General features: G+C 35.6%; 10 protein-coding genes, 1 long non-coding RNA gene and 1 pseudogene across 16 annotated transcripts in view; 5 read left to right on the top strand and 7 right to left on the bottom strand.

Moving 5' to 3' along the window:
• Positions 1-4,697, top strand: part of LOC114729361 (microtubule-associated protein futsch) — a 7,250-nt gene extending 2,553 nt beyond the window's left edge. The window contains 4 exon segments of the mRNA XM_028916357.1: positions 1-332; positions 1,137-2,388; positions 2,421-3,005; positions 3,878-4,697. The exon segment at positions 1-332 is cut by the window's left edge and continues 33 nt beyond it. Of these exon segments, the coding sequence (XP_028772190.1) occupies positions 1-332; positions 1,137-2,388; positions 2,421-3,005; positions 3,878-4,308 (2,600 nt within the window). The 3' untranslated portion in view covers positions 4,309-4,697.
• A 1,454-nt stretch (positions 4,698-6,151) lies between these two features.
• LOC114729331 (uncharacterized membrane protein YuiD) lies at positions 6,152-8,958 on the top strand. Its single transcript, XM_028916322.1, has 6 exons — positions 6,152-6,191; positions 6,328-6,508; positions 6,979-7,135; positions 7,287-7,337; positions 7,447-7,539; positions 8,480-8,958. The coding sequence occupies exons 2-6, from the start codon at positions 6,381-6,383 to the stop codon at positions 8,546-8,548; spliced, it is 498 nt and encodes a 165-aa protein (XP_028772155.1). The 5' UTR covers positions 6,152-6,191; positions 6,328-6,380; the 3' UTR covers positions 8,549-8,958.
• A 197-nt stretch (positions 8,959-9,155) lies between these two features.
• LOC114729368 (putative polyketide hydroxylase) lies at positions 9,156-15,028 on the bottom strand. 3 transcript variants are annotated; one of them, XM_028916364.1, is made up of 12 exons: positions 14,768-15,027; positions 13,665-13,934; positions 12,938-13,020; positions 12,725-12,860; positions 12,061-12,548; positions 11,913-11,960; positions 11,525-11,699; positions 10,823-10,935; positions 10,632-10,728; positions 10,310-10,526; positions 10,006-10,153; positions 9,156-9,672 (listed from the first exon to the last, which is right to left on the bottom strand). In XM_028916364.1, the coding sequence occupies exons 2-12, from the start codon at positions 13,864-13,866 to the stop codon at positions 9,274-9,276; spliced, it is 2,106 nt and encodes a 701-aa protein (XP_028772197.1). In that variant the 5' UTR covers positions 13,867-13,934; positions 14,768-15,027; the 3' UTR covers positions 9,156-9,273. The 3 variants fall into 3 exon arrangements, with proteins under 3 accessions (XP_028772197.1, XP_028772198.1, XP_028772196.1); XM_028916365.1 differs by having other exon boundaries at positions 9,252-9,672; positions 12,938-13,005; positions 14,768-15,028; XM_028916363.1 differs by having other exon boundaries at positions 9,252-9,672; positions 14,879-15,027.
• Positions 15,029-20,447: 5,419 nt separating this feature from the next.
• LOC114729360 (uncharacterized mitochondrial protein AtMg00810-like) lies at positions 20,448-21,446 on the bottom strand. Its single transcript, XM_028916356.1, has one exon. It carries the CDS (start codon positions 21,444-21,446, stop codon positions 20,448-20,450), a length of 999 nt encoding a protein of 332 aa, XP_028772189.1.
• Positions 21,447-27,749: 6,303 nt separating this feature from the next.
• On the top strand, positions 27,750-31,242 carry LOC114729375 (uncharacterized protein At3g61260). The gene is made up of 3 exons (XM_028916378.1): positions 27,750-28,918; positions 29,289-29,370; positions 30,905-31,242. Exons 1-3 carry the CDS (start codon positions 28,215-28,217, stop codon positions 31,118-31,120), a joined length of 1,002 nt encoding a protein of 333 aa, XP_028772211.1. The 5' UTR covers positions 27,750-28,214; the 3' UTR covers positions 31,121-31,242.
• Positions 31,243-32,424: 1,182 nt separating this feature from the next.
• LOC114729359 (cyclin-dependent kinase G-2-like) lies at positions 32,425-39,853 on the top strand (annotated as a pseudogene).
• Positions 39,854-40,370: 517 nt separating this feature from the next.
• On the bottom strand, positions 40,371-43,497 carry LOC114729374 (uncharacterized). Of its 3 annotated transcripts, XR_003738735.1 has the most exons (5): positions 42,767-43,497; positions 41,800-42,231; positions 41,332-41,638; positions 40,688-40,974; positions 40,371-40,631 (listed from the first exon to the last, which is right to left on the bottom strand). XR_003738735.1 is itself a non-coding variant. In XM_028916376.1 (4 exons), the coding sequence occupies exons 1-4, from the start codon at positions 43,130-43,132 to the stop codon at positions 40,775-40,777; spliced, it is 1,305 nt and encodes a 434-aa protein (XP_028772209.1). In that variant the 5' UTR covers positions 43,133-43,497; the 3' UTR covers positions 40,371-40,774. The 3 variants fall into 3 exon arrangements, 2 of the variants coding, with proteins under 2 accessions (XP_028772209.1, XP_028772210.1); XM_028916376.1 differs by having other exon boundaries at positions 40,371-40,974; XM_028916377.1 differs by having other exon boundaries at positions 40,371-40,974; positions 42,085-42,231.
• Positions 43,498-46,487: 2,990 nt separating this feature from the next.
• Positions 46,488-53,853, bottom strand: LOC114729338 (probable pre-mRNA-splicing factor ATP-dependent RNA helicase DEAH4). Its single transcript, XM_028916331.1, is given in 18 exon segments — positions 46,488-47,301; positions 47,447-47,622; positions 47,862-47,972; positions 47,974-48,017; positions 48,594-48,663; positions 49,121-49,265; positions 49,482-49,605; positions 49,912-50,004; positions 50,498-50,712; positions 50,993-51,079; positions 51,593-51,684; positions 52,194-52,310; positions 52,416-52,468; positions 52,820-53,037; positions 53,182-53,286; positions 53,390-53,482; positions 53,564-53,647; positions 53,649-53,853. Coding segments are annotated over 18 exon segments (2,091 nt in total). The 5' UTR covers positions 53,762-53,853; the 3' UTR covers positions 46,488-47,150.
• A 3,798-nt stretch (positions 53,854-57,651) lies between these two features.
• On the bottom strand, positions 57,652-58,470 carry LOC114729339 (OTU domain-containing protein At3g57810-like). The gene is made up of 3 exons (XM_028916332.1): positions 58,432-58,470; positions 58,166-58,264; positions 57,652-57,976 (listed from the first exon to the last, which is right to left on the bottom strand). The coding sequence occupies exons 2-3, from the start codon at positions 58,225-58,227 to the stop codon at positions 57,805-57,807; spliced, it is 234 nt and encodes a 77-aa protein (XP_028772165.1). The 5' UTR covers positions 58,228-58,264; positions 58,432-58,470; the 3' UTR covers positions 57,652-57,804.
• Positions 58,471-58,696: 226 nt separating this feature from the next.
• On the bottom strand, positions 58,697-59,206 carry LOC114729340 (uncharacterized). The gene is made up of 3 exons (XR_003738733.1): positions 59,138-59,206; positions 58,963-59,013; positions 58,697-58,814 (listed from the first exon to the last, which is right to left on the bottom strand). It is a non-coding gene; the product is annotated as an uncharacterized LOC114729340 (long non-coding RNA).
• Positions 59,207-60,322: 1,116 nt separating this feature from the next.
• Positions 60,323-61,592, top strand: LOC114729358 (uncharacterized). The gene is given in 3 exon segments (XM_028916355.1): positions 60,323-60,664; positions 60,839-61,090; positions 61,092-61,592. Coding segments are annotated over 3 exon segments (780 nt in total). The 5' UTR covers positions 60,323-60,637.
• Positions 61,593-63,385: 1,793 nt separating this feature from the next.
• Positions 63,386-68,495, bottom strand: LOC114729337 (U-box domain-containing protein 45-like). Of its 2 annotated transcripts, XM_028916330.1 has the most exons (7): positions 68,272-68,495; positions 67,584-67,621; positions 67,168-67,287; positions 66,630-66,815; positions 66,421-66,528; positions 65,002-66,161; positions 63,386-64,404 (listed from the first exon to the last, which is right to left on the bottom strand). In XM_028916330.1, exons 3-7 carry the CDS (start codon positions 67,216-67,218, stop codon positions 63,612-63,614), a joined length of 2,298 nt encoding a protein of 765 aa, XP_028772163.1. In that variant the 5' UTR covers positions 67,219-67,287; positions 67,584-67,621; positions 68,272-68,495; the 3' UTR covers positions 63,386-63,611. The 2 variants fall into 2 exon arrangements, with proteins under 2 accessions (XP_028772163.1, XP_028772162.1); XM_028916329.1 differs by lacking the exon at positions 67,584-67,621 and having other exon boundaries at positions 67,168-67,261.
• Between the last annotated feature and the right edge of the window lie 993 nt (positions 68,496-69,488).

Here is a 69,488-nt window from a genome sequence, read left to right as displayed (position 1 = left end):
GTTCATCACCTGCATCCAGGAATGGAAAGGATCCTACCACTAGATACAGTAGGCAGTCAATGTCTCCAACTGCTTCTAGAAGCAGTAGCTCATTTCATAGTCATGACAGAGACCGATTTAGCTCACGCAGCAAAGGTTCTATTGCATCATCTGGTGATGATGATACTGACTCTATACAGTCCATCCAAGTGGGTAGTTTAGACCGGCTAAGTTCAAGAAGGAGTAGCTCAGTTATAAATAACAGAACTCCTGCCATTTCCAAGAAGACTGCCAAAACGGTGTCTCCAAATTCTGCTCCAAAAAGATCATTTGACCCTGCCCTTCGCCAAATGGTATTCTAATATTTGATTTAATTAAAATAATATACTTTCAGCTCTTTATGGAATACTGCCAAATTTGTTTGACAATCGATTTTGAAAGTGTTCAATTCTTAATTTGTCATACCATTACAAGATCAATTAGTTTGGACAGTCATCCTTGTTCCTAGGTCTCTTACCCACTTATACATGCATTCACACATGTGAGCACACACGCACACTGCAGTTTCTCTTCATGAATCCTTTGCCACAAAAATGCTGTCTATTTCTACTGAAGCAATTAATGATAAAGTGTACTCATTCAATTTGTGATTCTCTCTGCACGCCAATAAAGGAACTTCGCAAAAGTTTGTTTTATTTATAAAATAATTTCAGACACAATCCCGAATTTATCTAAGATTTTCCATTTCAATGATGATATTGGATGCCTGCTTGTACATTGTATATGATAAGTCAACTATTCTTAGTAATTGATTTCAAATTAATTAACGATGAAGGTTGGATTTATTGTTGCACTGAAGTGAGATGCCTAAAGTGAATTTATTTCAAATTAATAAAGTGAGATGCCTGATCAAGCATGAGTTATTAGCGTGTTCTCTTGGTTGGCATATTTGATACTTATAGTGCCAGAGGTGCTTATAAAATGTTTGGTAAGAGATTAATTAGAAAATATTTGGTGTTAATCTATTGGATTCAGATCTAGACATTTGCAATATCTCCCGGTCTCCCTTTATCATGATTTATTTTATTAAATGTATGTTAATTTTTTATAGTAATCAAAGTTCTAACTCATCGCAGACGCCATTCAATGTTGTGCAGGATCGAAAAAGTCCTCAGAACATGTTCAGGCCACTTTTGTCAAGTGTGCCAAGTACTACCTTTTATGTTGGAAAAGCAAATTCTGCTCGCAATAATTCTCTGGTATCCAGGAATTCCTCAATCACAACAAGCAGCAACGCCAGCTCTGATCAAGGTACAAGTATTGCACTTGATACTGAAGGGAGTGATCACAACCAGGATGATGTGGCTAGTGAAGCTGAGAAAATACCATATCCTGATATACATGAAGAAGTCTTTGCCTTTGATAAGGATGATGTGATGAATGCTGATACTGGGCATGAGATCGCCAATGAATCAGTTGATGCACATCTTAATGAAAGTAAAGGCTCTAAGATTGATTGCGGTCCCACTATAGCTGAAGAGTCCTTATACCATGGTATTGCTGCTGCCACCATTGAAAGTTCAGAAACTACCAATGCCAAAACTGATATTATGGAAACTGATGGTTTTGAAAATACAGCAATCTGTTCTCAATGTGGTTGTCGATATGAGGCCTCTGATCAAACAGAGAAGGATGTTAGACTTTGTCCAGAATGCAGTGGGAAGTATACAATGCTGAGAGTCATCCCCCAGGAGACAGTTTTGGCTGTCGCCGAAGACTCTTCAATGTTTTCTACTAATGGGTCCACTGAAGAAAAACCAGGAGCTGAAACTGACCAATTAATGGTTTCATGTGAATTGCCTCAAGATACCAATGTGGATGGTGAGAGAGGTGCTGAACGAAGCCAAACGTCATACAGTGAGGTAATCCAGGATCAGTCACAACAAATTCCTCCTCCAAGCTCAGCAGCAGAGGGAAGTGGCGAGATGCCCGCCAACCAGTTAGACATGGACCAATCAGGAGCTGATGGCAGAAATCCTTATAGTAATGTTGGGGACCAGCAGTTGTATCACCACAATGATCGCCGAAATTCAAAAATGGACCTCTTGGGAGGAGCTGGCATATCTGTATTGCTGAAGAGGTCAAGCAGCAGCAAAGGACCGGTAGTTCAAGGCAGGACTTTTACTGCCACGACCATATCTTATGATGATATATCTCTTGCAAGAGGGAGTGTAAACAGCTTCAGAAGTTCTACTGGGCATGGAAGTTATTCTGCCTCATCATCAGTTGATTTCAGCCCAGCCAAAAAAATGGACTCCGGCATGCAGCGACAGTTAAGTAGCAGGAAGTTGGATGTAGATGGTGGGCATGATATAAGGATCAAGCATGAAAGAAGTGGGTCATCTTTTTCTGGACCTCAAGCCATTCTCATCGTGGAGTAGGTCTTGCAACACAAGAGACAGAATATGACACTACAGAGGAGATGCCTGTAATTTCAGAGGTGAAAGTTGCAGAATATTTAGTGACTGATGTAATTGATGCTTCTCCTACGGGTTCAACTGTCGAGGAAAATAATGTCGGGTATCATGATGGTGCTGCTGGTGCTTGTAATTCAGAATTATTGGGCCAGGCTGTTGGTGTTCAGCCTGATAGTAGTTCATTAGCATCATTTAGAAATCATGGGGATTGCTCTGATGAAAATGTTGAGGATCATTCAAATGATGGTAGGATTCTCTCAATTGTAGAAGCAGCCGTTATGGTTCCAGTTCTATCCATTGATGAGGAATCTGATGTGCAATGTGCTAATCTTGATGGATCAGATGCGTTGCCTGCTACCAACATTTTGACATCTACAGAATCTGAAGCCGAAAGGGAAATTTCTTGTCAGAATAATCCTGGTGTTGGAGAGGATGATCCATCCCAGATATCAAAATGTACCGTGGATGATTGTCAGGAATCTTCTATTCCAAATCCTTCCGATGCTCCTTTTCCTGAATCCAATGCATCTGAGTGCTCCCATGGTATAGGTATGACATTTTCTTTATTAAAATCCCATATGGAAGATGATTTTGATTAATTGAGATGAAAATTTTATATGCATGTATCTCCCTCTTCTCTCCGACTTGGCCTCACCTTCGCAATCACTAGTGACCACACTCCATACAATTTTTGTACTCTTGATATAGAACAATTTGATGTATTTAAATGACGTGGTGACAATTCTAGTCCATTTTCATTACCTTGTATAGTGAGATTCTAAACTCCTGTGGATCAGGATTGTCGGAGGAAGACTCTAAAACTATTGAAAAGACTGTCTCTTGACTTACTCTCTGCGATTCTTAATTTGGTTAAATAAGTGGTAATAAAAGGCTCGCCATGACTACTATATAATTTTTTGTATCCTTGAAATAATCCTTATTGCTTCTGAAAGTTAGTGAGGATGTGTCTCGCCTTCAGTATTAATTTGCAGGCTGTTTATTCTTTAGTTAGGTCCAACTTTTGAAATGCTGATAATACCCTCTCTTGAATTCATAATGCTGTTTTCTTTTTTTACAAGTTTTCATATTCATGGTTGAAAATTTCTGAGTCTGTAATGCTTTGTAAAAGTCTTGCTCGTTTGTTGCTTTCCATTGGTCTGATCCTCTATGGAATTGCGAGAGAATTCACTGTTTGCTCGTCATTTCTAGTTCATGTCCTCTATGGCATCTTACCGTGCATAAAATACATTACGTCATGCATGCAGACATGTATGATTTTTTGTTTCTACATTGAATTTTTCTAGTTAAGGAGAAATAGTGTCACTTCACCGTTTTCTTATGAAAGCTGATACTGCTCTTTTAACTGCACTGTACTTCACTATTTGTAAATTCTCTGATAGATTTCCACTGCTTCATGACAGAGGAATCAACAGTTACCGTGGAGTGTCCTGGTGGAGGCAACCCTAGAAGCCTGACCCTGGAAGAGGCAACTGATGCAATACTATTTTGCAGTTCCATTGTCCATGACCTTGCATATCAGGCTGCAACTATAGCAATGGAAAAGGAAAGCTCAGAACCATTGGAAGGTTCTAAACCAATGGTGACTATACCAGATGCACCCAAAGCCGGTGGTAGAAAGGGTTTGCGAAACCGAGCTGTCGGCAAGCACACATTGAAATCCCAGAAAGCAAGGGAGAGGAAAGTGGAAACTGATGTCAAATCCCCCTGTGGCGAGACTGAGAAAGATGAAGTTGTCGATGAGTCTTTCAAACACAATGCGGGGCTTCCTAACAAGGTGGACAGCATGAAGCCTCCGAAGATTGAATCGAAGTGTAATTGCACCATAATGTGAGAGTTCATTGTTTCGTGCTTAAAATTCCCAGCCAGCATTTCAGCTCTTTCCTTTGGCTGCTTTGTATAGATCTTAGCCTCGTGCTTGTTTGAAGGCCGTTTGTGATAATAGCCATGCTCATGTTGGTCCAATGTATTTTGTAAGAAATGTCACATTGTGTTTGACATAATTGTAAAGTTACATATTTTTCCCCCTTCCTTTTTTGTTCGTAGGCCATAGTTAGGGTTTAGGGGCACTTGGAGAATTCTGCTCCCTCTAATTGCTGCATTCTTGTTATTTGATTTCCATGTCACTGAAGGTGATCCATCAGTGGAAGTGTGAAGTAGAACTCACCCATTGATATTCGTTAAGATCGTGAAAGGCATAATGACTTCATTACAAATAGTTTATCTATTGTGTCTATTATTTGTGCCCTATGTTAATCTCTATTACCTCAACCCCCATGCATTTGTTTCCAAGGCTCTGTTGTTTTGTAATACTGTGAGAAAATTTTCTCTCTCACAGAACGAAAGGGTCAAGAAATCCGCAGCAACAAGTAGGAAAGAAAATGTAAATATGAGCCTTTTTGCCCGCAAGGTATTACGCATGCTGTGATTGATATGGCAATAGGCGCAATACCAAGCATGAGGTTCAATTAATTAACATTTAAATGCTGGTCAAAAAAATTAATTAACATTTAAATATATGCCTTTTTTCCTAAAAGAAAACGTAAATATACGCTTTGGTCTTTCGTAATTATTTAATCTTTGATTTGTTTTTCTCATAAATTAATATAAAATATATGATATAGAAAAATATCTTTAGTTAACTTCTCATAATTTGTAACTCAACTGTATGTTATAAATCAAGTCATTTTACTTAAAATGATAAACCTGATGTTCATATGTAGTGAGTTATTAGCTTTCGACTTTCGAGTGAGATTAACGGGAAGAATTTAAAGATTAAAAATAGGATTATAATTTTATAAATATATATTTCTAATCTGTTTATGTGATATATTAAATAATTTTAGCCCTTAATTCTTAAGGATTTGCGGTCGCGTCTAATTTAACAATGTTCGTGTTGATGAGTAATTTATAAGCGTCGGTGAAGCTAGCTGTTGACAACTCATCTTAATTTTTAATTTATTATTAACTTCTGCTTAGTTCACTTATTTGGAGAAATTAAAAAAATTAGTTACGGTAGTTATTTGTAATAAACATATGTTGTCTTTCCTAGACTATTTTTACTAATCATGTGTACTAGATAAAACTACTATTTAATAAAATATTTAATATGTGCAATTATTATAAGGACTACTTTGAAACAATAAATAAATATGAAAAAAATAAATTGAGGATATGATCAAATTAAAAGTTAAACTAGTTCTTATACTACCTCTGGTCCTTGATATAATAGCTAGTTGACTAATTTGAATAGATTAAGAAAACTAGTTAAGTTAGTTATTTGTAATAAATAGATATTATTTTTTCTAAAATATTCTTACTAATCAAGTATATTGATTAGAAATATTATTATTACAAAGACTATTTTAAAAATAAATAAATAAATATGATAGATAAAATAAATTGGATCTTATATTTAAAATTAAAATAAAAATCAAATATAGCTGACAGTAATATTAAGAGCCGGTGGTAGTACCTGTTAAAGAAAGATTCTTGCCCCAAAACAAAGTTAGTACTTTAAATAGCCTCACCGACATTTCCACTTTAGTTTTGGATTGAGCTAAAATAGTATGAAATGGAGGAGCCAAAAATCTAAAAAAGAAGAAAAATATAAAATTAGCGTAGTCTAGACGCCTCATTTGAACAAGGGAAGCATCTTCAGCTCAGGAAGCTATGACTGTTAGTTGCCTGTGAGACGTTGGCGAAAATGACGAGACGGTATCAACAAACCTCTAATAAACTCATTAGAGCTTCGTGCTCTCCTCTCTCTCTCTATAATTCTCATCTTGTCAACTTCGCTGCCTGAAACGCCGCTTCATATAAATCTCTAAGCGTTCCCAAGTTTTCGCCGCAGAAAATCAAATCTGAAATTGGCCAAATTGGAGAAGATTAAAGCGCAGGAGAGCCATGGATGATGATGCAGCATTCACTCTTGCTTCATCTCCGTCCTCATCGTCAATCTTTGTGAATTACCCTCTCATATCGGCCTTCGTCGCTTTCGTCGTCGCTCAGTCAATTAAGTTCTTCTCCGTTTGGTTGGTTTTCCTGTTTGATTGCCTTTATTACGAAGGAAACCGTGTTCTTATGCTGTATTTAGATCAAAACAAGCTCAGTAAACTCCAAAATAAAGTGTATATAGCTTGATTATCTTGTTACTAATGAGACGAGTAACAGCTGTTACATATGGATTAGAAATATAATTGATGCAATTCTTCAGGTTCCTAAAATTTCTTTGTGAAGAGAAAGTTGGTTACGGGAATATTAAACTTCTGAATTTTAAAAACTAATGACGTGTACCTGTACTCAATGATTTTTAATCTGTTCTTAGTGACTTCTCTTTTGACTGTTGATTGACCTTATTGTTTTGAGTTGTAACTTGGTAATTGTCTCTAATGAATTATAAATTCTCGGTTCTAACTTAGACACGTGAAGAACCAGTTTCTTTGATCTTAATCGTCACCTTGTGGTTCATCCCTAAGAGTTTTAATGTTTGATAGATTTACAGGTTTAAGGAGAGAAGATGTGATTTCAGGCAACTTATCGATTCTGGTGGAATGCCATCTTCTCATGCGGCGACTGTAACTGCTCTTGCTGCAGCTGTTGGATTGCGGGAAGGCGTGGGAGGATCTCTATTTGCCATTGCGTTAGTCTTGGCCTGTATTGTACGAATTTCCCTTAAATTTTTCACATTAATCTATGTTGAGGGATCACAAAGAAGACTTCAGTTTTTTATTCACTTCAGTGACAAGAAACTGAAGCTCTAAGCATGTTCCATATATTGGGATGTATTGAAGATTTTGAGATTGATGGCAGGTGATGTATGATGCCTCTGGCGTGAGATTACAAGCAGGACACCAAGCCGAGGTTTGATTTTCATTTCTCTTCCTCTCAGTCTTACAGAGCAGGGGTTCATATTTTTGCTTTTCTGTTTTTTTTGGTTTATACTTATTCTGAATGACTCGATGGTCCTCAGGTTTTGAACCAAATTATATATGAACTTCCTGCCGAGCATCCTTTGGCGGAAAGAATACCACTTCGCGAACTTCTTGGTCATACTCCCTTTCAGGTTCCCCATTCTGCATTCAACTGGTTCATATAATCATTTGATAGGTCTAGTCATCTTATTGCAGAACATATAGAGATAATTTGATATTACTCTGTCAACTAACCAAGACTGTTTTTTCAATGTTTGATATTTGTCTACAAGTATAGTCATCGATGACCATATTATCCCCTCAACTAATAATTGCTATATTGGTCATAAAATAGTGACTGCAAAATGCTACTGCTGAGGTTTTAGCTCGTTTAAATGCATTATTTCAGAGCGTTCATAGTGTAGTGCGTATATTATCAAACCGGAATTCTTAAGTGCCAAAATGACAAGATGTGTAACATAGTCAACTTTTCCCCCCAGTGTTGATTCTAGGCGGAACTAACGTTATGTAAGGTTGAAAGTATTTTTATTCCAAAATGACTTTCAAAGATGAAAGGTGTATCAATCCCCCTTTGGTAAAAAGGCGGGGAAGGTACTTTCCTCTCTAAAAGAATTGATGCGTACAATATGTATTGTACATTTTTTGTTACTTTATATTAATTGTTCTTTTCTATTAATTTTCAACACAAACTATGAACAAAGCCTATCACCCTTCGCTGCTTGTCCACGGCCAGACGTGCATATAACAAGTTGCGTTCGCAGCCTCTCGGCTCTGCGCTTCTGGTGATGTCCATATAGAGACACAAATTTCTTCTTCATTCCTACTTATCACATTCTCATTCTTTCAGTGTTTCTATACGTCAACCAAAGTTAAATCATGATCCATAAACCTCAATTAACTCAATGAATCATTCTAACCCTCAAGTCACGTCACAAAAGGTAGTTTAACACAGTATTAATTCCCTAGTGATCGAGGCTTAAAGAAGTCAGGATGTTACAAGATCTATCTTTTGACTGTTATTTTATCACAGCGGTTTTCTTTTTTGACATTCCAGTTCATTCTATACTACAGGTCCTTGTGGGTGGGATACTTGGAGGCGTCATAGCAGCTATTGGATATCTAATAATCATAACTTGGTAGTCAAACTTGAGAATGCCGGCGTCCATAATCGTGCAGTTTTTGTTCATCTCACATCCAGCAGTGCAGTGCCTCATGTCTTGCTTTTCTTCAGGGTCAAGTCTATATTTTCTTGCACTCGACCTAGTCTTGCAGTTACAGGAGTTTATTACAGTCTTCAGTGAAAGGGAAGCTTCTGCCTTTCGGAATGATTTAGTTAACAAGATGCTGGCCCGAGCACGTTATGTTTCCATCATATTACAATTTATAATCTTTTCCTATTAAATACATGAAATCAAGTCACTTTTCCTTTCAGCTGCCCCACTTATATGTAACAATTTAAATATATAGGCTGCCTCCATATTTAACCTTATAATGTTCCGATTAGTGAGATTGAATAAAATACACAGACACAAACATTCACTAGCATTTTACTCATCTCATATCCCGGTGATTTAGGTGGGCAGCTTTCATCTCCTCCCCACTTCCCTACAACCAAACAAGGGGTTTTTTTTTTTTTTGGGGGGGGGGGTGTTGTGTGGAAAAGGAGGTATTCATGGTAAATGTGACGCATCAAGAACAGAAATGATACTAGGAATTTAGGATAAGCAAATCAGAAAGTTGGAAAATAACACCAAAAGAAAAAAAATCCACTCGTATTAATCAATGTTCAATGTGCTTATTACGTCAGATACACCGTGCATCGATAGAATCGGTCAAAGAAAATCACCTATGAATTCATTATTTTTTTAAATAATCCCCAATACTAGAGAAAAGACTTTCTGCATTTCCACTTTGGGGTCCCCAGCAAGTCCTGAGCTTGTACGCCAGGCAATGTGTTCGTCAGGTCTAACTAAAATAGCTCCACTTTCCTTCATTTGACACATCTCCCACCAATTTGAAGTTGATGGCCTATCAACTTCGACAGCATCTACATAATTCTCCCAAGGTGATAATGCCGCCTTACTCCCTTCATTGAGTCCCTCAACAGAACCACTAGGCCAGATAACACAGACTTTGACCAAAATTTGGCGTTCTTCCGCCGCCTTAAATGCCGCACGAGCGAGATGGTAAGATTCTTTCACAGGAGCTATGATGAGAAGGAACTCAACTTCGTCTCCTGACACAAGATCTAGTGTTGAAACAATCTACAAAATAAACCTTACATTAAGACAAGTGGAATAAGGAAGTCAATCTGCCGCAACTGCGAGGCGATGAAAAGTTGAAAACCCAGTAAGGTAGTTAAGCCCAACAAATTATAGCCTGAAGTATCAAAATAGTTGTTCCAATTTGCAATTGCCAAACCAGTACAAAAGGGTAACACGATCCACTTAAAGGAAGACAGGAAGCTCATTAATGATTCAACATACGTATAAATCATAAAGTACTGCCTCCAGTTCTAAATATAAGATCTAGTTTATAGATTACAAACAGATCTTATATTTAGGATTAGAGGAAGTATATTAAATATTGATACAAACCTCATTCATTTTATTCACCCTCACATACATGTGGGGCAGTCTTGATCCTGGGTGTGCTGAAGGAATGTAATCCCTCCGGCGACCTGTAGACAATTGTGGAGTCGACTCTAAATTATCACTCTCTTGCACAATTGCTCCTTGTAGGTATCTATATCCAGATATGAAAGTTAGACGGGAGTCCTGAAGTGCTTACATATGTTAAGCACAGGTCCAATTTAATAAACTTAAGCACAAAAAAATTTAAAACTGAAGCAGGTGCATCTATGCAATTAAAAAAGAGGAAAAGCAATTAATGATAATATGCCTGAAACCAAGATCTTCAGCGGGGAACTGGAGTTGAAGACTTTTTCCTTCTTCAAAGATATGCCTTAACTTAGACAGCCTTGAGGATCCGACTGGGTTAATTTCATTTAGGATAGTTTTTGATAGCTGTGCTCGACCAATTGCAAAAATTCCTTCCAAAGCTCCCTTCCGTAATCCATGTGGTAAAAAACCCAGCCCAGTATTAATTAATCTATGTACTGCAAATAGAAGAAAATAAATAAAAATAATAGTGAGGAAGGAGCTAACAATGGCTTGTACAAATTAATTGATGGTGAAGAAAGCATTATACTACTTTTGGGTACCTGAGTTTGCAACAGTGGGGTCAAGACCAAGTGCTGAAGGAACTGCCATGGCAGCCTTGTAATTTTTAAGGCTCAAATCCGTATTGAATATAGCAATCTGACAATAACAAACAGTGATAATGGCCTAGGGTCCGTCTAAATTCAAAAAAATATACGTGAATGGTAAAGGGAAAAGAATATAAAAGAACTACCGGTCTACGTTCCATTTCATATGTATTTAGTAATGAAGATGGTGCAATACCCTTCATCACAGCAGCTATTTTCCAGGCAAGATTATGGGCATCCTGAATGCCAGTATTCATTCCTGCAATTCATGGAGAAATTTTTTGCATCAGACTGCTTTCTATTAGGTCAATAAAACAACATTGACTTAAAAGCAGATTACTTTATTCATGTTGTGTCTATAAAGATAACTCCTTTATCATGACATTTATATCTGATGGATAGAACATGATACACATAATGTATGTATTTCAATCCACTTGAGCATTCTTGAGAAAACCTGTGTGTGTACCGTTTGTTCAAACACTTAAAAAAATTTTGAAAACTTCTGTGCAGTTTTTAAAAAGATTTTATAATCCAAGCTTATTATTTAATTCTGGTTAGCAAGCACTTTAATCAAAGTACACCATCAAAGCCCTCTTCCTCATGTATGGTCGTCGTGTGGATATGTCTGATCAAGCTAGGCCACCATTCCATTAACAACTATCTTGTTCCCATAATACATTTCCCATTTACTTGAACGACATCAAAGACTTCCAGCCTTGTTCATAATCTGTGTTAAGTGACTCCCCCACCCCAAAAAAAAAAAAAAAATTGCATACATGCAAAGTAAGAGCGGACATATTCACACTAGACTTTTACTGTTTGCTTAAGGATATAGAACTACAGACCAAATCCACCAGCAGGAGGAAATCGATGGGCAGCATCACCGGCAAGAAATATTTGGTTTCCAGAAGATATAAACTTCTCAGCAACTTCAGCATGCATAATCCAAGGCCTTATGTCAATTACATTTATGTCATCAAGTTGCTGGCCAACCAGTTTGCTGATTAACTTCTCACATGCCTATTACAATTGAGTCCATTTAGAATATGCCCCGCTACACTTAGTAACAACACAAGTCATGAAAAAACATGTGTAAAATGAATATCAGTCACATTCACATCAGATATAAAATTTAAATTTAGCACGCTTTAATTAATGCATCACTTTGTGACGAACTTCAAGCATAAGTAAACTACATCCGTTCAATTAACCATCTGAAATGAATGGATATACCTTTGAGCTGAAGTCCTCAATTGTTTGCTGAGGTGGATAAAATGGCATCTACAATAAGCACAAGAAAACTCTTGCGTTAGGTTATGTGGAATTAGATGCTCATGAAACGATGCAGTCATATTCCAACATTGGCTGCAGCATGTTATACCTGCAATACAAATTCCCCCTGCCTGAGGTCATGAGCAACCAGAACTCCAATGGCTTCAGTATTGAAGATAAAAAAGAGCATGCCAGGATTCTCCTTAAGCAAATACTGCCCAAGGTCTTTGCTCAAAAAATGGACACTGACAAGCTTCTGCAAGTCTGTCTCACCTCTCATTTGTATTCCTGCAAGCTTTCTCACAGTGCTTCCAGAACCATCTGCCCCGACAAGGATGTTACAATGGATTTTCTTTTCTACACGCTTCCCCATACCCATTGAAGAAGCTGTCACTGTAACAATCTCATTGCTTGGATCAATAGACACACACTCATGACCCATCAGTATTCTTCTTTCATGAGGTCGTTCACTTTCTTCTGAGCTTTCAGGTGCACATAGCTGGAAGTCTAGAGTCTGAAGCTGCCTAAGTAGTAACGAATGCAGCTTGTACTGTGAAAAGTGTGCAACGGAGACAGGGCTGATGACATGCTCAAGATCTGATGATAAGGAAAAGATATATGAATCTTCCAAAGCTTAATAATGACCAGAAAGAACAAAGTCTTGAAATACTGGCTGATAGCAATGTATATATAAAAAATGTCAAAATTCCTCATAAGAGTTAAGCTTCCTATTGCCATCAGACTTAAGCAAGCTCCCAAACCACGAATAGCACCTTGAGGTTGGATGTGGTCCACCGATCCAAGACTGGAGCCAGAGAGTGAAGTGCAGTATACAAACTTCCTCCATAAATCCACAGGTGGCTGAGAGCTCTGGATTTCTTCAGCAAGGCCATCAATTTTGCGGAATATCTGAAGCCACACTTTGGTCAAAACTAATGCTTTTGTATGGGGGAAACTTACGAGAGAATCTGCAACAAAAATTTAACCTCCATGGATCGATTGTTGATGAAGTGTGCTTGTGGATGTTTTGAAAATGTAATGTTTCTCTCCAAAACTGCACATTTAATCCCTATAATGTAACATAATCAGTTATACATCATAATTGGTCATTCAGCTGAATCAATGCAGGATTAATATAAAATTAGAAAAATGACAAGAAACAAGTCATTAAGGTCATTGTGACTAAGAGACAGTCAAAAAATGTACCACTTAATAATTATTAATAATTAAAATGAAACTAAGACAATCATATCATAGACAATTTTTCGCACCATAAATATTAATAATGGGGAAGAAAACATCTTCTATTGGTGACAAAACACCATTTAATCTTTATCTTTCTTTTTCTTTTTCTTCCCCCGTTACAAAGGGGCAGGCAAAACAGCTTGAAAGCAAGGAGGATTGAACCCATGACCTCCCACAAGTGGGGGGAAGCTTGATGCCACTAGGCCAAAGGGCCATTGGCATCATTTAATCTTATCACAGCTGACAAGACATCATAATCTGGGTACATTTTAATGATGGCAACTATATATTTTGTGATAAAACCTTGAACTCAGTGCCAAAAACAGTTGATGCAAAAATTTGACATTGCTCTTATAAAAAAGTACTACACTACAGGAGTATCAGCATAGATTTTGACAGCAAATACGAACTGGCAATCAAACCAAACCTTGAGCAACTATAAACAGCAATGCTTTAATTCAGTGTTACCTAATTTAGTCAGAAGAATAGAGAGAATAAGACCGACAGGTCCAGCACCTACGACCAAAACTGGAAGCACTGCATCTTTATCATTGAAGGGCTCAGACTTGGAGAAGCCTCTATTTTGGATGTGTTGAAGAGTACCTCCTCTGTTTCTAGTTTTAGCCTTGAATGGGTAATTGCACCTCCTTAGAAGCCTTAATAACCCCATTACCAACAAACCGCAATCCAGGCTCAATTATTCCCCATGAAAGAGATAATTTAAGTTTGAAATATAATCTGAAAAGGAGAGTCAAGAAATAATTTTAAAAAATGGGGAGAAAAGCAAAAGTAAAGTGCTTGTATTCATCATTTCTGATAAATTAGAGTTTAGTACATTTACTAATGTACCGGTTTAAATATCAAGCAACCATAAGCCAAGAAATGGCAACGGACGCATTACACAAACATTTTGAATTGGTTTCTTTGCACCCTAGAAAAGCAGCAACAAGGTGCTGCTTTTTCATCCTAGTTGTTGATTCACGCCACGTTGCATAGGAAGCCACGTGTCTAAAAAGCTGAATCAGGATTCTGGAGAATCCAGTCTGCTACTTGCCCTGGTTGTACAAGGCAACCAAAAACTGTAAAAGGCCGCAGCCCTGGCTTCATTAAGAAGCCTAACACATATTGCTGTGTGGACTCACCTACGGGACGAACCCCTGATGAATGAAGAACCAAAACACTGGCTCCAATGGTGAGCCAAATGATGGTGTTTATAGAGAAACCGATGAACTTTGGCATGAGAAGAAGGAACGGGAAGGCGGCAATGATGCAATTGCATGATAAGAGCAAAACTGCAAACGGACTACGTGGCTTCTTGTGCATCACGAGATAGAACCAAATTACTTGGATGAAACAGAAGCCCAGGAATGCAGAGAAACCAGAAACACAACGAAGCCACTTCGTGCATTAAGAAGCAAGATGGAAGACGGGAAACGAATGGGTGCTAGTATATTCAGCTTAGAATGAATTATCAGGCATCATATCGTATGGATAAAAAGGACCCAAAGCTGTTTCACAGCCACGAATTATGCTAACTCATAAAAATGGCGCGAAGGAAGTAGAGCAATTACCTAGCAATGCACGAATTTGTGATTGCAAATTCAAACCATAAATTTCGTCCCGAACGAACGATACCTACAATACAATAACGTCATTTAATCTAAAACCACGAATCCAATTACCTTGGAAGTTGCAATGGGGCGGACGCTCAAACTGGATCACATCCACAATGAAAAGATACTTGCACACAAAAGGAAGTAAATACTAAATAAGCTTATGAGAGTCCAAGTAGCTGTGTTTGGGTTCTTGAGAGAGTAACGAACCAGTACACAGAAAGAAGCCGCGGTTTTCCGCCATTTTTCTCCAAAACCGCGAAGTTAATGAAATCTCATTGCTCATCGACTTATTTGGAACCCGGCTCGACTTCAGCCGGGTTGGCTTGGGGTCGGCTATAACCGCTTGGAATATTCCGCCACACCGTTACTTTGTTTGGGGCTCGAACGCTCGAACCAGTTTTGCGCATTTCTCCGGATCACGAAAATTATAATTATTCAGCAAAATTAATTATTAAAATACAAAATTTAGATTATTGAATTGTCTCCATCTACCTTCCCCGCGCTAGCAAAGCTAATATGCAGATTCTAACCAAACAACAACAAAAAAAAAAAAAAGAGAAGCTAATATGCAGATTGGTAGAGGAAATGAAGAACAAGGAAGATAATATCAGACTCGGTATTTATTCCCAACCGTCGGCCAATCAGCATATGATGGGGCCGGGTTATCATGGACGGGTTGGGCCAGTTTTTGTGAGCACACGCCATAGGGAACCCAACTACTCGCTGCCGTGGCAAAGAGGTTAGTACAGCTAAAATAGCGGTGGATTATTATTAATACGGGGAAAAACTAGAGAATAGTGAATGATAGTTATTCTGGCCAAATAAAAAAGAAGTGAATGATACTATGATAGTTATGGAAAAATATGATAAAAATTATATTTATAGTGTTGTCATAATATTTAGTTGTTCTAAATAATTACAATTTTCATAATCATATCCAATAAATATCATTCTTTTTCGGTGCTTTGCTTTTGTTTTTCCTTCTTCCAAATTAACCTCGCTTTCTAAGATAGTTTTATTTATTCACTTTTAACTATGGCTTCTTTTTTTTTTATTGGGTGTCAGAACTATGGCTTCTTAATTTGTTAAGCAATTTACTCATTCATTTCTTAACGTAGGAATTGCTTAGTTAATTTAGATAGATTAAGAAAATTCAATAAATAAATTAGTTAATTATAACAAATGTAATCTTAACATGATCTCTCTAAGATGTCTATCTATAACATTATATTATATATCAGTTTATAAATTAAATAAATTAATTTTAAAAAAAATGATATATGTGCATATAAAAAAACAAAATGAATTGAAATTTTATGGAATGTATTGATAATAAGCTTTTAACAATCTATAATTAAGAAAGTTTATCATGGATGGCCTTAAGAAGTTGATGCCATAATAAGATAGAATCAATTTTAGTGCTCATCACAATGATGAGCACTATAGTATTTATCATTGTAATAAATTGTGTACCTTTCAAATATAATTTTAACCAAGAAAAAAAACATCAAACCAGCCGGTTTAACCAAAAATCTAATGAATTGGGCAATAGTTCAGTTTAGTCTTGGTGTTGACCAGACATCGAACCGAACAAATTGGTGTAAATCGATAAAAACCAGTGATAAAACGATTTGGATGATTATATTACTATTGGTCTTTTTTTTTCTTGTTCAGCTCTTATTATCTCAGTTACTATAGATTTGAATAAATTTTAATGATGATTTTGGCATTAATGATCATTAATTTTAATTATTGATTAATCATAAAAATCAAAATTCTTAATGTTGCCATTATAATCAAAGTATTGTTATATTTCCTTGTATCTTGTTATTAGTGATTATTAATATTATTGTATTTTATCAATTAAATTATATTGTTTTAACATGATTAGTTTGATCTCAAGTTGATCCCGATTAAACCAACTAACTTTTGTGGTTTAATGTCTCGTCTGGTTTTTTATTTCTTGATTTTAATGTCTAGATGCAATACTTCCAACTAATGATTTTAATAATTTTTTAAAAAATAAAATTGAATATGAGTCACCCAAATTAGATCTAGGCAATGTGCAGTGGTGATTAGTTGTTGATACTCATCAATCCACTTAGCACCAAAGCTCATTTTGCCATAGGAGAGCTTCTCTTAAGGCGTTGGTCATATATAAGATGTTTAGAATTTTTGGACTATAAGATAAAATGTATAATGTGCATACATAAACACACACAGGGGATTGCGATTTTAAAGTCATAATCCTTGAATTATCTGCTACAAAACCCTACGCAAGAAGACCTCTGATCTTTAGAAGATGATGGATCCCTTCCCATCCACCTCGTTGGTATTCGATACATACCATGTAATAACTTCTTCAACACAAGACATGATTAATTATCTTTTTAATGCACAGGGCCTTGGCATAAACTATCGTGCAAGGGAACAAGATCGGTACGGTACATATCAATAACATAAATATCTCTACATCCAAGAGGCTGAGGGTCAACCAAATTCAAAGGTGATGTCAAGAGAATGAGTCTGGGGAACAAGCCCATCAATATACCTGGTCGTTTTCCTGAAATTGGGATCAAAAAAAAAAATTCCAATTAAAGGAAGGCACTAATTACAAACAATATTAAACCTTAATCCTTTACTTATAAGGCAACTTTCGTGCTATTAAACTAATTTAGCAAATATATGCTGGTCAAAAAAAAAATTTAGCAAATATATACTACGATACATCCAATACGGTATTTTTCCAAAAAGGTGTCATTCATTAAAATAGTGTTAAATATAATGTGTACATTCTATACCTGTTGTAGCTACAAGTAGTGTCTTTCTATATCGATTAATGGTCATAATTGGCATAAAAAGACACCAACGCTAATATGTTTTTTTAATTGAAGTGATAGATACAAAGGGAAGTAATAAACCCGCAACATTTTACTTATAAGAAAGCTTTCATATTATCAAATTCCAAATTTATTGCCGTCAAAACTAGTTCATTGGCTGTAAATTTAGTAAATACTATTTCCGGTTCTCAATATAAGAGTTAGTTGACTAATTTGAGTACATTAAGAAAGTTTATTAAATTAATTATTTATAATAAATGTGTTATTTTTTCTAAAATACTTATACTAATTATGTGTATTAACTAAAACTATTATTTGATGAAACCTTTAACATGTATGAGTGTAATTTTTATAAGGACTACTTTAAAAAAATATATAAATATGACAGACAAAATAAATTAGAGTCTCATATTTATGATCAAATTAAATATAAAATTAATTTTTATGTGTACTATAATATATTCAACATGGTATTTTTTTTTTTAACAAAAAAGAAAAACAGAGAATTTAAAATCCAACGAACGGCATGAACATTCAATATCTGTTGTCTGATGACAAATAGGTGGTGAGCGAGTGGGCGCCCATCTCAAGTAAATGTATTATAATTCTGATTTCTGACATGCCGCCATGTGATTCAAACAACAACACTGCTGACTCATGGACTCGAATGTTCAGTTATTGTGAAATACCATGACCCGAAGTTAATGGTTTGCATCTTCTTGTTTTATTTTTTTAAGTGAAACTAAAAATATTCTCAAATCACATTAAATTTGAGGCTAATCCCTTTCAGATATGAAGTAGTTGAGGAAGATTCCCTCAATAAATATATTTTTTGAAATTTAAATTTGTATTCTCTTTTTTACAGAGATAAGACTGATACCATTTCAACTAACAGTTAAACTGTGAACTAGTTTGTTTAGTAGTTTCGTAAAATTATTTGCCGCTCAAGAGGAAATCTCGTCTTTAACAACTTTTTCTTATGTTTTCCTCCAAACCTTCAACGGCTAAGTTTACATGTTATCGATATCAAAGCATGGACTTAAAGCTGAGTTAACCTTTAATATCGATGTATGCTCCCATTCCAAGTATAAAAGCCAATTAAAGAGATGATTTTTTATATTAAATACAAAATTTCATATTTATCATTCCTTCAAATTAATGTATTTAACTTGTAAATTGATATATAACATGATATTATATTATGATGCTTTAAGGAGATTATATGTCATTTTTGTTAAAATTAAATAATTTATTTAGTTTTTTAATCTATTCTAATTAATTAAGTTGCTCCTATATTAAAATACTAGAAAAATATATTATTAAGTTTATGATAAATTATTTATTAATTTGTCAAATAACTCGATAATAACAGACGCTTTAATTTTACTAATAAGGAATATGTGTGGGTTGTGATAAAAGAAAATAAGCTGGATCAACTAGTACTGAATAATTATATGAATGCAACGCAATCAATGCCTGCTAAATATTTCATAAAAAATGCCAGATAAGTAGTAAATACTATTTTAAATATCTTATGGCTTTAGATGGAAAAAAATTACAACCCTTAATATAAAACCCACTCAATTAATTTGAAGAGATTAAAAAAATTACTAAATTAATGTAAATTGTTTATATTTATTATTTTTTTAAAATTAATTTAATTCACTTATAAATTGATACTACTCCCTGTTTTTAATATAAGATCTAGTTAACTAATTGGGAAAGATTAAAGAAGTTACTAAACTAATTAATTATAACATATGTTACATAATTTTTAAAAAATATTTATGTGAATTATTACATTTTATATCAATTACTTAATTGTAATATATATTACATGATCATGTTTCCGTAGATTATTAAATTTTATATCAATTATTTAATTATAATATATGTTATTAAATATTTTAGAGTAGTTATTAAATTTCATTTCAATTATTTAATTATAATATATGTTATTAAATATTTTAGAGATCATATAATATATATTATAATTAAATAATTTAGTAATTATATTAAATTAATTAATTAGGTTTCGTATTTATCACCGGAGCTAATATACATCTAACATCTCACGGCATCGGGATATTTATAGAAGCGAATTAGGACTCGGGAAGAAGCAAGAAGCAAGAAGCAAGAAGCAAGAAGCAAGAAGCGATAGTCTTTGAGGGGGGGGGGGGCTGGGTGAGTCAGCATCAGTCCAAACAAGGAATTTATGAAAGAGGCCGTATTTGGTCAGAAGCTAAGCTGGAGTGGCCCGTCTTGGTCACGTGAATCCCGTCAGAGCTCTGAAGGACCTAACGTCCGTTGTCAATCCATGCTCCTCCCCATCTCTCACCGTCCACGTGTCCTCCATCTAAGCAAAATGATTTTTTTTTTAATTATTTGACTTGAAGTGTATAAAAGCCCCATCGGTCCGGCACTTGATACTGCTTTCGTTCATTAATATGAGAAGAATTTTGATGTTTAATTTAATTTTAAATATAAAGTTTTAAAGTATTTTATTTGTCATATTTATCCATTTTCTAATGTAATCTTTATAATGGTTACACACATTAAAAGTTTTATCACATTATATTCTAGTTAATATATATGATTAGTAAGGATATTTTAGGGGAAAGACAGAAAGAAAACAGTGAGGAAAATGTTTGAATATTCTAGGGTACCGAAAAGGTGACCCTACCATTGTCTCTTATAGATAAACCCAATGTGGGTAAAAGGAATGATACGATCAGGACCCTACACGTGTACACAGGATATTATACAGAATCATAAAAAGGGTGTATATTGTCTATTTATTTATTTCCTCTAACATTCCCCCTCAAACGAGAGGGTGTCCTGAACAGCCCGAGTTTGTCTCTATGATGAAGAAATTGCGTGTGCGTGAGGGCCTTAGTGAGACAGTCAGCAACTTGAAGAGGAGATGAAATGTGTTGAATATTAAGAAAACGTGATTGAATCATATCTCGTATGAAATGAAGATCAATGTCAATGTGCTTGCTGCGAGAATGCTGAATTGGATTTGCTGCAAGTGCTTTGGCACTGAGGTTGTCGCACCAGATCATAGCTGGTTCTTTTAGGAACAATCCGAGCTCAGACAGTAGTGAATGTATCCATTTTAGTTCAACAGCTCCGTCGGCCAAGGCTCGGTATTCGGACTCTGTGCTTGATCGGGACACTACACGTTGCTTTCGAGAGGCCCAAGAGATCAGAGTGTCTCCCAAGTAGACACATAAACCAGCCATAGACTTTCTATCATCCACATCTGTAGCCCAATCTGCATCGGTGAATGCAGTTAATTGAAGTGAAGAAAAAGGTTTGATATGCAGCCCATAATGATATGTTCCTTTGAGATATCTAAGAATCCGTTTCACCCCCTGAAAATGTATGTCAGTTGGATTAGACAAAAACTGACTGAGCTTGTTAACCGAGTAGGCTATGTCTGGTCTGGTTGTAGTAAGATATTGGAGGGATCCGATGGCTCTTCGATAAAGTGAGGGATCCTTCATTAAGTCACCGTCAGTCTTGGAGAAGATCCGTCCAGTGACCATGGGGGTTGGAACAGGAGCACAGTCAAGCATATTGAGTTTCTTCAAAATATCTAAGGTGTATTTTCCTTGATTCAAATACAAGCCGGAGGAGTCTCGAAAAATTTCAATGCCAAGAAAAAAATAGAGCGGTCCAAGGTCCTTTAATGAGAACAGAGAGTTCAACCTTACAACAAATTGTTTTAAGTAAACAGGATTATTCCCGGTAATGAGAATATCATCAACATATATGAGAATAAATACCATGATCCCCTGTTGTCGAAGATAAAACAGTGACACATCACTGCGAGCATTCTAAAAACCCCAACTGAGCAAGGTGAGTCTCAACCGATCGTACCACGCACGAGGAGCTTGTTTGAGCCCATAAATCGCTTTCATAAGCTTGCATATGTGAGTCGGTCGTTCTGGATCTTGAAATCCCTCAGGCTGTCGCATATAAACATCCTCTTGAAGGTATCCATTCAGAAACGCATTGTTTACATCAAGCTGTCGAATCTCCCAGTTAAATGTTACAGCGATTGTAAGAACAACGCGTACTGTGGTCGGCTTGATGACCGGACTGAAAGTCTCACCGTAATCGATCCCTGGAGATTGTTGAAAACCTTTAGCAACGAGGCGAGCTTTTGGTTTAAGAATGGACCCATCGGCGTTGAATTTAGTCTTGAAGACCCATTTGCAATCCACAAGTTTCTGACTCCCATTGTAAGGAACAAGGACCCAAGTTTGATTGCGCCGCAAAGCTTCGAACTCGTCGACCATGGCTCGTTTCCAGTAGGGAGAATTCAAGGCTTCGTGAGTGGTGCGTGGTTCGGCAAGAGAGGAAAGAGATGCTGGGTCTTCATGTGCGAGGAGACCAATGAAAGGATATTTTGGTTTGTGAATCCCATCCTTAGCTCTCGTAACCATAGGATGAGTGTTCAGTGGAGGCAAGGTTTCAAGGGAGGCAGAGACTTGGTCCGTCGGTTGCAAAATAGGACTTGAACTTGGACCAGGAGAAGATGACTCACTATTGGACGAAAATGGAGTGGAGTCAGCATGAGAAAGTTGTGGACTTGGTGACCTCGGCGGGCTGTCAAGTGGGCTTAAGTCCACTATTGGGCTTGAGTCCAGGCACATCTCGTCTCTGGTGCGGGGAACTAATGGTGGCTAAGTATTGGGCTCAAGAGACTCGTGAACTTGGGCTTTGGATGAGGTAATGATGAATGGGAGTAGGCCGTCATTATCTGTGGATGCAGCTCTTTTATTAAGAAAACCTGTAACACATGGAAATAAGAATGGGTCAAAGACTACATGTCTAGATATAAAGATACGACCTGTAGCACTAAGGCACTTGTATCCCTTGTGTTGAGACACAGGCCCAAGATAAACACAGCGTTGGCTGTGAAATTGAAATTTATTAGCATTGTAGGGTCTGAGGCACGGGTAACAAGCACAGCCAAAAGGCTGAAGAGCTTTATAATCTGGTTCAGTCTTGGTGAGATGAAAAAGAGGCGTAGAGTCACCAAGAGTTGGAGTGGGTAGTCGGTTAATTAAATATACAGCAACTTGGAAGGCATCAACCCAGTAGGTGAGAGGAAGATGAGCTTGGGCCAATAGAGTCAGGCCCATTTCAACAATGTGTCTGTGCTTACGTTCTGCCCTTCCATTTTGTGGAGAAGTATAGGGGCAAGTAAACCTCATTTCTATACCAGTGGCTTGAGCTACTGGAATGAATGGTTTATATTCTGTACCATTATCACATTGAAGAGCCTTAATTTTAGCATTAAACTTGTTTTCAACCTGCACTTTAAACATTTTAAAGGCATTGATAGCTTCACCCTTATGTTTCAGAGGAAAGAACCACGTATATCTGCTGTAATCATCAATAAAATGGATATAGAAACGATGACCATGTTCAGATTGCACCGGTGAAAGACCCCAAAGATCAGTGTGAACCAGTTCAAGAGGAAAGGATGCATGAGACATAGACTTTGAAAATGGTAGCTGTTTAGATTTACCGAACTGACAGGCTTCACAAATAAACTCAGTTCTACACTGAGCTTTAACATTACATATATCTAGAATAAGTTTCAGGATTCTAAAACTAGGATGTCCTAACTTGTAATGCCACTTGAGAATTTCATCACGACCAAGAGATGGTGAAGTAGCTGCCATGAAGACCTTCGCTGGAGCCAGATTACGCACGGGATACATTCCCTGATTTGTCGTCCCTCGGACCAGTACCTCCCCTGTTTTCTTGGCCTTCACAGTACATGAATCATCAGAGAAATTAACATCAACACCATTGTCTTTAGCCAGTTTATGAACACTGATCAATTGTTTAGTAGCAGATGGGACGATTAAAATATCATTCAAGTGTAAGGAAGTATTAGGAGCAGATAAAGTAGCAGATCCAATACCAGCAACAGGGGCCTTCTCACCAGTACAAGTGTAGAGATCAATCTTACCTACTGGAAGATAAGAGTCCAGCTGATTCGGGTTCGGGGTAACATGATAGGTAGCACCGCTATCCATGTACCAAGAAGGATCCACCACAGTTTGTGGAGATGCATAGTGTGCTTGAGGAGGTGCTCCATTATAGTTCCCAAGATTTCTACCAAAATCAGATGAAGGGAAAACTCGGTCAGATCGATTATAGCATTGATTAAAATAGTGACCATACCGATCACAGTTATGATAATAGGGCCGGTTGTCATAGTTGCTGCCATAGTTCCCCCTGCTGTAATATCCCCCTCGGCGACCTCTGGAGCGTCGACCACGGCCACGAGACCCACGCCAGGGAGAGCCTCGACTCGAATCAGTGTGGCGATTTTCATGAGGGCCGTGTGTAACAACATTGGCCATAGGTTGAATTGATAGAGCAGAGAAGTGATTTAGCTGTTCAAGACGAGATTCGAAGGCAAGGAGAGCAGATTGAACAGCTACCCAGGTCAGATCTGGTTGGTCTATGAGTTTTACCACTACGGCATTGTACTCACCGTCGAGACCATTGAGGGTGTGAAGGATCAGATCTTCAGGCGCAACAGGGGCGCCGACGAGCTGGAGTTGATCGGCGAGATTCTTCAGTTTTGCCAAATATTCAGTCATTTTCAGTCCGTTTTTCCGAGTGTTGTGTAGTTCCGTCTTGAATACCATCACTCGAGACTTGAGGGACGCACAGGTGAGTTCACGGGCTCCATTCCACAGCTCACAAGCGGTTTTACAGTGAAGGAGTTGAGCACCGACGTCCACCGTCATTGTGTTGCGGAGCCATCCAACGAGCATGCGGTCTGTGGTGTGCCATTCTTCATATGCTGGATTTGAGACAGATTTACCTTCTTCAGTAATGAGTCGCACTGGAGTCGTATCTTCTCCAATAATATGATGTTCAAGTTGGTTTCCTTCAATCAGAGGAAGGACCACGGACTCCCAGATGAGGTAATTTTCTCTATCCAACTTGATAGAGGAGGTTTGACTGGACGAATGAAATAAGGAATATGTCTTAGCTAAGAAGACGACGCATTGGAAGGCGAGGTGGCTGAGGATGTCGACATGACGGCTAGGGCTCTGGTACCAAGAAAGAAAACAGTGAGGAAAATGTTTGAATATTCTAGGGTACCGAAAAGGTGACCCTACCATTGTCTCTTATAGATAAACCCAATGTGGGTAAAAGGAATGATACAATCAGGACCCTACACGTGTACACAGGATATTATACAGAATCATAAAAAGGGTGTATATTGTCTATTTATTTATTTCCTCTAACAAAGACAAAACTTAATTATTACAAACAACTAATTTAAATGATTTTCTTAATTTAGTTAAATCAGTCAATTAACTCTTATATCAAAAAATAAAGGTAGTATAAGAGTTCATTGACTAATTTAAGTAAATTAAGAAAATTTGTTAAATTAGTTATTTGTAATAATCAGTTGTTGTCTCAAAAATACTCTTACTAATTATGTACATTAACTAGAATCACCATTTGATGAAATTTTTAACATATGCAAATACTACAAAGATAATTTTGAAAAAATAGATAAATATGAGAGATAAAATAAATGAAGTTTTATATTTAGAATCAAATTGAATGTCAAACTATCTCTCATATTAAAGAGATGAGGTAGTAACGTTTGTTATTAAAAAAACAATATACCAAAAATAATATTTTTATATTTTTAAATAAGGTTTTGAATTTGAGTAGTGCAATGAAAACAATATTTCCCAACACATCTTCCTAAATAGTATTCCTCCGATTCTAAACATAAAACTTATTTTGTAATGTAAATTATACTATAAAATATATTTTACATTTAGGACCGGAAGAGTAATTCGCTAGACTTTTATCGTTTAGAGTGAAAATAATCACGTGGAAATGAATTTTTCTTATGATAAAGCGTAAATGGAAATATTTTATTATGCTTATTTTGAGAGGAAATAAGTGCAACTTGAAGGCAAAACAGGAGTACGATGTATTTCTCCAAAACAGCACTCACTTTTATTTGAAAATTAAACTAAAACAAAGAAGCCACTCTTAAAATAAATTTAAGTTTGGAAGATTTATTTATAATAATTGATTTATTTACATTTCCAGTAAACAAACAAAAATATCTATTATCGAATAAATGCAATTAAAATATAAAAGAAATTTTGTTATATTCGAAAATTGGAAAATATGTCAATCCAAAAAGAATTTTGAAATAAAGATTGCAATCAATTGCAATAAATGCGTTATCGATTTTTTTTCTGCAGCAAATGCGTTATAACACGTGTGAATTAAAATTAATATTTTTCTTTTGCCACCAGAAGTATGAATTAAAATCTATACTACATTTACATCAACTTACTTTTGTTTCATTTTTTTAAAATTTTTTATACTTCCCAAATTAATACGTACTATATATAACCTGTTGAATCTTAAAAAAATTAAAATCTAATAAACCGTCTCTCAAAATTAAATTGGACTCAAGTTGAATATTTATTTTATGAAAAAATAAATACGATATTATCTTCGCCCACAATAAATTGGTTATACATTCTTCTGGAAACTACACTTTACAACATAGGAAATAATGTTGGCAAAAAAAAAACAACAAAAAAAAATGAAAGTCCAGTATTTAATTTAAAAATGACTGAAATTCAGTTAAAATAAAAAATCTAATTAAAATCACAAAACTAAAAAAACTATTAACTTAACTATAATTAGGGGGTGTTTGGAATTAGAATAAGTACTTTTTAAAAATACTTTTCCATAAATCGAGATAAACTCCTTCACGTATTTATTATGTCAAATTCTCTAATCACACATAAATATATATGTTTTTTTTTTGAAATACTAGCATTTAATTATAATTTCACGAAAAAAAAAGCACACATGGTCATATATATCGACACAGTAAATTTAAGGAGTTTGACCTAACTTTTTCTCTAATTATTTTTCTCACGACCTATGAGGATCAAATATCATTTCACTGATCAAGAAGCATTGGTTTTGGCTGTTTAAGTACAAATTAAAGTCTCGAGTTTAAATATGTATAAATGCTGAAAAAGTACTTAAAAAAGCTATTCTTAACGGAAAAAAATCATAAAAAAAACTTTGAAAATTGAAAAATTGTACATAGGGGACTTGTTCGTAAAAATTATTGTCAAAATCTATATTATCGCTGTTAAAACTTATATTAATATTGTTATGAGTTCCTATTTATAATTTTTTTTTACTTGACGGTCTTTTTTTCCTTCAATTTTTCCATTCTTAATTGACCTAACAATACCATAATATAGTTCGGGAAAAATGACATAAAAAGAAGTTGAAAATTGTAATATTCTGATTCAGACACCTAAGAATTAAAAATTCCAGAAGAGGAAGTGGTGCCTGATCTGGTATTTTGCAAATATAATAAAATGACTAAAACGCTTTTATATCAATTTTTTTTCAAAAAAAGTTATCAAGTTTTTCATGGTCAGATATTTCTTATTATTTACTGTTTAATATTTGTTATTGTCAATTTATAACTTATTAATAAATTTTTTGATACAAAGATATTTTTGTTATTTAACCACGTTTGTAAACTGCACAATCCAATATCATTTTGTTTTGAAATTTTGAAATGGTAAATATCTAAATTAGAATACTCTAATTTTTAATTTTTTTTTTCCTTTTTTATGTAATTTTCCCGCACATCATTGTCCCTACCATCTATATGTCAGATTTCTCAGATAAGATCTATAAATAAAGTATATGGTAAAATTTCACTGAAGCCACCCTTCGTATGCCTCGATGAAAGTAAGTAACCGTTAAAATGGACAAAAGATAAATTGAACCTTGGAAGGAGCAGCAGAATACAGGCTTTGTGCCCCCAAGAAACACTCAGAAAACTCCGTCCAAAGATTCCATCACAGTCCAAATATAAGATGAATTTGTGAATTGCACCCTTTCTGTCACATGCATTCCTCATTTCTGAACTCACACAATTCCCTAGGTAAATTATTATACTTTTCTTATCATCATCATGTTATTATTATCATCTCCCCCCCCCCCCCCTTCTTTTCTCTTTTTAATTTTCCTCTTAAACTCTCTCTTTCTGTCATATCTGGGTGATTCCTTAATGCAACATGCAACTATTTTGTTAGTATTTTAATGTTCCATGGATCTCTAATTCACTCCTCTCTCTCTCTCTGCACTTCTCAGAATTCTATGGTTTGATGCAGAAACCTCTTCTTATTCTTCCTTCCAACACACTTCATTCCTCAGATACAACTTCACTCTCTTCACAAATGGCTCTGTTGCGAATCTGTTTCTAGCTTCCTTTTGTTTTCTTCTTTCTTCTTGTTATAAACTCCTCCCCCCCTCAAAAAAAAAAAAGTACTTGAAGATTCCAACTTTTTGAAACCAGTCATCTATTCCTGAGTCCACAAGAAAGTCTCAGGAACTTGAACTTTTGGCAAATATAGGATCTGATTTTTTTTTTTTTAAAAAAAACATTGTGTGTAGACTTGAAGTTTTGTGATATTATTCTCTGTGAATCATACTTGAGAATGAGATCTGTGGAAGAAAAAGGGTGCTATGGCCATCAAACGCAGGAGACTTCAAATCCAAGTGCCGTTTATTTCGAATTTCACAAGGGGACCAACCGTACCACTCTGGGAAAACCCACACCGTCTAAGTGGGACGACGCTCAAAAGTGGCTCGTAGGGTTGTCGTCTTTGTCAAGAGGAGGCGAGAAAAGCCAGTCTAAGAACAAACCCAGGAACTCAAACGCAGATGACTTGAGATTAATAGCTCCTGTTCCACAGAAAGAGCAAGATTTTGATGAGAAAGAAGAGGAAGACGAAGAAGAACGCAGCACAACTTGCCAGCACGAAGCAGAGGAAACAAAGAAGGTAGAATGCGACGAGTCGTTTTGGCGAATCAACAGGCCGGCGAGCCAAAACGCATCATGTGTTCGATCGATATGTGTGAGAGATATGGGGACGGAGATGACGCCTATAGCTAGCCAAGAGCCTTCGAGAACGGCGACGCCGATCAGAGCCACAACTCCGGCGAGTCGAAGCCCCGTTCATTCAGGGACTTCTACGCCATTGAGGAGTTCAAATGGGGGTAATAGTGGAAATACGAGAAGTTATGTGGCAGAACAATCAAGCCCCTCCAAGAAGACGGAGAATCCAGCTAAGAAATTAAGCCCTCTCGAAAGCAGAGCATTGGCATGGGATGAAGCAGAAAGAGCCAAATACATGGCAAGGTAACGTGATCTATGAATCCCATATATGTTTAAGAACTTTTAAGTAATTATAATTTCCTCCTTAATAAATAAGGACTGTTATTCATATTATTGCTTTCTATAATTGTATACTTTTGTCATTCAGACGTGATTAGATATGGTATATGAATTTGTCGCTGCAATATCAGTATCATCACCTTTGTTTTTTTTTTTTTTAAAAAAAAACAGAATCAGTTCCAATATTTGTAGGAATCTTTAATTAATTAATTATATTATTATAACAAATATGGTTAGATATTAAATTAATTCTGGTGATGATTCTATAGGAATGGACTTAGATTATATTGGATTATTCTGCACTGATTCTAAGAATGGGAAGCTTGCATTGTAGGTTCAAGCGTGAGGAGGTAAAGATTCAGGCCTGGGAAAACCATCAGATAAGAAAAGCTGAGATGGAAATAAAGAAAATGGAGGTAATAATGGAATTATTTTCAATTTCTTCTAGTTTTTCTTCTAAAATATCGTATCTGATGAGTTAATATCTTGAATACTCTTGTGTGTGTGTAAACTTATTAAAAAGATTTCTGGGCAGTGATTGGTCATATCGTTGAAACTACTGCAGGCGATGAAAAGTAATAGAATAGATATAATGGGAAGTTTTAAAGATTGAATGATTGGGTTAGGATTAAAGTTAGAGGCTGTTTGGTGACCAAATAAACTTAAGGAGGGTTAAGATTAGATTTAAGGGACTAAGAATGATGTTCAGATAGTTATGAAAAATATATAAAGGGGCCATAAAAATCAGAAATGGCTCGCCTTTTAACGTGTGCTTCTCTGCTATGGGTATGTTGTTATGAGTGGCTTTAGAGAGTTTCAATTTCCAAACATGAAGTGACAGAGAGAATTCTTGAAATGAATCATGCCATGGCAGAGATCTTTCCCAATGAGTGGTCACGGTTCCAAGTGTTTGTATATATTCTTCCGGTCCTAAATATATGACCTTTATATTAGTGTATATAAAATTTTTATATTTAGGACCGGAAGAGTAGTAATACTAGTGTGTGTACACACACATGTATATTAGCTTCAAATATTAATTTCACGTGGATATTCATAAACTGCTTCGTAAATTGGTATTAAAGAATTCCTTTTATATATGTATATATATAGTTTCTTATTCGAGTATTGTTAGACTGAATTGAGATAATTCTCTCAAACATTGTTTATATTCACATGAACTTGAATATCACCACACCTTGTGTTTAGTTTGAAAATCCCTTATACTAAAACCAACCTTGGAGGCATCACAGAATTTTTACCTTGATACATAGAATTTTTTGTGAACTCCACTAACGCTAAGAATGACAAGATAAAAGAAATTAGTATATGAAATGTTTGAGATTTTTCAAGATAAGATTATTGGGTTTAATAAAATTACTGGTTTATTCTACAACTTCGTGATGAGCTTTTATTTAAAAATAGTTTGGAATAATATATGACTATCTAGTATGCACATAAAAAATTTCTTTTGCAGCTCACACAATTCTACACATCGTTGTATGTTGGGAAAATAAGGCGCTAATTAAAAAGACTTAAGGTTTATAACAATAAGGTTAGTTCTAACAGAAGGAGCTAGTTTCTTGCAACACGACAAACTGGAATTCGAATCCTTTTGAAAGACGTGCTTACATTTAGCACACAACTTTTTAAAGGTGAAAAATTATGTGGTTATAATAATGTTTTCTAAAGTAGTGATAGCTAACAATTTTTTTTTTGTTGTTGTTCTGAGATAAGTTATGAACTAGCGCTGTCCAAGTTTTGCAATATGCGATGTCATTTTCTCTATATCTTATAAGATGCATGGAAGACCCATAGGTCAGATTCAGAACTTAGTAGACACAGAAGCATGCATGTTTATTTGCAGCCTTATGAATTATGATCAGTCTCTCTCTTCTCTCTCTCCATCTCATATACATATATACAACACACACACACATATATATATAGGTGAAAGCTGAGAGAATGAAAGCTCGGGCACAAGAGAGGCTAGCAAACAAAGTAGCGGCAACAAGGAGGGTGGCAGAAGAGAAGAGAGCTAACGCAGAAGCTAAGCTTAATGAAAAAGCTTTGAGGACTTCCGAAAGAGCTGACTACATCAGAAGGACAGGACATGTCCCTTCTTCTTTCTCTCTCCACTTTAAGTTCCCTTCCCTTTGCTGGTAGCATTCTATTGTATTCTATTAATATCAATATCAACTAGCTACTCCTACCACTACTAGCTACTTTTGTGTATCATTGCTCATCTTAATTTTACACTCAAATTAATTGCACATAATAATCTCTCACTCTTTTCTTTTGTTTATTTTTAATGCAAAAACACTAAATTCATGTCCATTTATTCTTCTCTCTCCGCAACTTGTATGTCTAGCGTGGAAACCTGTTATAATCATTATTATTGTTAAAACATTACAAGACCTGAGCGATGCACGGATGATATTACGTGGTCGTTTGTATTGTATAACTAATAAGATTTTGTTTATAAACTATAAATAAGGTCTTATAATTAGAGCACGGATGATATTACAGCTTTCTTCTCATGAAAAAATAGATGGAAAATATGCAAGTGCATGTTAAGGTAGCGGTGCAAATGAATCTGTTGTCGGCAAAAGAGACAAGATTCATTCATATTTTCACATGTTCCATATGTTATGCCTATTGGTGTTAAGTGAAAATTGACGCATTAGCTGACATTCTTGGGTATTTCTTCTGAACCCACCGCAGACTAGTTGTTGTGACATTAATTCTGAATTCAGACAAACTATGGAGAATTGAATAGAATGATTGTAGTGTCTTTCAAATCCAAGATATCCAATTTTATGTTATGATAGTTGCTTTTGACCAAAAAGAAAAATAAAAACTATTTTATTGAGGTTTGTTTGGTGGGCAGAATAGAATTTTATATGTAGAATTTTGTTGGTTAGGTATTCTTTATTTGAAGCAATGTTGTTTGATTACATGTTTCATTCTTTATTTCTCCCATAATGACAAATGGGGCTTGAGGTATAAAAATTAGACATAAAATCTTTATAAATGGCATCAACATTTCTAACTCAATGTTTGGTATAAGGGAATCAGATGGGAGGAGAATGAAGGAAAAATTTTAATGAGCTTGAAGTAAAAAATTTTACAACCACATTTTTCCAATTTTTTAAATTGGGTTCATTAAAATTATTTCTCTCCTCCCCTTCGGTCCATTTTTCTTATATCAAAGAGACCTTTGCTCAGAAATCAGAAAATTACAGATACAAATTGAGAACTAAGAAAAGAAATAAAACAAAAACCCTCAGCTGATAGCCCTCGGTCTCGGGCGTAAGTCGTTGGGCCAAGGAGGTCCTCGCACGCCCAATTAAAGGGATGGGCTCTTTGAGGGGCCCAAATGTCATATGACGCCCGATTTTTACAACGCATAATAATTAAGAAAAAAAAAAGGATTTTCCATTTTGCGCCGGACCGCGTGCCTCCTTTCTTTGCGTGGTCACGCCCCCTTTTCACTCTTTTCCGGACGAAGGTCGCTCTCCCTATCTCCCCGTCGCTTGCCTTTGTCGCTCTTTATCCATCAATTTGTAAGCCGTTTCAATTCGATAATCATTCCTTGTCGAGTGTGAGTATCGATGATTCTGGCTCCACCCTGTTAATTCTACAGTTTAATTTCTTTCATTTTTCGTCCTCTTTCCCTGGATAGCTTGAATTTCTAGGGTTTCGATCTGATCCTGTCTATCCCTGTCGATTTTAACTGCACAGTAGCGCCATCACATAACTTCTGATTATCTTCAAGGGCGTGGTTGTCTGATATCGAATTGTTGTCGGATATGACTTCGTTCGAAGTTAGGGTTTCTATTTGATTTACGCGTATTCGCGTTCCTCAAATTAGGAATTCCAGGCTGAATTCTCTGTGCTCTGGGTTTAGGTTTATAAGCAGAACATCTACGTCTGGTAGGAGAGGGATTAGCGGTTTTCTGTGCAAGTTAGCATTTAGGTATATATATGGCTGCTGGGAGGCATGGAGGCTATCGCGACAACGAATTTAGGGATCGTGAGTCCAGTATTGACGTCTCAAGGCGGGATTATGCTAGTTCTGAAGAAGATTACGATCGGATTAGGACTGGTAACCGCGATGGTGTGAGAGTTGTGAACAGGGATGCAAGAGATAGGATTAGAGTGAGACAGAAGGATATTAGGGAGAGAGAAGCGATGAATGGCAGCTACCGCTACCGCTCATCTTCTAGTAGGAGTGACTCGGGGAGCAGCAGTGTGGCCTTGGTCCCAGAAAATGTGGTTTTTCTGTCAAGGCAGCGGATAGGGAGCCAGGTGAGCTTTCCAGTGACAGCGGCTCTGATGAAGCTATTGAATCAGAACCACAGGGGAAAGGCTTTGAGGTTACAAAGGTTGAAAGGAATGGGACTCAGTCTCCATTGGAGAGGAAAAGAAAATTTTCACCCATAGTGTGGGATCAGGATGACAAAGAAGTCAGTGATTCACCCAAACTTAAGGTGTCCACGACTTTGACTAGTCTTCCTCCTCCACCACCACTACCAAAAGCATTCCGCCAGTCACCTAATGCTCCATATGGGGGAGTGGAGATCCATCCTGTTAACAATAGAGAAACTGAGACTCGTGAGTTGCCTACGGCAGTTAAACCTCCTCTGTCCTCTGAGTCAGTTCAGGATGTTGGTACTGAGTCTACTGTGAGAGCGCTTACTTCGTCACCAGATCAAAATTTGGGCAATGATCGGGAAGGTGAGCAGCCAGACGGTGATGACTATGTGCCTATGCATAATATATCGTCTTCAAGATGGGCAGCTGGGGATAACTCTCCCGGGGATGAAGGTGAAATTATAGATGATGGTGATGAATTTTCTAGAAAGAGGAAGAGGTTGTCACCTGAGTTAGTGAATGCCAGAGTGCGAAACAAGCTGTTGAGCCCAGAGGAATCAAAAAGAGATGGTTATGAAGGAGCTAGAGCTAAATCATCTGAGTCTGAAGAAAGAGATAGCCATGGAAAAATCTCCACTGGGGATGATCATGCTGGTATTGGATCTGATAAGGATGACTATATGGAAATTGATGTTCAAGGTGTGAAAAGTGAAACTACTGTTAGCCACTCAGATACTGCTTCTGAAGATGAAGATGATGGACGGGAGACTCCAGAGCCTCCAGGTCCACCACAAAGAGTTGTCAACATGCTCCAGGGTTGTAGAAGTGTTGATGAGTTTGAGAGACTGAACAAGATAGATGAGGGTACATATGGTGTTGTGTATAGGGCCAAAGATAAGAAGACTGGGGAAATTGTAGCATTGAAGAAGGTGAAGATGGAGAAGGAAAAAGAGGGTTTTCCGCTGACTTCTCTAAGGGAAATAAACGTTCTACTTTCTTTTCACCACCCATCAATATGTTGATGTTAAAGAGTAGTAGTAGTAGGTAGCAACCTTGATAGTATTTTTATGGTGATGGAATACATGGAACATGATCTTAAAGGACTAATGGAGGCAATGAAGCAGCCATTCAGCCAGAGCGAAGTGAAGTGCCTTATGCTGCAGCTTATAGAAGGTGTAAAGTATCTTCATGACAACTGGGTGCTTCATAGGGATTTGAAGACTTCTAACCTGCTTATGAATAATAGGGGTGAGTTAAAAATTTGTGATTTTGGGTTGGCTCGTCAGTATGGAAGTCCATTGAAAACATACACACATATGGTTGTTACTCTTTGGTACAGGTGAGTATTCTTGCTTAAATTTGTTACTTGTTCCTTTAATTTTCACATGTTTGGTGTGGAATTTCTTGGTTCCCATATTGTTGTTTGCTACTGAATGTTGAGACCATTGCCATTTTGTTATGTCTGTCACATCTCACGCTGATGAGGATATCCTGTTATTATTTTTCTGTTACCGGTTTTATTGCTGTCTGATTTAACGCGTCTGTTGCCGTGTTCTCTTTTAGAGTTCATCTACTTAATGATGCTCTATCTGTTTCTCTCAGGGCACCTGAACTTCTTCTGGGAGCAAGACAGTATTCAACAGCCATTGATATGTGGTCTTTGGGTTGTATAATGGCTGAGCTATTGTCCAAAGAAGCACTATTCAATGGGAAGACTGAATTTGATCAAATTGACAAGGTATGCTTTCCTAGTTAATTTCCATTTGTGCCTGCCAAGTTCTTGCTGTTATATTATCTTCCTTTTATTTTTTGCCACTGTTTTCCCAGGCTTCGAACTTTGGGTGGTTCTGGTCTGGCTATCTGGCCTCCCTTGGTGTGCATTTAAAAGTTAAACGACTTTGCTAGTTTGTATTAACTGCCCAATGTTCCCGTGGTTCAGGTCTTCCTCTGCGCAAAAAATTTCCTGCCACATCATTCACTGGATCTCCAGTTCTCTCTGATTCTGGATTTGATTTGTTGAACAAGCTCCTTACTTATGACCCTGAGAAGGTAAAAGGGTCTTGTACAATAACTTCCCAGTTTTATTTGGCAAATATTTCTATACTTTCATGGACTTGGCAACACTTTCTACTACGTGCAGAGGATCACGGTCTGAAGAAGCTCTCAATCATGAGTGGTTTCGTGAAGTTCCTCTTCCGAAGTCTAAAGATTTATGCCTACTTTTCCTGCTCGACATGCTCAAGAGAGGTAAGGACTCCTTGTATTAATAGTACCTTTCCCTCCCTTAACTAAACTCATTTTGACTAGTAGATGCTTGTTATGCTTCAATTAGGCGGACTCGGAGACTATTAACGAGTCCTGATCCTGGTTGAGGAGCAGCGTCGAAAGGAGTTACAGCAGGGTGAATTAGGGACTGGTGGTATTTTTGGCTGAGAATCATGCACTGTAAAGCTATGGCCTTGATAATCATTCTAACATGCTCCGCTGCTGACGTTTGCATGGATGAGGTGAGAGTGTGTACTGAGCGGAAGTTGCAAACATGTTAAACAATCACTTGTGCTATTTTTTAGCAGGCACTTGGGTTATGCGGAGAATTTGTGTTTCTTTACCTCTTGGGATTGATGGCCAAAGATACATCCTGGGATCCAGATTTCTTTCAGGTCAATTACCCTCCTGATTTGGCCATCATATATATGCACTTGGAGCACTGCCAGCAGCACAAGGTGTGGCATAGCTGCCTTATTTTAAAATAGGAAAAGTCAGTTTTTGCTGAAACTTGTGTATGTAACCATATTCGTTTCCATTCTCATTGTAAACGGTTTTTATCTGATTTTGTGAGTATTAAAACAGTATGGAATTTCTAGCTTCTGTCTTTTCTGTCTTCAATATTAATATGTGCTGATTTTAGTATTAAAACAGTATGGAATTTCTAGCTTGTCTTTTCTTTCTTTTTTTAATATCAATATTGTGTTTGCAAGAGACGGTTGGTGTGTGAAGTGGAAGAGCGCCTTCTTGCATTTCACTGAAGAAGAAATTGACAGTAACATTGTGCCTGAAAGGTAATTTATTCCTTTAATATCTCGGATATTAAGGGATGGGGGTATTATTTTTGTCGATGAGGTATATAACGCCCACGTGCGCTTGTTGTTTGCATGGGCACCTGGTAATGTTGTTTAATTGAGTGATGGTACTCAAACAACGAACCATATTGGTTGATGATTACAGTTCTGTCTGAGAAGTGTGGGTCGTTGGCTCTGTACAATGTAAAACTGGCTTGGTACCTAGAATTTTTCTTATCTTTTATGTGTAACAATCTGGCTGAGGATTGTCAATGTCACAAGACTGCTATTTGTGCCGAAGTCACTAATTGTATATGGCATGATATCATGGATTTGGTTCTGTGTAATACAATTTTTATTGTTATGTAGAAGAAAAGGCCAGCTCCTTTGGATCCTATTCCTGAGTTTCCTTTCTGGAAACTATGACTGGCCATCAATTTTATTTCTTTTGTGCGCAAACTGATGATACATTAGCAGGCAACATTGTGAGATGAGTTGATGGGGGGGGAAAAGTTTATATGCATACAGAACGTTTGAAAATTTAAGACAATGCAAGAAGGACTGAGTTGGGCTTTCTTATGTGTGCTACTGGGGGCCTTCGGTTTTGAGCTTCTGTGTGGTGCACTTTCCCCTTTTTCTCCTGTCAAGAGAATTTGCTGACTAGGATATTTATGGAGGACAGCTGTTTCAAATTGTGTCATGCTATTGTCTACTGTCTATTGTCTGTTATATTTTAAACAATGCCTTCAAGTGGCTTTTGCTTCGAGAAATATTGCATTCTTGGAATCGGATAAACAATGAAATTAATTCTTCAGATATGACTTATTTTTGCACTCTATGGAATGGATAAAAAATGAAATTAATTCTTCAGTTATGACTTGTTTGGAATTTTAAGTGTGGTTGGCTACCAGATTCCAAAACCCGTTTTTCCATTTGTAAAGTCTAGTTTCCTGAAAGTAACTTTTATTCCATTTGCAACCCAAAATTTCGGGTTAAAATTTCCATTATACAAAGTCAGTTGAGTCCACCCAAACAGCAAATAAGAAAACCCTGTAGAGAAAGTCACTTTTAAGTCTTCTAACCGGGAGCGAGGGATATTGGATTTCTGGCTCCCTTGTTCTTGGCCTCTAATATCCTCCTGGGAAAAAAGAAAAATAATTGTGGGGTTGTATAATATTTAATCAGTTACATGGAGCTGAACTATTTATACATGGTGTTGCTGATTGAATGTGATGTGAAGATCATAATGATCATTTTACTGAATTTTTTTATTTCCTTTTTTTTTTAATCGTTAATCTTTATCATAATTTTGTTTTAATTGGACCAGTCATGAGCCTTTTCACTCATTTTTGTTCTTTGGCGCTTTGCCTGGATATAAAATTGCAACTTTTGTTGGCAGTTTAGCCTTAAGTGAGGTCTTCATCTAAATGAAGCGCCTATACTATGAATTTCTTGAATTTGCTACTCCCCAGTTGTTGCCTGTTATTTGTCTGTTGTTTGATTAGTTTTTTCCCCATCCATTCAGGATCCTTTAACTACATTGGTTTTCATCTTCCTTCCCTAAGACCAAACAAAATTGCCGCTTCTTTGGAGTATATCATCCATGTGTATTGCATGTCAAAGAATAAATTGATTGGAATATTCTTAGAAGAATTGAAATGAAATGAAAAGAAAGAAACTGTTGTCATTTATAGTAATGGAAAATTGAAGCTTTGGCTACTATAAGAATTATTTTATGACATTTGTCTGCGGATGTCACTGCAGTATCAAAGCACGCAGGTTGAGGAAGTTACTCGTATACCCTGGATATATAGAACATCAATTAGTTGTTCCTTCAGGCTCTCAGAGGTACTATACGAACTTTGGTTTGTCATAATATATTTATGAAGTTCTTGTATAATCTTGAGATTAGAATTGCTCCTTTTTCTGTGCATGCCCTATCAGTCGCATTGTTTAAATAGTATCGCTATCGCTTTGAGGTCTCTTGTGATCGTACTGTGGTTTAAAACTTTGAAGATGGTAGGGTGGGGGAGGGTTGGTTGATTCGTATGGAATGAGCTATGTTGCCTTATCCTGGCTATATATGGTGAGGTGAGGGAGGGTTGGAACATTTTTTTCTAGCTCCAAAGCATCCTCGTTGTACTTATTTAATTCAATTTAGGAACATGATGGTAATATTCATTGTTTAAAATAGAAGATGGTGATCCGTCTGTACCCTGCAATTTGTGCAGAACAAAATATATGGAATGATAGAAGAGCGTCCTCACAATTAATAGACCCACTTATTATATAACTGCTCCTCTTTTATATGCATCCTTCAAAACAAAGTTCCATCTTTGTTTGGTTTGATGGTGCTGATATAGTGAAAAATGTTTTTTTTTTTTTTTCCTGTCGATGAATCTCGCCGCTAGGACTAATTATCTTGGGAAGCAGAGTCTTGTCAATCAAATTGTGGTTGATATCTGTAATATATCATTTTAGATGCTTGAAGTATTTTTCATGTTTTTAATAAAAGGAGCCGATATCCAGATTGTTCTTTTTTACTGAAATTTTGAGGACATTGTTTTTGTAGTGTAGAAATAAAATGTAAAAATATTTAGCTATCAATCATGCTTAGAATCATGTTTAAAGGGATACATACATTAAAGAGGACTTGTTGCTTTGACGAATGATGATGTCTTGTCTAAACTTTGTGTACCTTTGGGTATCATGCACATCTCTTGCGTTGTGCATATGCATAATTGTGTGGGATGTTGCACACCTGTGAGCTGGGTTATGGTAGAGATTCAAAGCATTCAGGGATTAGTTTCTCATTAATATGATTTCAACTTCTAGTTGCCTCTTTCCTGAACTCACAATGCCTTGATTTAGGCTATTATTGGGAGTGACCTTAATTTACCTCCCCAGTCAGAAATGATTGCATGACAATGCAGGTGCATTGCAATTAGTGTCATGACTGTTAATTGTTCAGGTAGATCAAGTTGAGAATAACGGGACAATTCGCAGAGAAGTTTTTTTTAAATAACGTCAACTTTCTGAAGTCTTACTGCTAATATGTATAGTTTTGATTTTATTAATTGGTGGTTCGTTTTTTTTTTTAAAACTTATTTTTGGTTCTAACATTTTGCTGTTGCTATTGGGATGAGGTGCAATCCATCTGCATGTGATGCCAAATTCCAATGAGAGCTTGACCCGCTTTATTACGAACATTCTTCCTAGCATGTCAGCGCGTAACATGGTTCATGCGAGGTAGGTTGATGACTCGCAGTTGTACATAATTGTCAGTTTTTGGTCGGTCAATTGAATGTATACTTACTATATTGCCGCACCAACAATCAAACATACAATGAAAGTTGAAATGTCGAGAGACGCTGAAGTTTATTTTGTTCATGGTCCCGACATCATGGGGTTTGTTTTGGATGAGGAGAATAAATGGCTTTGTTTTGCCTTTATGGATATAAAAAACCAATATGGGAATTCTAACATATATGCAGAGGGGCTTACGTACCAATTAAACTGAACTGGAGCGAGTGATATTTGCCGTGTGTAGGATTTTGAGGTGATCTCAAGTAAAATTTCTCGTCGGCAAGAACTGGCGGCTAATGTATCATTGATTTAAACAACCTATATGAATTTGATGTATGCTAAATGAACTCATTCCACAACGAGGGTGGGGCCGGCCCAGTGAAATGGAAAGATGACAAGGGTCCGTTAGTAAGGGGGAAATGAAGGGAAGGCAGGAAAATTTTTGCGAGCTCTATTAAGAAATTTAAAGTATAATTAAAAGCTTTTGTCTAATTTATTTAAATTCAGTATTAAAACCTTTTCTTTTCCCTCCAGTTGCCTTGTGCCTAAAGGAATGACTTCACTTTCCTCTTCTTCACAGCTACTTTTAACGACGGTAGATTGCAACTCCAACGAATGATGGTTATTGTAATTTGAACTTGGGTATAATTTGGTCTCCAGTTTTGGCCCAAGAATTAATTCGGAAATGAAATATCAGAAACATTTAGTTTAATTTAAAATTTTACATAAAATTAAAATAATACTATTAAAAGTCTCCATATTAAATTTAGTACACGGAAAATTTTTTTCAAAAGCATGGAATCAACTAAAGTCTACAAAAAATGCGAATAATAAAAAATAAAAAAAAAAAATCCTTGGTGGGCCTAGATGCTCTCTCCAATATGTGGTCCGGTGTGGTAGGTCGCCTGGTCCACGCTTCGTCTTTTATGGAATAACTGGAAACCAATTGGACTACACTTCACCCCTATCCGAAGTCGAAGACCTGCAAAACTTTTTTTTTTTTTTTTCCAGTGGGCTTCCTGTGATATCCTTTTGGCAGTCTGCCCCTGCCTCAGTTTTGACTGTGGAAATCACTTTTTCACACGAAGTGATTCTCGACCAAAAGATGACAAACGATGCCCGCCCGCTGATACATGTTTACAATATGCATCATAATATGGTCTTGCCAAGAATGTAACCACCGCGTAAGTTCCAGGAAAAATATTGTGTTGACAAGGGACCGATCAACTACCCATCCAAATATAGTGATTCCTCCAGGATTCGTTTGTAGATACATCACTGCATATTAAGGGTACAACATGAAGCCTCTTAAAAGTCATTGACAGTTTTTAATCACGCTAGAGAAGAGAATTTGCCAATTTCAAAATAGATGCGGAAAACAGCATAGAGGCAAGTCTGATAGAAGATCAAGCATGACTACGTAAAAGAAACTTTCGCGAAGGAGTTAAAGAGGTAAAAAGGATCAGAAGTAGTACTTTCGCAGCAGTGATTATGTAAAATTATCAACTAATTAGCATTTGCAATACTAATCTTCACTGCTTGGGGGTTGTATGACGTGTCCCTCAACTCACTAATGAAAATAACTGACTAGAGAAATTCAACACTACAGATATAGGCTGTGGTTAAGTTACTTACCAAAAGCTTGTCTCTTGTGATGCGAGGACATGTAAGAAGCAAGTTGGCTATTCGTAGGCACCACGTTGAATTCCAAAGATTCTAGATCACTTTCAGAGGAATTGAAATGTAAAGAATTTAAATGGTTTGCAGGCTCCAGGCTCCCCGCACTAGCATAACTTCTCAGTGGAGACGCATCAGAAGTAGTGCATGTGGCTAGAGCATGCCATCTGCTCGCAAGTGAAACAATGTTTTGAGCTCTATGAGAAATCCTTGTTGCTGCGTGCAGACAAATAATGATTCCAACAACCTGAACAATTGTAGACACCTAAAAGAAAATGAAACATAAAATTCAGGTGGAAAGCTCGAGGTCTTTAGTCAAAGAAGAAAGAAACAAATGACTGAAGTATGGCTGGTTAAAATAACCACGAAATTTGAAGTTCTTCAAACTACATGGAAATTGATGGGAACGTTAAAGCTTGAACTTACAGCAAAATCTCCACCATTCGCGAAAGTAATTAATCCACTAAATGCCGTGACTTGTATCAGAGTGACAATTTGGCTAACTGTAACAACGAAGAATCCTAGAAGGAGATAGATTCTAAACCTATGGCTTATCTTGGAGAGATGATAGCGTAACCGAATGTGCTCCTCCATGAAAATGAGCACATTAGCATCCCTTTGTATGAGCTTCGCGTAATCATCGAAGTGGATAACTTGCAAGTTGCAGATCAAGTGAAACAAAATGCTGGCCAATAGAGAGATTGTACTCACATAAGTCCAGGATATGATCAAAGCTACTGAAACAGCAAACGAAGGCCACCATGACTCGTGATTTACGTGTGAAAGGCGAATGATTTCTCTGATAGTCTTCAGAAAGAAACATGTCGAACCCCACAGAGCAAGCAACCGAAAAGATTCCTAAGGCCAGAGAAAGCATTTTTAGCATTGCCTGACAAGGCTAAGAAACAACAGAAGGGCATCGAAGTGAAAGAGAATTAGAAATTGAGCTCTGGTTTTTACCATATCTAGAAACTCTAAGAACGTGAAATCGAAAAATGACGGTTATTCACATGATTTAGGCGATACGTTTAGCAAACAAACTGGGTGACACTTAGTTGATCAAAATCTGACAACGACTTGGTCTTCTTCAAGTCGCAAGCATAGTAACATAACACAGAAACTGATACAGTGGTATGCTGATACCGATAACAAAACTAGGGATAATCGACTAATCAGATCATGATTTATGCTTCTTCAGATATTAAATGTTCATATGGAATTCATCAATTCAGATACTCGCAGCGGTATTAGCTATTGAATTATGCTTTCTATTTAAATAATTTAAAGCGATTTCAATACACCTCCGCTGGAGACAATGAATAAGAAATTCAAGATTCCAAATAAAATGACAGCACGAAAATAGCAAATAGCTTAGAAGCTTGAATTTGCTCACCGAAACTTGTTTGATGTAACGTTCGTGTAAGCTCATCAATCTTCCACTGTACCGATCAACAAAGAGGAACCTCCTTAAACCATACTTGCGCAGATTGTGAGAGAGGCAGAGCAAGGAGACGGCAGCGAGACACGCCTGAAAGGCAACGATTTCTACCTCGAAATTCTTCCGTTGATACTCCTCGCAATCGGTGCAGTCGCCAACGAAGAGCACCACCAGCGGAACTACCACGCCGACCACCAGGAAAGAGGTCCAAGACAGAGCAAAACTCAACCACGACGACTGCTCGAATCCAATCAATGCGAGAAACGTTTCTATGCGACTAAGCATCCGATCCAGCTGAGTCTCTTCCGGTTCGTTGATCATCTCCTTGCCTCTGGCCGCTTTGTCCTGCTTCGACGTCGTTTCGATTCGACTTTGGGGTGACTAGTGGAGTTTGAGCATGAGATTGCTCCGTTCGGACAAGGAGATCAGAAGCCATGGATTTACTGTGTTTAAGGCATTTCCAAATCAGTCAGCGATTCGGAGGAAAAAGGGTGAAATGTGCTAGCGCTGAATTAAATTGATAGCTTATCGATATTCTCAAGGTCAAACGCACCAGAATTCGCTAAACTGATTGATTTCCTTCTTCGGATTGCGTTTCTTGAACGATAACGAGAACAAATAAGCGTAGTGAGGAAGTCTTAATCATGGAAAAGGAAAGAAACTAACCATAAGACGAACCCCGATTTTCACACAGGAAAAAAGAAAGAAAATAAAAGAAATTATAAGATGCTTGCGGAATCGGAAATCACAAGATTGCGATCTTTCATCATTTTTAATTCACGACGCGTGGCACTTCAAATTTATTTTCCTGATGTTGTCCGAATTATTCTCTTTCGGATCTAAATATAAAATTATTTTTATGAATAATTTACACTAAAAAAAGATTTTATATTTAGAACTGAGGGGTATTCTTATTTTTCGTTTAAGTATGTTTTTATCTCATGTATTGTAGTGTACTTCAGAAAAATAACTTTTCTGATTTAATAATTTGATAAATTTTGCAGTGGGATATTATATGGATGATAATGTGCGAGTGACATAATCCGTTGCTTTTGTCATCATGTCTAGGATCTCTCTTTTTTTTTTTTTTTTGACCGGAGATGTCTAGGATCTCTTTAAACTCAGAAAAAAGTTGATTCTATTGAAGAATACAAATGTTATATAGTTTTCCTTTTTTTGGTTTGATACACTCCGAGTGTTTTTATGAGCAATTAAAATTCTACTCCTGGCGCCAGGGATAGGAATATTTGTCTTAATATACATGATTAGAAAATGTGTTTACTTTGGATTTTTACTTGTTTAATATTATTTAGCATTTTAATTTCAAACTATATATTACTTATGATTTTAATAAAATATTTATTTATTTATTATTAATTATCTTTTATTAACAAAAACATGATAGGAATTAAAAACAGGAAAAATCCCAAAAAAATATTGTTAAATTTCAAAATTTCAAATCATGAATTATTATAAAAATGTGTTGTCATTTGCTTTTCAAATATATCAATTTTTTTATGAGTGTAGTAATCAATACTGTTCAGAATTTTAAAATTAACTATCATTTTTTTTGAGATTTTCTTTTAAAAATATGTTCAGTATTTGGTATAGTACATGAAAAATGTTTTGGAAAAAATAGAGACTCCGAAACAGAGCACAGTATTCACATGAGCACTAAAGTAAGTATAAATAGCAGGGGACAGCGGCGATTTTGATGGTGAGGTCTCGTTCGTTGTAATTGGCGAGCCTGGCCGACCTTCCTGATGTATCAGCCCCATAATCCAATAGGTAATAAAATACGTCTCTATTATAATTATAAGAGTTATTTATAATCTATAAATAAAGATTTTATAAATAGAACTAGACATAGTGATTCAATAAAAATAAAAAAATTACAATCAAGTCTAAAAAAAGAAAATAATTACTAACAAATCCTGTTTGTAATGACAAATTTTAGAGCAAGCAATAATAACATCTAAAATTTGTTTTGTAATTATTTTTCTTTTTTTAAGGACCTCATTGTAATTCTCCTAAAAATGAATATCACATGTAAACCTATATATTTATATTATAATCGTTGGGGTATCTATGTTCCATAAAATCCTAATTTTTTTTGCCAGCAAATTCTAATTCTAAATAAATACTTATGAATTTGGAAATTATAAATATACATCTTTTTATGGGGGCTAATTAACATGCTTGAACTTTGCAACTAATTATTATTGTACCTCTCTCACTCTTAATATAAGAGTTGTTTGCCTGTTTCATTAATTTGTTGAGATTAGAAAATATATATAAATTATTTAATTCTGACAAATATGACATGATATCTTTAGAATATTTATATATTAATCTAAAAATTAGATAATAATTTAAAAAATAAAAATATTAATATTTTATATTTAAGATCAAAACCAACACTTACGTTCTTGAAATATAGAGTCGGAGGATTATAAAACTTGAGGGAAACATGCAAAAATTGACTGTTTGGGTAGACTCCCTTTCGCATCTTTTGTGGGAAATAAAAGCGGCTGGAAAATGTTATGTACTTCGAATCCCTTGCTCACAAAACTTTGGACTTCAACAAAATCACAAAAGAGACATTTGAAGAATGATTTGTCCTATCGAGTGAAATGAATATCTTGGAATTTTTCCTTTTATTTTTTTGGCAAGTTGGCCTCATGTGCTGTCGTTTTAATTTGATAATATGCCTTCATCCAATTAGTTTTTTTCTTGGTAAAAAAAATTATTTTTTAATTTTTTAATGCCTTCATAATAATAGTCGGGTCCCACTTACGAGTAAATGCGACAGCCGTAAGATCTATTCCACAGGAGAATAGAGGAATTATTGGTTCCCCACTTCCTCACTGCTCAATCTCATCGGTCAAAACCAACATTATACCACCCCAAGCAAATGACTTCAGTATGGCAATTGGCAAAACATACTTGGCCGAAAAAAAGGGGAAAGAAATAGACCAGTCCGGATTACGGTCGACAAAATAAAATAAATAAATAAAATTATGAGATGCGTGAAAATGACTATACGCATATGAAAATAGCTAATATAAAATATAAATTCTATATCATTCCAACACCAAACATGTAAGGACAAGGATTGGAAATTTAAAATTCGGCTGACATACCGACAGCTAACAGCTACCATACCAAAGGCATTAAAAAAACAGAAAATTCTGCAAATTGCGAAATATTTTTTTTTTAACGTGTATCTCGTTACCGAGCCTAAAAAACAAAATAATAATCAGTGCATTGATTAATTAAAAAAAATTAAAAATAAAATAATTATAATTATATATATGATCTTTTAAAAATATTTATATTATACTGTTAGATTATATATCAATTTATAAGTTAACAAATTAGTTTGAAAACAACAATAAATATAAATTCTTTCAATAATTTATTTGGTTTTTTTAATTTTCCAAATTGATCAATTGGATCTTATATTAAAAATCAGAGAAGCAATAATTTTTATTTTTCCTAAAAAGTGTTTCCCAATCCTATTTATAAATTACTTTCAATATATCATACTAAATTTAAGAAAATACTTAAACATTTAAAATTTAATAACTTCTCAATTTTATCTTTATTTGATTTATACACTTTCCAAAAAAATAACAATCTACATGATAATAAATAAAAATAAAATAATGCAATATTTTAAAAATATAACGGCGTAATTTATAAATAAGGGGAAGTACGATTTTTTGCTATGTTCACTACTTCCCTTAAAATGCGTCAACAATGTATCACATTATAATTAAACAGCAAAATGAACTCCTTGCAATCATATAGAGGGTATCTCAGACAGGCGAAGCAAAATTTGCATTTTTCTAAAAAGAACTATTGTGCAATGATTGGTCCATTCGTCGGACCTTTTCATTTCCAATTTGCTTCAAAGGGACCACGCCTGTGCAACGCTTCCTGATCTTAGTTCAAGCTAACCATCTCAAATTCACCAGCAAATGTAGTCCATCTTAGTTTCACGTACTTGAAAAATGGACTAACAGATAACTTCAATCATTCTCCGCTATCTTCTTCATTGCTTCCTCTTCAAGGGGACTAAAAAGAGATGAGCCACTTGAACCAATTTACCTGAGTAGCATTAAGCCCCCTTATGCATACTGTGCATAATCTTCCAAGGCTTACAAGAGATAGGAAGCTGCTTGAGGATGATAGACATGACAGAGCACAGAAATGGATTCACCAGTCTCAGAACTCAGGATCTCAGATCATACTGGGTCAGTATAACAGCTAATCTGTTTCTCAAACAAATGATCAAACTGCCAATCATGTCAAAATCACCACCATCTCCTGGCAATCATTTCTTGCCTTTGCGAGCAAGAAATCGTTCTCTAGCAGCTTGGATTCTGCTTTCACGGTCATCAGGAACTGCAGCAACATCGGCATCCTTCTTGGGCAAATCTGGGGCTTTTTCCTCAGTTTCCTCCTCGATATGACCAAGTCCACCACTGCTTCACATAAAAGATTACAAGTAGAATCAACTGTGAGCATGGTCCGTAGGAAAAGGAACCAACAATAATCACATGCAAACCTGTCAATTTTTTTTTTTGTTAAAAAAAAAAAAAAGGTTGCAATTTCAACGAACAAACTAACCTTAGTTTGCGCACATCCAAGGTCTTGAGCTTGTTGATAATTGGCATAACCCATCTCATCTCAACAGAACACACATTTCTCATGTATGGACGTGGAGTTGCAATTAGCTCATGGTACACAACGTAGTCTGGGAACTTTCCCAGATCATCCGATTTAAGCACAGAGGATGGATGCACCTACAAAGAAAGTTTTGGGTCATTGATGTGTCTATGTATTCAGTATGAGGTCGAAAATTACCGAGTAGGAGGATACCATTTCACCTAGCAGGGTTGATTATTAGAAGATGGATTTCAAGTGCAGGTGTTGAAGAAGAAATAACATCAACGGAAATAGATGAAATGGCAAAGGAAAACAAGTGATATGTATCGCAAGCTCGCAAGTCGCAACAACAACTCAGTCTAAACAGCATTAATACCTGAACTACTTGGGCTTTAAAACCCAGAGTTCGATAACCATTATGATGAAGCTTCCTTTCAGCCAGCTGATTAGCATAGCCTACACACAAGGACTTCCTCAAATTTTTATAACCGCTTCTCTTCACTTTTTCCATGTGCTCGTACATCCAGTGGTCCTGTTGCAGAATAATATCAACAGGAAAAACGCAATTGCTAACAACTAAGAATTGACTAATTTTTTTATAAAAAAAAAAAAAGACAAAAGGAGAGTACAGCTGGAACCACAAAACATCGTGCATCTCTTTTTCTTTTTTCTCCTACTTTCACCGGGAAATAAATTTCACTCAGTAACATTCAAAAGACAAAAGGATACAATGGATTCGCAAGTCAAAACAAGGGCCGAATTTGTTAACCATGCTGCAAAACTACTCAAGCAATAAACCCCCTCCCATACAACACCTAAAGTTACATGAGTTAGGGAACAAACAATGTTTTTTGACAACTCTTGTAACTTCCATAATAAATTATATAACCCAATAATCCCTCATTTAGCTTTTAATGGTCTGTCTGATGATCTTCTGGACAAAAGTGCCCTCTAGGACTAGTACAAATAGAGCCTGTGCATTGTGTTTGAAATCAAGCAAGAATAATAATTTCCTTTTCTCAAGTTGAGAGTGCCAGAGAAATACATCCGTTGACATGCAAGAACAAAGAGATTCTAGTATAACTCCCCAAGAATATAGAATACAAACCCTTCGCTATTTTCTGCATTATCTGGGATAACTGTTTACGAACATCTTTGACAAACACCATCCCTCGCACCTGTAATCAGTTACTTCTGATAATTATTAAAACAAGCGTGACAAGGAAACATGTCTAGAATGCGTTTCTTCTTTAATGGAAAGGATTTTGCTCAAGAGAGCTGGACTTCGGAAAAGGTTGCGCTATCCACTGTTTAATCATCTCAAAATGAATTATGTTACATATTTTGAAGATCCAACAGCGGAAGAGCTCAACCTCCTCTGTATTGCATTGCCCTAATGAAATCTGAATATGCACTTACATGAAGCACTACAGAAGAACCTCTCTCTGAGAAATGCAATATGTTTTTTCTTTTAAATGCTACTACTATGTTTATCGAATGGTCAAAATATAACACACAAAACAAGGGGAGCACTAGCCTTCCCAATAAATATTACTTAACTACTGGAGTTTATTGCAAGAGCCTAACACTGAACCCATCAGTCATTTTAGGCGTGCCGGAATCTATTAAGGGTACCTGCAAGTCATTGTCTTTGCACCAACCAATGTCATAATCAGTCCGATCCCAGCACTCAAAGATCTGCAACAACTGAATGTGGTCACCAAAGCCAGAACCATCAGGAAGGCTGGGCATGGTGTGTTTCCTCTTTTTCTCAGTCTTGCTGCGCATAAATGGAAAGATATGAAAGCTCAGTTATTAAGTCCTTATTAATTCATGATTGAATAAATCATAGAAACAGAGGAATACAGACTAGATTTTTCTTAGCATATCTGCTAAACCCACCAGTAAAATTTTTTTTCAATGTTTACAAAGAATAGAGTGAAAATATTTTCTAAATGATATGATCATATATAAAAGAAATTTCAGATAACTCAACCTCCGCCCTGATAACAATGATGTTTCAGCTGATAACATGGCAGCAACCGTCAAAGCTTGGGATAAGCAACCACAATTATTTGCCTCCATTAAAGTTCTTGACAGAGAAGGCTCTAACGGAAGCTCTGTATAATGAAAGAGGAAAAATCACCGAGTTCAGAGCATATAGAATAATAAGAATATTTGAGCAAAATGATGGAGAAGGAAGGATGATATTTTGTTTGCACTAAGCACATTTTCCATTGCCAAGAATAACTGAAACACACGTAGATAACAATACTGGTAATAACTGACAATATATGCAGAAAAGAATTACATAAATGGAATTGGATATCAAGATACTGTTCAAGTTGACATGGCATAAAACTTCAAGATTATTCATGCAAAACCTCAATATAAACATCTAAAATTCAACGAAAGAAATCTAGTACCGGCCATTTTTTGTCCAACGTTTGTTATTTCTCCATTTTCATCAATAGCATCAATCAGATATAACTGCTTCAAGGCATCTTCTAAAGCCTCAGCTGCAACAAATCCAATCAACAAATCAGAGCAAAGCCCGTTCAATTAACTAACTTCAAGGATCAAGAATATCAGAAGTTGAGAACCATCTAATGAACACGACATGCTTAAAAGTTTGAGATCATAAGACCAAAGATGAGACCCAATAAGAATACATTATAACTGAGAATTTTGCAAGTCAAAATCCGAAAATTCTTGGTACTTAGAAACATTTTTAGAAATTAGTTGGGTTTGCTATTTCTGGTAGATTGATATAACCAAAATTGCGACATAATGATAAACAGCTCAGTTGAGATTAAAAAAAAAAAACAAGAAGAAGGAGAAGACGACGACGACAAAAAAACAGAAAGCCAAAAGAAAAAAGAACTGAATCTTTTCACATAACCGGAAGATGAGAAGACTTTCAGGGAGCAGGTTCTGAATTTCAGTCTTGAAGGAGTTTAACTGTCCTTACACCAAAAATTTATAATATTTTTAACAAAAAAATTTCCTCACCTGAAGGGGAATCAAGAAAATCAAATTTGAGGATGTCAATATCTGGGAGGTCCAATGACTTCAAGTAAAGAACACAGCCAGCAAGAGAAGACCGCTGTATTTCAGGAACTGTAACATCTAAGAATTCATCGTCATAAACTCTAGAAGGGTACAGGCGGTAGCATTTCCCTGGACGTGTTCGTCCAGCCCGTCCTGCACGCTGACTAGCCTGCACTCTGCAATGTCACAAATTACTTTAAATCATTATTAAGTTCATGAAATTTGTGTCAACTTTTAAAGAAAAGTGGCAATGATTAACACAAAATGTTTTTCTCTAGCAGCTTCGAATTAATCTAATGGCTCTTATGCACCTAGTAAGCATGAACAATCTTCTTAAAAAAATAATAAAAATCCAATTTCTTTCTAACGTGAAGTATTACATCCATTTTTTTGAGATCAGATGTATTATATCCATTATTTGAGCTACAACGAGATATGCAATTATTGGCTGCTTACTTGCTAATCTGGACGACATCAAGCGAATACATGCCAGTTGATGGATTGTACTGCCTTTGCTTTACATACCCAGCATCGATAACATACCTAAAATCCACAAGATTACATAAGAAACCAACCATAGTAAATTTATGTGCCTGATGTAAATAAAAGAGGAAAGTGCTGTTATTGTCGTCTCATAAAAATGTAGCTTTGAGCTATTTGGTTCTAAAGTTAGCCAACAAATGAAATAATATTTGAAAGCTTCAATATACAAAAATTGAAAATAAAGTATGATTTGGAAGAGAAGTTAAAATGTATTAGGAAGAGTGAGAATTTAATTAACTCCCAACTACATTTTAATTATGTGATTTTAAAATATAAAAAATTGTTGGAATAAAAAAAAATTAAAGTGACCAGTGAATTATAATGGAGGCATTCCAAACATTTCTACCATTGTGGCCGAGATGAAAACAAATGGCCTACAGAAAAATAAAAGCATCTGTATTGTTATCATCATCATTGAATTCACCTTGAAAGTCATATGTGGATAGTCATCAAAGTATGCATGTCATTAGTTAAGCATTAATAGTCAAACAGTTTAAGTAACAGTATCCATACACTACACCATCAACAGTCAAGGAAGTTTCAGCAATATTTGTTGCAACAATAATTCGCCTGCAATTTGGGGGTGGAGAACTAAACACACGCACCTGCAACATCACACCACAGATAATCAGCCATTAAAGTGTACCAGACCTCAAAAATGTTCGATTATATGTGATATTTTTCCCAGATTAAGAAACTTAAATGTTTTTCAACCTCAATTGCATGCTAAGAGAATATATCTGATGAATTATTGTGAGGAAAACAAGATAAAAACAAAGACGAAAAAATGAGAAGAATAAATTATTCTAGAAATAGTTGCAGGTTTGATCAGTCAAGTTTGCTGCTGCAGAGAAAGAGATAGAGCACGTCACACAAGTCCCAACAGCAGAGATACTCTATGGAAGAATATCTGTTTATTTCCAACACTGATATTCACTTTATAGGAGCTTGAGATTTAATTTAATGTATTATTTTATCCCACCTTCAATTAAAACATGCATTCGTTTGGGGAAAAAAAAATCTCTTAGGAATTTGATTCAGTAATTAGCGATGGCATTCTTCACTCCCAAGCATGTTTTTCAACTAGAAAGATTAAAAATGCAAAAAAACTTGCCTGCATTTCAGGTGGCAAAGAACCATGTAGGGGAAGGATTATAGCATCCATGCAAGAACCCTCCTCAAGGGACCGAACTTTATCTTCTAACTTGGATACTAACTTTTCTATATCATCCTGCACAAGGATCATGAAGACTAGTTCAATCGCTACATGATATATCATAAAATTAAACTGTAGAACAGCAAGTTAAAGGGTGAAATCCACATAAAAGAAAACTACCTGCCCAGTCATGAATATCAAAATATCACCTTCTGGTTGCCTAACATGTATATCTGTAACACCAACACCGCATTATCAACTGAAAATAGAAATTACGATTTTAGGAAATAATAAAGCTGAAATGGAATGTGTACAAGTCAAATCAACACAAAATGACATTGTCTTCTAACCTTTTACTCGAGAAGCTACTGATTATTCAATCAGTAAAGAAGCTAAAAGGAGGGAACATAGTTTTTCCGCATCCATATGAATATGGAAATTTCACATTCAAATGTAAAACATATCCCTCTTAGCTGGTCCATTAGTCCATTTAGAACAATTTTAACTACCATTGCCCTCTTTATAAATTTTAAGAACCATGAAGATGCATTTTGGCTGCATACCGATTGAAATTTATGTCATACCAATTGCTTTTTTCAGAGAAGACTCGAGATAGCTTGAAGGACGTTCAGTGCTATAAAATATCTCCACCGGGTACAACTTTCCTGGAATGGTCAATATGGGGCAATCTGAGAAGAACTTTGATACTTTGTCACCATCAAGAGTTGCTGACGTGACCAAAACTTTTAGATTAGAAGCACGAAGCCTAACTAAACGTTTCATGAGCCCCAGCAAAATATCCCTGACAATAGTCATTCAAACCACCAATTGCATGGAAAAAAAAAAAAAATGAATCAATTAGAGTTTAGAGACAACATTGTCCAACATTTACACGTGAGAATTCTATAAGGATTTTTAAAAAATTCGAAAGTAAAAGTAATCTTACGTATTTAGGCTCCTTTCATGAGCTTCATCCAATATAATTACAGAATATTGATTTAGCTCGGGATTAGCTAGACTTTCGCGAAGAAGAACTCCATCAGTAAGGTATCTAAGCAGATCACAACCATAAATTTAGAAACCCAATAATATATATTTTTTAAAAAAAGTAATACAGAACTCAAAGGCCACCAAAGCAAGCTAGATGACATTACTTAATACGTGTGTTATCTGAAGTTCTGTCCTCAAATCGAATGGCATATCCAACTTCGTCACCAAGCTGAACGCCAAGCTCTTGTGCAACTCGTCTACGGACATCAAACAAAAACTTTGGTCATCAATTGTTGGGTCACCATAACATTGGACACAAACTTTTGAGCAGCCCATACCTGGAGACAGAGACAGCGGCGACCCGCCGGGGCTGCGTGACGCCGATGATACCAGATTTGCTGTAGCCTCGCCGGTGAAGCATGAGAGAGTTGAGTGCTCTTTCCGGAACCGGTCTCACCAATTACTACCACAACCGGATTCTGCTCAACCGTCTCTATGATTTTCTCTTCGTATTGGACTATCGGAAGGTTTGCCATTGACAAAGAAAACCGAAAGCTCCAACCTGACACAAATTCCACTCAAGCTTTGAGAGTGTAACTAGTTCAGGATTTGGAAATTGGGACTATAATCGCAGCATGTTGTCGCGGCCGCGGTTTTCTTACTCGGGCATTGAACTTTACTCCCTCCGTTCCTTAGAACTTGATGCTTATGCCATGTTCCTATAATAAAGACACTACAATTGTCTCTATTTTTGTGTTGATTTACTATTTTACCCATATTATTATTTCCAACTCACACTCTCTCTCCCTCCCACTTCTCTTTCTTTAATAATTTAATTGTTCTCTCTCGTGCTCTCTCTCCTTATTAATGAGGGCATTTTTGGAAAAAAATTATACTTTTTAACATTAATTGTTCTTAACTAACTTTAACTGTTTTTTTGATCAACGTACTTCGGTTATTTGTCTCTTATAATAAGGAACGGAGGGAGTAAATTACAGTGCAACTAATTGAACAATGTGAGTTAAAAATCAGTAATACTAGTTCTTAATATAAAAATTAGTTCACTAATTAAATAGATTAAAAAAAATAGTTTAGTTAGTTTTTTTATAATATTAATTAAGTTAGTTATTTGTAATAAATAAATATTGTAGTAGTATTTCTTAAAAATCCAGAACTGCTATTATTACAAAGATTATCTTTAAAAATATATATATATATAGAGACAAAATATATTAAAATCTTATATTTAGAATCAAAATAAAATTCAAACAAGTTCTTATATTAAAACCTGAAGTAATATTACTTAATTATTTAATTTTAGTAATATCATACTACCTTCGTTCTTAAATATAAAAAATACTTTACCAATTTGAGTATATTAAAAAAAATAAGTTAATTTAGTTATTTATAATAAATAGGTATTGTCTTTCTAAAATATACTTGTTAATCAAGTTTATGATTAGAACTACTATTATTAGAAGAATTATCTTTTAAGAAAATAATAAATATGATAGACAAAATGGATTGTGGTCCTATTTAGAATTAAAATAAAAATCAAACTAAATTTATATTAAGAAAGTAGTATATTTTTAAAATATTTAATTATATTATTAAACTACATATTAATATAAACGAAATAAATTAGTTTAAAAAAATATAAAATAAGTAAAGTAATTTAGTAAATAGGAGTGGAGGACCGGAGGTAGTACTCCTCCGATCCTTATTTAAGACCCAATTTGACTTTTTATTTGGTCCTAATTATAAGACCCAATCCATTTCTCTTTTTATTTAGTTTTTTTTTCCAAGATAACCTTCTAATAATGATAGTTTAGCCAATATACTTAATTAGCAAATATTTTAGGAATAACAACACTTATTTATTATAAATAACCAACTTAACTTACTTCCTTAATCTCCTCAAATAAGTCAATTGGGTCTTATAATTAGGACCGGAGGAGTATTATGTAAGGGCTTCTGCAATTAATATGGAAATTGGGACTATAATTGCAATATTTTCTCGCGGTCCGGGTTTCTTACTCGGGCATTGAACTTTAAATTATACCATCTGTACTAACTAATGAATAATGTGAAGAAATTAAAAATAACTAAATTATATATTAATTTATAAAGGAATAAATTAGTTTAAAAAAATATAAATAATGTAAAATAATTTAATAAATAGCACTGGAGGTAGTATTATATAAGGGCTTTTGTTTGAGGATTTTTCTTCTTTTTTTTTTTCATGGTTAGAAGGAAATTGAAGAGGGAGACACAAATTTTGTTGGGAGAATTACCATGGACTAAAAAAAAAAAATAATTCTAAAAAATTCTTAGTAACAAGTGAGAATTTGTTATTTTTTATCCTGAAATTTATCATTACAGACTGCTTGGAATTTTTAATAATTATATTTATTCCTTAAAACTTTATTACAATTCTCTCAATTTTGTTTGGCATGAGAGAAGGAAAGAAGAATGCCGTTTGTTGTTGTTATGACTTGTTACCCTTTTCTAATGTCTTTGTAATATCCCAACATTTCAAATGTTTTTGCATTGTCTAGAGTTAGAATATGGATGAACAGTTTCAAGATTATGGTTGGGTCTTGATGAGACTAGAGGCACCAACAAGACTACAACGACAAATGCTGGAAGCAACCCGAGAATCCATTATCATCTTGCTCACCTCTGTTTATTTCCTTCTTTTCAATGAGCTTCTTTAATGCCTTTCTATCTTTTGCACCAGTCGCCAATATCGACGTATTGGTAGATTTGATGACACTTTCAACTCCAATATCCTCCAAATTTGCCTTCTCGAACACCTCACTCCACTGAACAGAGCTTGCAATGGAAGTTGCAGAATCGCCATATGCATTTACTAAAATCATTTGAGCAGAAATCTCCAGATTTTGTCACAGAGTTGAAGTTACAATTAGCATTATTGATCTGACATCTAAGAGTGTTGCATAATCCAAGCTTTGCAGCCATGTGACTTGGAAGAACAAAGGTTTATTCATTTGTTTGAATTGCTGCTTCAGAATCTGCATTGGGATTTAGGAGTACAATAGTGAGGCGTATGAAGGAGACATTTGTTTGGAGAAAGAAACGCAGAGTCTGTATTGTCGTTTGCAAGGCCTCTTTTTGGCTATCAAAGAAGGAATTTGATGCGTGAACTGAGGAAGAGTTCATAAGAATCGCCATTTTTAAGAAGCTTTGAAGCCTCTGTGGCTTTCTCAGGGGAAAACCAGGAAGGCAGAGACAAAGGAAAGCTTGTTTTATAGTACAAAGCTACATATCAGGCATTTACTAAATAGATTGATTATTATTATTCAACAATGTGCATTTTTATTTTTATTTTTCCATTTATGAAACTTGTTCTGTTTCTCCCTCTTTGATTTTAATTTCAGCCGTCATTAATGTGCCACTCTGAGGTGTTGATATTGTACAAAATGAAGCAATTATTTGTACTTGAAAGTAAGAGGCATATGATATATGAGGGCTCATGAACTCATGATCATACAGAATAAGGATAAACAAAATTTTGTTTATCCATAATATCCATCAATATCAGTAAAGTGTTGCCTCTTACGAGGAACTTCCTTCTCTGCTCATTTCATCACCTACAAACAGTTGTGATGGATGAGAAACAAATGAAATGAGAGCGTAATATCAATATATATATAGAACCCTCTGATGATCATAAATAGAGAGCATAATAATAAGGGAATTATTATCCCTTAAAGGCTCATTTGGTATGAAAGAACGGAGGGAGAGAAGGAGGAGTAATTCAATTTAGAAAATTAAAAAAGTGAGTTTAAAAGATTTTAATTAATTCTTATACTCTTTTATATTACATTTCTCTTATTAAAATTTTAAAACCCCCTTCTTTAATTTTATAAATGAAGCTATAATATAAAAAAAAATTCCTCCTCCCCTCCCTCCCCTCCTCTTCATTTTTTCGTAACAAACAAATCCCAAGAGTTGAAGTGATTATCATTGTCACTTTTGATATAGGACTCATTGCTTGATGAATGGTAGAAGAAATTGATTTCATTACTCAGGCATAAAATAAAAAAACTACATATCACATCAGACATAGAATTCATTGACCAAATGTTGAAAGAAATTGAAATTACTCCCTTCAATCCTAAATATAGGAGCTATAAAACTATTTTATTTATTATATTAGTTGAGTTAGTTACTTAGAAAAATGTGTTATTATTTTTCTTAAAGTACTCCCTTTGATCAATTACACAGGAAATTACTTCTACTGAAGAGAACTCTTCTTATATATGCAATCATTCAAAACAAAATTATAAATTTGAAAGATAAAAGTATATTAAAGTTTTACATTTAAGATCAAATCAAAACTGTCAACTAACTCTTACATTTAGAATTAAAAAAAAAGCAATGAAATTAAACTAATCATAAATTAGATTAGAACCAATTTGCTTGATAGCTAGATACAAATTGATAGAAACAGAGAAGAGAATTTGAAGTGAGAGTGCATGTTAAAGAGAGAGTGATGTAGAATCCTACCAATATAGATGTTGTAAAGTTAATCCTTATAGAAGAAGATGTTAGTTTAGGAGTGAGAGAAGGAAGAAGAAGGAGGAGGAGTCTTGAGTACATCATAGTGACCATAGCCATGATACATCAGTTGGATTGGGCTCTCCTTCCCATACTCTTGCCCATATTCTGCTATTACCTTCACCCCTCCATTTTTCTTGTCTTGCATCACCACTCTTATTGGCATCCTACACATTTCATTACACACATACACCTTATTAACTATGCTTCCAAAATACCAAGTTTTGAACAAAATAGAACAGTAAGATTTTCATAAGAGATCTTCCAAATCCTTATCCTTAGAATTATAACATAAAAGCTAGCCCAGAAAATCAGAGAGAGAGAGAGAGGCTTTGGAAAGGTAAAGTGATTTTTACTGTAAAACATGAGAGGACATGAGAAGTTCAGGCTCTCCTCCCCATATGTGAGGCTTTCTCATTTGCCCTGTGTAGGTTTCAAAGTCACCCTCTAGAAACCTGTATAATATATAAGCATTACAAAGTCGTCGTCCAATGGAAGCGAAAAAAAAACAAAGAAAGAAGATATAGTAATTATTTATAAACAGGTTTGATTATTTCTTTATTGACATTTTTCTCTAAAAAGATAATTTTTTTTTTAAAAAAAAGTTATGAATCATAAATACCACTCAGTGTCAGCTCTCCTCTTGATGAATTCATCCACTACCTGAAATACAAACATTAATTTAATGTTTCTCCCGTGAGACAGATAGGTTACACTATGCATGTAGCTTTAGAAGGAAGCAGAACACTAGCTAATGAGAGATCTCATGTGTATGTTGGAGATATATATATATATATATATATATATATTCTAAGATTAAAAGCTTAAAGTATTCTTCAACAAAAGGTCAAAAAGTAAAAAATGTACATCTTACTGTACTTGTTTCTGAGATCATCAGCGAGTTGTTTTTGCTTGGATTGACTTGGAGATGGGTCTCCAGATCTGAGACAGGCTCCGTACACAACTGATCTAAACAGACACCTTCCATCTCCAGGTACTCCTGCTCTATACAAATCCTTCCAATTCAATTTCACTTCTACTACTAATAATAATAATAATCGCTATATTCGTAATTAAATTCAGTTAAATAAATATAGCACTAGTAAACTGCAGGAAAGTAAAAGGATATAAAAGTAGTAAAAGCGAAACGTACGAATCACAGAAAGGCGAGAAGGGTCGTCGTTGACAGGATGCGATGATTTTTCTGGTTTTGACATGATAGAGAAAGAGGAAATGAGGAACATTAATTTGCAGAAACAAAGTTTGATAAATGCCATAGAGAGAACAAAACAAGAACAAAGAGAGGATGATAAGGAAGAGAGAATCACCAGGTTGGAGATGTCTCTTTTGGGGTTTGAGGTGAAGTTGATGGCTAATTCCTGCTAGCTTCATTTTGCTGGGGAGGATCGAATCCGATGCCATACATACATATATATATATATATAGTGCTTTCTTTATTCTTTAGTTTGTGGGTTTGTGTGTGTGGTTCAACTCTATCATACAGTCATAATTTCTTTGGGAGGGAATGGGTGATGCCTTGCCACGCCACAAGAAACTGATAAATCAGGCAAAAGGTTTTACTCCCTCTTGGGGTGTTATCTTTTCCCCTTTTTTTGGGTTGTCTGTCTGAAAGTCAATATTACTGTATAATGTTCAAATTTAAATCCCATGCATTTTATGAATAATATATGATTATATATATAATTGATGTGTATTGTATGAGATAAAATAACTAATTTATGAAAATAAGTTAAGTTGGTTATTTAGAAAAATATGTTTTAATTTTCCTTAAACAATCACTTTAATAAGAGCTGCTCCTTTTTTTAACTAATAAGATTAGTCAATTAAATAAATATCATAAAAAATTAAATTTTGAATTCTTATAGTTTTGACTCAATTGTAATTCATTCTAACTTGATACTACCTCCGGTCCTTAATATAAGACACTGTTTGACTTTTATTTTGATCTTAAATATAAGACCCCGATCTATTTTGTCTCTCATATTTATCTATTTTTTTTTTAAGATAATCCTTCTAATAATAATAGTTCTAATCAATACACTTGATTAGTAAGAATATTTTTTAAAAAATAATACATATTTGTTATAAAAAAACTAACTTAACTTGTTTCCTTAGTTTATTCAAATTAGTCAACTAACTCTTATATTTAGGACGGGAAGTAGTATAACTTAATGCATATAATTTTGACTTAATTATAACTTAATTGCTAAGTCAAAGTTTTAGAGACCAATAACAAGTCAAAATTATAAGAATTGAATTACATGAATTAAATATTACGAACAAAATCACAAATGAGTCCAATTCACAGGCGTTAGGAGATCAATTTCTTTTTGGCCAAAAAAAAAAAAGGAGATCAATTTCTCCAAAATATTAATATAACTCGGGTGCCTAAAATATTTTTGGGGCACGATCCTGCAATTCATGGTGATGTCATGAGATGAAAGGCAATGCATTACAGTTCATTTGTCGCTATGAACCCATTACGCAAAATGTTTCCATGAACTATTCTCGTAACACTGTCTATCGTAGGGCCATCCAATTCTTGAATTTTAGAAAGGCCCTTCTTTAGCTTTTACATTCCCAAAAAAAGATCAGAAATCTTTGAGTTGTCGGAAGGGTAAGGTTTGCCGCAGAATCTTGGTTTCAAGCAATTTGGCCTTCTTATGCTTCAATCTTTCCATTACATCACCCACCAATTCATAGATATCAGTATAATCTATAAGAACTGAAATATTCTGGTAATTCATAGATATTCTATTCTCGTTTCATTCTTACCAAGTTGGCGTACTCTGCTTCAATCTTCCAAAATGTCATCAGCCAATGTTTCTTTGCAAGTGAGTTCTCTATTTCAATGGAAATTCTGTAATATATGAAGAAGAACGGATCATTTATAAACAATTCATATTGGACTTGATAGATGTCACGAGCATTCAATACAATGCAACAGTTCAGATGATATATGAACACTAGGATGTTCTTCTCTTTTGATTTGGATTTTGATTTTTCAGCAGAAAGCCGTAACCAGAAGCACGAAAACTGGAAATCGACTCTTACATGCCTCTGGAGTTTCGATCTTAGCAATGGCTGACATTGCCTACAGAAAAACCCTAGAATTTGATGGACCATTAGGTTCAGCCTGGAGAAGCATCGTAAATCTTGCAGAGCCTGCAAATCCTATCATCCACGCTGTTCAATGTCAATGGTTAACGATCCTGTCCTTTCTGGATGATCAATTTGTAGTAGTTCAAAAGATAATCGAGGACATTGTTTCCGCCTTCATCGCATTTGTTCGTCAAGAATGACGATCTTGTGCTTGTGATAATGTCCCTGCCAGAAAAATTCGATGATGCTCTGAACAAAATTCCTGAAATTATCCACCAATTCCCGGCTCTGGAGTGCACATTGCTCTATCTAATCTCGTGGTTGAATTGTTTGGTTTCTATATCGATCCCTTGTGGATTGGATTACTCAGAGAGAACCGACAACGATGAGAGTAATCATGAGGGAATTAGGTTTTTTTCTGTATTAGAATCATCACCAGAGCCTTCTGAAGCTGCAAGCAAAAGGGACGCCATGGAAGCTTCAACCCAGAAAAGAGGCTCATACAAGGAAGCATTAATGAAAGATGAGGATGAGGGTGTGAACGGTGGTGTCCAGAAGATAGGCTCATACAAGGAAGCATTGATGAAAGATGAGGATGAAGGAAGGATGAAGAAAGAAGATCAAATTCTGGGATTGTTTGAATCTGGATGGACTCTATGAAGCATGAAACATGTTATTTGAAAAGAAAATTGGACGGATTCTGTTCGTGGTGATTGATGATGATAATACGAACAAGAAAATGCGGCCTCATTGTCTGTGGGTTTTGGCCGTTATGGTTCTTAGGTTCCATGTACAGACTAATGGCACTGCTACTAACAATTCATGTTAATTATTAGGGCAACCATATTATTCAATTTTTATTTTTTTTATTGTTCAAGTGTTTTGAATGAATAGCTTTATCTTGTATTTCTGTTCTGTACATTGTAGACGCTTAACTAGAATCAAATACTCCGAGTTCTATGAGAATTATGACAATAATTTTTTTCCTTTTTAAGAGATTCATTTGTTATGCTTGTTATCTCTGGCGCCTTGATTTGCTTAAAGACACAAGAAATATATACGCACACAAAAGAAGCCGATTGATTACTACCCTAGTATGACACCATGCCATCATGTCCTTTCTTTTTTTTTCTTTTTTTGATACACTAGAAAATAAAGCACGTCTACTGTTATCTAGTGCATGCCATTATCTCCTATAACGAGGGAAGATTATGGATCCAAATTTTCCAGTATGCATAATAGAATTTTTTTTCATTTATAATCATTGAAAAATAAAGTTATCATTTAATTTTAAAATTCACTACTACCTTTTAAGCAAAATATTGTTCCATCGCGATCAATAATTCAAATTGTTGGCAAAGAAATAAAAGGTCTCATATATGGCAATTTCTTATTATCATCACTCCCACAAATTACACACACGGACACACTGGTTGAAATTGGTATTGATTTGATAATACTCCTCATGTTCTTAATATAAGACCCATTTAACTAATTTGATTGGATTAAGAAAGTTAGGTAAGTTAGTTAATTATAAGAAATATAACACATTTTTCCTAAAATACCATAATTATCTTTCTTAATACCCAATCTTCCTCTTCTACTTGATTATGGTTGAGGGAGTATCCATAAGGGTAATTTAGAGAAAACTGATAAATATGAGAAATAGATCTTATATTTAGAATCAAAATCAGCTCAATAATTAGGTCTTATATTAAGGACCGGAAGAGTAATTAGCTTTTGGAAACCAGCTAAGGATCTTGGTAGGCCAAGAGTCTCCCGCACAAAAGTTCTTGTTAGGCTTCTTCATAGGAGAGGATTCGCATGCATTCAAAAATCAAAACTCGTTATTTTCACATCTGACTTTTTTTTCAAATTGAAATAATAGACACTAAACAAACAAGCAGAACCAAACCCACAACCTTCCACTTGCGCACGAGCATAAGGCCTTTGATCACATATGACCGTTTGCTGGGTGACCTTCCCATGATTTGCCTTAAATATGTTTACAAGCCAAAACTAATGATGCAAGGCGTATCTCCATTACTTTTTACTCATTGATCTTATCCTTTTGAGGGAAAGGTATTTGAGAATCAAAATATAAAAGTAAATCAGTTGGTTCAAAATCGAAGCAACTTTGCGAATAGGCAAATGCTTTAACTCCAGCCTCAACTACTCTTCACAAATATGGGCTTGGATATTTCTACGAGTCAACTTCAGAAGAATTCGACGCAAGCATTACTGCATTAAGACGAAATACCGATCATGACGGCACCACGCGCAATACGAGGCGAGTAACATGGACCGAAGATGACGCCCACACGTCGTAATTAATTTGCGGGAGGAAAATGACATGGCCACGCACGCTTGGACCGCCTCCCTCCAAACCTGGCCGTCCAAGTTACTAAATCCTATCGCGCTTGACAACTCCTTACGCGACACACCATTCACAATCACAAACTACCTCTCCATTTTTGAATCTATCACTTTTTAATATTACAATGAACAGAGGAACAGAAGAAAACAAAATCCATAAATTACACAGGACTGTACATCTCTTCTTCGCTAGGAAGACCCCAAAAAAGGAAGGAAAAGTAAAGAAAAAAAGGCACTAGTGGCGTGGGATCAGCGCAGGGAAGAAAACTAGAGATACAAGCAGAAATTTACAACACAAGGATCCTAACACTGGTAAACAGAATAGCTCTTGGTTTTCCATAAAAAGCTAAGCGCCCTCCCCATTTTTCTCCTAGACATTGACTTACACAACGGTTTTGCTTCGGGAGGCGGCATCTCTATGTCATCAGTTTCTGGCGGAAACTGGTGTGTCTTGGGAGGTGAATTGTCTCGCTGTCGCTGCTCCCTGAACAGCATCAAGAGTTTCTGAGCTTTCTCTCTTCCTCTTGAGGAACCATTCACTGATAATGAAACCAATGCAGGTATTACACCTTCTTGCAGGACCATCTGGCTACATATTTCATTCCTGTTACATAGAATTAATAGACAAGATAGAGCTTGCTCTTGCTCAACGAGCTCACCCGTGTCCAGTATGGTAGCCAATGCGCCTATGAGCCCCGGAGATGATATCATTTCCTCCCTTCCCAACTGAGAATGAGCCAAATTGATCAAAATAGCTATGCATTTTTCCGTCCCCACACTATCACCCTGGCCTGCAAGGAGGGATTGAAGGCCATTGATGATGCCTGATGAAAGGAGGTTTGGAATATTGGAGGGTACAGTAGATAGATTATACAATGCATGAAGGGAATCTTGCTTGCACAGGACTTCAATGTCAGGCTGACACAGAAGCTGGATGAGGAACTGAACAGCTTGACTCATGCCAATCATACGCTTGGCTTCTTCAAGGCAAGAGAGATTCAGATAGAGGGCCGTTGCACAGCCACAGGAGGAGGAATTAGAGATCATTTCCTCTAGCAATGATAATAGTCCTGCCGCTAACATGATCTGCTTATTCCTGTTGGACAGAAACAGGATTAAGTCTATATTGACGATAAGCCAATACCTTTTTAAGTTATAAACAATAACTTTATTGTGAAATATCTAAACCAAAAACTAATGCTGAAAAATAACATAAGTAAAACTTGAGCCATGTTTATAACCATATCATTGTCAACATTGACCATGAATGATCAGTTTTCAACACCAATTTACTTTATGCATGTCATCTCTTTACTTCTTCTCCTGTTTATTTATTGAGGAAGAAAGGGGCATCGCTCCATTCTAGAACTACCACACCAGACAAGCCCCATGATGTGCTGTTCATCTTCACCATCAAGTAGAGCAGCACTCCCATTACAAGATGAAATGCAGGAGGCAAATCAACAAAATGAGCAGATATAATGCACTTGAAACAAGTTATTCACAAGTTGACCGTGGTCTAGAATTTTACATAAAAAGAGCCCCATGAAAAATAATAATTGGCCGAAAGACGAGCAGATCAATATGATAATGAAAATATCTTAGATCTACTAGTGGTTTGATTCTGTAATCACATGAAAAGCAGTTCTACGCAATAATTTAAAACTGTCAAGATTGAAAAAGCAATGCCCACCTGTTGTTATTTACAGCAAGGTTAAAGAGGGCCATTGCTCCACTTTCTTGAGCTGTCACATTCCCTTCAGACACTGCTGATTGCAGAAACTGCAGAAGTGCTTCAACAAACCCATTTGCCCCCATAAAAATCCTGGCTTCTTCATCATCCCTCAGCAAAAGCCTTAACCTTTCAACCACCTTACATTTCCTTTTCCAACTGTTCCCTTCAGTCAAGACTTTCAGAAAACCAAGATACTGCTCAGTATCTTCCTCTTGTGCAGACAAAATTTCAGTTCCATTTTCTCCAGCTTCCTGTGAGACCCCCGTCTCTTCTAAAGGAACCACTTTGACACCCTTCAATTTGCAAGAGTTGACACTGTTCACAGATCTCGAATTTGTTGATTCAGACTCAGATAATGCTAATCTCCAGTAGTTAAAATCTAGAGATTCTGGAGGGCCATCAGGAATAGGAACTCCATTTTGTTCACACCAACTAGAAACAAGACCCTTAACACAGTAATTAGGGGTCAATGATACATGTGCAAGTTTCTGTTGAGTCTTTGGGCAGGTGTTGTGCCCATCGCACAACCATTTCTCTATGCAAACCCTCTCATAAGTTTGCCCAGAAGCAATTATAACAGGATCATACATGAGTTGCAGAGATATCGGACACCTTAACTCCTCTGGTGGAAGGGGCATTTGCCCTGATTTTCTATTATTTGGCTTAAAATTAAAAGAACTAAGTTTTGAGAGCTGTCGGTCAAAGGCTTGGGAATGACCACCAGCAACACATTCTTCCGTGGAGCCCATAACAGTGGGAGAACAAGGAGTAGAACCCTGAGAATCATTATCGTCAGAAAACTCACTTCTAAATAACTTAGAGTATTTCCTCATGAGGTGTAAAAGATATGCGACAATTGATTCCTTTCGCTTGTCATCTTCAGCCCGAGCTCTTTCAATATGTTTCTTGAGAGCTCTTCTTTCAGTAAGAGCTGCTCTAGAAGATGTGATTCCTAGTCTAGTAGCAGCCTGGTGAAAACATTCAAGCTCACTACTATCAGTAGAGTCGTTAAACTTTCTCCCCTGCTGGAGCAAAGCAATTAAATTATCACCAATTTGCTTCTCCATTGGGTCAAGTGCCAATTCCATACTTTCAAGTTCACTCACAATCTCTTGAATCTGCACAGACACCATCCATGGAAAATATCTTAATATTAGTTCACACTGACTATTTAAAGTAACAAGGAAATGGCAACATGTATGCATAATCAATCCAAGGATCTAAAAGAGCCCCCATTCACTCATATGTTTAAAAAAGCAATCATGAGGCCTTGTAATAATATCCACAGAAGTACTGCAGCAGGATCATAAACCGCAAAAGCAAAGAGCATTTTACACATGAAACACATGACATATAACCAACGTCGGAGTCCATTACCTGACATCCAATAGATTGTGGGACGATATCTTCCACCCTTTTAAGACTATTTTCAAGAGCACATTTAGCTCTCTCAAATTTTAGAACAACAGAATCCCCAGTTATAGCCTGCAATTCATGTAAATCCACAGGCTAAGGTAAACTTAAATTCACTTTACTTGCTGCCAGACAAAAAGAACAAGAAAAACTGTTACAGAAAAAAATCATACCAAATAAAGCTTACTACACTCGGAACAATGTTGAAGAACATTCTTGGCCTTCTCTAACGCCACATGCAATGAACATAGTGCCTGGATCCCAGATTTGCTCCTGGGCCTAGCTGCTTCCAAAGATGGAAATATTGACAATACTTTGCAATATGTTGCTGAAAGAGCCTTGCACAATTCTCCATGTAACTGCATAAGTAACCGGATAATTATTAATTAATTAAATAATATTATAGAGAACGCACAAACAAACTTGCCCAACAAAGGGAAACAATGAGCCAGAAAAAGCAAGAAGAATACAAAATCTCTTTAAGAGAAATAGTAGTCTTAAACATACACAAATAAATAATTAGACATTGCATATCTCACTGCATAGCTTATTGAATGGAACAGACAAAGAAAATGTTCATACGGAGATTTGAGTCCTCGTATGTTGGGGCCAGGGCTGGCATAGTCTTAAAGTGATCTCCATTCCCCGACTTAATATAATTGAAGTATCAGAATTTCGAAAGCAACATATATTCAAAATACATGGCCATACCTTTGCATCACTTGCTGCGAACATATTTTCTTCAACCTCCGCAATATCCATCGTTCACTTTCAGTGTTGATATTTAGGGCCTAAATGATCTCAACTGCATTAAATGGCATAAAAAATGGGAAAGGAAGAAGTTAGCTAAGGGAGAAAATTGTGTGTTATGTCATGTGTGCGATTATAAACAGAAAAGCTCATAGAGCCGCTGTCACTAAACTTGTGTAATTATTTACACCTAGCATTACTATGCAGAAAAATTTTTAATTGCGTTGAATATATAAAGCATCATTTCGGTTCTTTAACAGGTTCACACCAATGGAGGAAAAATATGCATATTTTCATCTTGTTTTACGTGAACGATTGAAAATTGTATCTTATATATGATTATTTGAAGTAAACAGAAACAACAAAGCCGGATCATTTAAAGTCAATCCAGCAGGACATAAGGTATTTCAAGCCCCTAATTATTAATTAAGACATAAGAAATTAAGAATCTCCTGTAAGCATTTTTTTCACAAACCTAACAGACAAGAAGTAAGGAAAAATTGCAAGAAAGAATAGTATGTCCAGTTTGTATGCGTAATTAAAAAGGGGAGGAATAAGGTGAAAGAGGAAGATTTTATTACACGACAATCTTAAAAAAAAAAAAAAGATAAAGATATTAGTCCAGAAATGGCAACACATAAGAGACTTCATGACTAGAGAAAAGTTTGACAAACCAATTCAGAGAGTTCACTACTCCATGGAAAGCAAGATATTGATCAAATAAACGATAAGAAAGAGCAATTTAGTCGACACTTGTTCAACAACTCCAAAAGGAAAAAAAATTAAATGATTCAAATAAAATACATCTTCAACAGACTTATAATGAGTTCCAAACTGAGACCTTCACTCAATAGCACAAAGAGACCACTAATCACAGCAAAAACATTAGCTAACTATGTAATCTGATTCAGGAACAAAGACAAGAAAAGCCCAAACAGGACAATGAAATGATGAACGGAAAGAGGTGAGGAGAACCATTGAACAGAGGAAAACCATATGAAGTGAAGTAGAGGAGCAGAAGAACAGTTTCAGAGACAGGATTAGGGTTTAGAAGCGAAGACGTACCAACAAAAAATGCAATCAGCCAAGGAGGTTTCATAAAAATGACAGTTTCTAAAACCACAGTATTAGGATTTGAAAGATCTGTGACTATCGCAAAGCACTAGCAATCCGAATAGTGATGTTCATTTCGAATCGGGGAGCGAATTTATCGGAGCTCCCACGCGCAGACAGAAGAGAGAAGGAGAAGAGGAGAAATGGGAGGGAGATGGTGGTTTTGGTTATTATTCACTTGATATTTCCCTGGATGGGAAGAGAAATGTAGGAAGGGAAAAATAATTAATAATTAAATTTAAAAAAGATTTATTTCATTTAAACAAATGACTCGAGAATGAAGGTGCTTTCTTTTTTTGTTTTTCGAGGTTTTTTACTGGAGATGAAGTTCAAAGTGCTGGTGGGTTTTGAACTGGCTAATTTAAGGGAACGAATAATTGCTACATTTTTTATAAAAAAAAAAATTGAAAGAGAAAGTTAGAATTTTCGCCGCTTTTTTCTCTCCGCTTCCCCGGCCGACAGTTGCCGACCTCCTCGTTTGTCGCTTAGCAGACCTGTCATGTGTATTTCCGATTGACAACTTTGTCCTCGCCAATTATCTTTTCTAAAAATCAAATTTTTGGTTAAATGTATTTTGCCTGAATTTCTTATGTCAACCCTACTTGCATTTTATTTATATTATCATTTTATGCTAGATTCATGTTAGTACTACCTCCGATTCTTAATATAAAATCTTATTTAATTTTTATTTTAATTCTAAATATAAAATTCTAATTCATTTTGTCTTTCATATTTATGTAATTTTTTTCAAGATAATCTTTCTAGTAATTATAGTTTTAGCCGACACACTTGATCAGCAAGGATATTTTAAGAAAGACAACACCAATTTATTATAAATAACTAAATTAACTTATTTTTTTAATTTTCTCAAATTAGTTAACTAGCTCTTATAATTAGAATTGGAGGTACTATCTTATACTACATCCTCTCTTTAATATAAGATTTAATTAACTAATTTAAAAAAATTAAAAATTTATTAAATTATTTTAAAATATTTATATTTATCATTTTTAAATATAATTAATGATATATTGGTGCATTAATATTTTAAAGAGATTATATAAACTCTGCTATAATTAAATAATTTAGTAAGTTTTTTGAATTTCTTACATTAGCCCACTCTGTTTTATACCAAGACTGGACGTAGTGTCCACTATTTTTCATATCAG

Source organism: Neltuma alba, unplaced genomic scaffold (assembly GCF_004799145.2).
Source record: "Neltuma alba isolate B1F8T4 unplaced genomic scaffold, ASM479914v2 tig00012629_pilon, whole genome shotgun sequence".
Lineage (NCBI taxonomy): Eukaryota > Viridiplantae > Streptophyta > Magnoliopsida > Fabales > Fabaceae > Neltuma > Neltuma alba.
This window is presented reverse-complemented; position numbering and strand designations above follow the sequence as displayed.

Bases quoted from the DNA above. Each gene is read 5' to 3' on its own strand.
- LOC114729337 (XM_028916330.1), bottom strand. From the start codon at position 67,218: ATGGATATTGCGGAGGTTGAAGAAAATATGTTCGCAGCAAGTGATGCA. The intron at 66,162-66,420 runs GTAATGGACTCC...GTGTCTGTGCAG, and splicing joins CACAATCTATTGGATGTCAG to ATTCAAGAGATTGTGAGTGA. The intron at 64,405-65,001 runs GTGGGCATTGCT...TCTGTCCAACAG, and splicing joins CTTGCTGTAAATAACAACAG to GAATAAGCAGATCATGTTAG.
- LOC114729375 (XM_028916378.1), top strand. From the start codon at position 28,215: ATGAGATCTGTGGAAGAAAAAGGGTGCTATGGCCATCAAACGCAGGAG. The intron at 28,919-29,288 runs GTAACGTGATCT...CTTGCATTGTAG, and splicing joins AGAGCCAAATACATGGCAAG to GTTCAAGCGTGAGGAGGTAA. The intron at 29,371-30,904 runs GTAATAATGGAA...ATATATATATAG, and splicing joins TGGAAATAAAGAAAATGGAG to GTGAAAGCTGAGAGAATGAA.
- LOC114729331 (XM_028916322.1), top strand. From the start codon at position 6,381: ATGGATGATGATGCAGCATTCACTCTTGCTTCATCTCCGTCCTCATCG. The intron at 7,136-7,286 runs GTACGAATTTCC...GATTGATGGCAG, and splicing joins CGTTAGTCTTGGCCTGTATT to GTGATGTATGATGCCTCTGG. The intron at 7,338-7,446 runs GTTTGATTTTCA...GATGGTCCTCAG, and splicing joins AAGCAGGACACCAAGCCGAG to GTTTTGAACCAAATTATATA.
- LOC114729374 (XM_028916376.1), bottom strand. From the start codon at position 43,132: ATGATCAACGAACCGGAAGAGACTCAGCTGGATCGGATGCTTAGTCGC. The intron at 42,232-42,766 runs GTGAGCAAATTC...CTCTGGCCTTAG, and splicing joins GTTACATCAAACAAGTTTCG to GAATCTTTTCGGTTGCTTGC. The intron at 40,975-41,331 runs GTAAGTAACTTA...CTTAATATGCAG, and splicing joins TCACAAGAGACAAGCTTTTG to TGATGTATCTACAAACGAAT.
- LOC114729339 (XM_028916332.1), bottom strand. From the start codon at position 58,227: ATGAGAAAGCCTCACATATGGGGAGGAGAGCCTGAACTTCTCATGTCC. The intron at 57,977-58,165 runs GTAAAAATCACT...TGAAATGTGTAG, and splicing joins ATGTCCTCTCATGTTTTACA to GATGCCAATAAGAGTGGTGA.
- LOC114729360 (XM_028916356.1), bottom strand. From the start codon at position 21,446: ATGGTATTTATTCTCATATATGTTGATGATATTCTCATTACCGGGAAT.
- LOC114729368 (XM_028916364.1), bottom strand. From the start codon at position 13,866: ATGGGGTTATTAAGGCTTCTAAGGAGGTGCAATTACCCATTCAAGGCT. The intron at 10,527-10,631 runs GTACCCAAAAGT...TTCTATTTGCAG, and splicing joins CCCCACTGTTGCAAACTCAG to TACATAGATTAATTAATACT. The intron at 10,154-10,309 runs GCATATTATCAT...ATCTGGATATAG, and splicing joins GCTGAAGATCTTGGTTTCAG to ATACCTACAAGGAGCAATTG.